General features: G+C 40.1%; 3 protein-coding genes and 1 long non-coding RNA gene across 6 annotated transcripts; 1 reads left to right on the top strand and 3 right to left on the bottom strand.

The window, feature by feature from the left end:
* Positions 1 to 1,782: 1,782 nt before the first annotated feature.
* LOC309705762 (dual specificity protein phosphatase 3-like) lies at positions 1,783 to 8,299 on the bottom strand. The gene is made up of 3 exons (XM_082531744.1): positions 8,008 to 8,299; positions 4,540 to 4,772; positions 1,783 to 4,260 (listed from the first exon to the last, which is right to left on the bottom strand). Exons 1-3 carry the CDS (start codon positions 8,181 to 8,183, stop codon positions 4,052 to 4,054), a joined length of 618 nt encoding a protein of 205 aa, XP_082387870.1. The 5' UTR covers positions 8,184 to 8,299; the 3' UTR covers positions 1,783 to 4,051.
* A 2,290-nt stretch (positions 8,300 to 10,589) lies between these two features.
* LOC309705439 (prolactin-2) lies at positions 10,590 to 13,121 on the bottom strand. Of its 2 annotated transcripts, none has more exons than XM_082531260.1 (5): positions 13,075 to 13,121; positions 12,281 to 12,393; positions 11,470 to 11,562; positions 11,040 to 11,222; positions 10,590 to 10,930 (listed from the first exon to the last, which is right to left on the bottom strand). In XM_082531260.1, exons 1-5 carry the CDS (start codon positions 13,112 to 13,114, stop codon positions 10,757 to 10,759), a joined length of 603 nt encoding a protein of 200 aa, XP_082387386.1. In that variant the 5' UTR covers positions 13,115 to 13,121; the 3' UTR covers positions 10,590 to 10,756. The 2 variants fall into 2 exon arrangements, with proteins under 2 accessions (XP_082387386.1, XP_082387385.1); XM_082531259.1 differs by having other exon boundaries at positions 11,470 to 11,565.
* Positions 13,122 to 25,481: 12,360 nt separating this feature from the next.
* Positions 25,482 to 57,796, bottom strand: prl (prolactin). 2 transcript variants are annotated; one of them, XM_082530128.1, is made up of 7 exons: positions 56,769 to 57,796; positions 46,165 to 46,255; positions 29,083 to 29,277; positions 27,962 to 28,074; positions 27,499 to 27,606; positions 26,578 to 26,760; positions 25,482 to 26,462 (listed from the first exon to the last, which is right to left on the bottom strand). In XM_082530128.1, exons 3-7 carry the CDS (start codon positions 29,123 to 29,125, stop codon positions 26,271 to 26,273), a joined length of 639 nt encoding a protein of 212 aa, XP_082386254.1. In that variant the 5' UTR covers positions 29,126 to 29,277; positions 46,165 to 46,255; positions 56,769 to 57,796; the 3' UTR covers positions 25,482 to 26,270. The 2 variants fall into 2 exon arrangements, with proteins under 2 accessions (XP_082386254.1, XP_082386253.1); XM_082530127.1 differs by lacking the exons at positions 46,165 to 46,255; positions 56,769 to 57,796 and having other exon boundaries at positions 25,484 to 26,462; positions 29,083 to 32,487.
* On the top strand, positions 32,561 to 45,117 carry LOC309704721. The gene is made up of 4 exons (XR_014276330.1): positions 32,561 to 32,672; positions 35,860 to 36,012; positions 43,785 to 43,895; positions 44,751 to 45,117. It is a non-coding gene; the product is annotated as an uncharacterized lncRNA (long non-coding RNA).
* Positions 57,797 to 60,987: the final 3,191 nt, after the last annotated feature.

Below are 60,987 nucleotides of genomic sequence, written 5' to 3' on the forward strand. Positions count from 1 at the left end.
ACCGGCACCGTTTCAAAAGTACCGATTTGGCACCGGTATCGGATAAAACCTAAACGATACCCATCCCTAGTTACAAATGATCTTCTTATGGCCTCTGACAGTGGACTCATCTCTGTGCTTGTCCTGCTAGACCTCAGTGCAGCGTTCGATACTGTCGACCATAATATCCTATTAGAGCGATTAGAACATGCTGTAGGTATTACAGGTACTGTGCTGCAGTGGTTTGTATCATATCTATCTAATAGACTCCAATTTGTGCATGTAAATGGAGAGTCCTCTTCACACACTGAGGTTAATTATGGAGTTCCACAGGGTTCAGTGCTAGGACCAATTCTGTTTACATTATACATGCTTCCCTTAGGCAGCATCATTAGAAGACATAGCATACAATTTCACTGCTATGCAGATGACACCCAGCTCTATCTGTCCATGAAGCCAGATAACACACACCAATTAGTTAAACTGCAGGAATGTCTTAAAGACATAAAGACCTGGATGGCCGCTACCTTTCTGCTTCTTAATTCAGATCAAACTGAGGTTATTGTACTCGGCCCTGAAAAGCTTAGAAATATGGTATCTAAGCAGATTCTTACTCTGGATGGCATTACCTTGGCCTCCAGTAACACTGTGAGGAACCTTGGAGTCATTTTTGACCAGGACATGTCCTTCAAAGCACATATTAAACAAATATGTAAGACTGCGTTCTTCCATTTGCGCAACATCTCTAAAATTAGAAATATCCTGTCTCAGAGTGACGCTGAAAAACTAGTTCATGCATTTATTACTTCCAGGCTGGACGACTGTAATTCATTATTATCAGGATGTCCAAAAAACTCACTGAAAAGCCTTCTGCTAATCCAAAATGCTGCAGCAAGAGTACTGACAGGGACTAGAAAGAGAGAGCAGATTTCTCCTGTTTTGGCTTCCCTTCATTGGCTTCCTGTTAAATCCAGAATTGAATTCAAAATCCTGCTCCTCATATACAAGGTCTTAAATAATCAGGCCCCATCTTATCTTAATGACCTTGTAGTACCATATCACCCTATTAGAGCACTTCGCTCTCGCTCTGCAGGCCTACTTGTTGTTCCTAGAGTATTTAAAAGTAGAATGGGAGGCAGAGCCTTCAGTTTTCAGGCCCCTCTTCTGTGGAACCAGCTTCCAGTTTAGATTCGGGAGACAGACACTATCTCTACTTTCAAGATTAGGCTTCAAACTTTCCTTTTTGCTAAAGCATATAGTTAGGGCTGGACCAGGTGACCCTGAATCCTCCCTTAGTTATGCTGCAATAGACGTAGGCTGCCGGGGATTCCCATGATGCATTGAGTTTTTCCTTTCCAGTCACCTTTCTCACTCACTATGTGTTAACAGACCTCTCTGCATTGAATCATATCTGTTATTAATCTCTGTCTCTCTTCCACAGCATGTCTTTATCCTGTCTTCCTTCTCTCACCCCAACCGGTCGCAGCAGATGGCCCCGCCCCTCCCTGAGCCTGGTTCTGCCGGAGGTTTCTTCCTGTTAAAAGGGAGTTTTTCCTTCCCACTGTTGCCAAAGTGCTTGCTCATAGGCGGTCATATGATTGTTGGGTTTTTTTCTCTGTATCTATGAAGCGCCTTGAGGCGACTTATGTTGTGATTTGGCGCTATATAAATAAAATTGAACTGAATTGAATTATGTATTGTGTAATCTATTCTAGCTGTGGATCTTGGCATGCTGAGATCTCACACCTGAGATATTTTCCTTTGAAAGAAGCCACACATTAAAGAAAGACAGCCATGTTTACTTCATTTATTTATTTATGAATATATGAAAAGAGAGCTACAACAATCACCAGCGTCATTGGATAAAGTGCACTTCATAAGAGCAGTGTCATCATCGGAAAGTCTACTGACATGACCAGTTATATCACCACTACTCAGTAATGCACATGATGATTCACAAGTCACAGGCAGACTAATGCACATTGTGAGGAATAATGCACACTTAATAATGCACACTTAATAATGCACACCATGACTCAGCAGATATACACAGATATACACAGCTGTGTGTACACAGGGCTAAAAGTGTTACTTTGACATGCTGCCGTATATAAAACTAGATATAGTTTGACAAAAACACTCATATGAACATACAAATGTGCAAAAGGCGTTGACTGAGAAGCAACTGGCAAATAATTGTCTTGTTTTGGCAGTATTAACATTACAATCAGTTTACAATTATAGAGTTGCTCAGTGGAAGAATTCAAATCTCCCAAAGCTAACATTAAAGGAATTGAAAAATAGTTTCATGGTCATGATGAGAGTTAGATGATTGGATTGATACCACTGGGGCCAATAAGGGAGCACAATTCAACGTCCTGTTAATCTCATTTAGCTGTATTTCAGTTAGAAGCTCAACAGAGGGCACTTGCAAGATGGTCCTCAATGACTGCAAGCAAAAGGAGTTCAATGGCTAAAGGAACAACAAATTGAACGGTACCGCTTATCTCTATCCCTTTTATTTTGAAAAATGTGATTTATGGATACCCTCAAATTTTAGATTTGTGGGGGGTTTTCTCAGAAACTGGGAGAACAGTGATTGCAACAACAAATGAAGCACTGTATCATATCATTATTTAAGCTATACTCCACTACACACACACGTACACGCACAGGAGAAGCTCAAAAAGGATATTCTTAACTACTCATAACTATTATACAGCACTGGGATAATGAAAAGGATCATTTGATGTGGTATCTGGTATTTGTAGTGGGATTAAAAATCAAATCTCTTCATGGTCATGATTCATCTTGTAGCCTGTTAGCTGGATTCATGACCCAAATGTTAATATTTAAGGTTTTTCTGAAACATCAGTGGTAAAAATGGAACCTAAACCATTAAAAAAAAGGGAGTATGTTACTGTTGAGCTCTGTATTAGAAGTTCTCTGATACCACGTGTTTGTATACTAAATATGTACAAAGCTACTTTTAGCAGGTAGCTAGCATAGCTTGAAAAATAAGAAAAAGAAAAAACAAAACAAAGAGCCTACCTTTGCATAATGGTACACACAAAACTGTAAAGCTCAATATTTAACATGCTTTTCCTTGTTTGATTAAATTTCTACAAAAATACTATATACCAAAATGTCTAACTATAATTCTTCTGATATTTATATTAGCTACTGTGCTACAGCGTAGCATTTTCCTTTGTGCTAAGCTAACTGGCAGCTGTAGGTTTGTGTTTTACAGTCAATCTTTTCATCCAACTCTCATAAATAATTAGTTCTTTTTAGCAGGTCCAATAATATTAAAGTACATTAGTTTCTCTTTAATAAAAAGGTAACCATCTGGCAATGTAAAACATTTTAACATTTCTCTATAAAGCACAATAACTGTAGAATGATGTTTAGACTGAAAAATACTTTTGAGGCAGGCTATCAGATGTGAGGTCAGAATATGTGCTCTTACCTAAAGCATATACTAAACATCGATATTGTACATAAGTGTCAGAGTATTAGAAGTTGAAAAATAGCTATTATATCTTTCCAACTAGTGCAATAAAATCATTGATTCGATTTGAAAAATCACAGTATCCACTTGAAGTCCCCTTCGGCAGCGGCTGCCACTGAGACATTTGGCAGTGTTTTCAGGAGAGAAGCCAACACTAAGGGCTCGACCCCACGAGGGCGGAAGAGAAAGGAAGCTTCAATGAGAAAAGGCGGTGACAGTATCACTCAGAACTATACTATCTAAATTTTCACCACTTTCAACATATATAAATGTATATCAACATTTACTTCTTAATCTTAAAATGTTCTCTGAAACAGTGAGCAACAGGAAAATATTTACGCTACACAGACTGGATCTGAAAAATACGAGGTGAGCTCAGATGAACGTAATATTCACAGACGTGAGACCCTGTAAACATGCTGGGAATTCAGTGTACCCGAATTTACACATTAAATTCCATGTTTAGCAGGCACTCCCTCACATATTTGTGGCTCGTTCAGGCTGTAGAACAAGTGAAAGGACGGGTGTGCGATTAAGCATAAGCATGCTTTCCTGCCTGCCTCATTTGTTCCAGAGCTTCCCCTCAGCGGACAGCCTCTGGTTTAGCCGACAGAGCTGCCGAAGGAAGCCGTCGTTGGGTCCGATCTCTCTTTTCTGTCGGATCATGGCCAGAGCAGTGTGGATGTCCATGTTCTGTTGCAGCATCAGGTAGGCGATAACTAAGGTAGGCGAGCGGCTGTAGCCCTCCCTGCAATGGACGTACACTTTACCTACAGAGGAAAAGAGATGCAGGTGTTACAGTTTGATCAAAAGCCCTCAAACCTGTGCAAAGTTATCACCTGACAAATCTAATTCTAATCTAATACGTGTTGGCCTCAAAGTATGAAGCTTATGAAACTTGCCACTCCTTTTACAACCTAATGGCAAACATTGTCTTTCTTTTTTGTTCTAGCCAGCGTCTTGACTGGCGAGAACTTCTTGCAGTTAGCGTGATATGACTGTATTTTTTCAAATACTTCACATACATCTGTGTGCTCCTCTATTCTGACCTTTTTTGTTTTTGTACGCCAGAGCCTTCTCGATAAAGTCGGCCGCCTCTTCAAAGTAAATGCTGATATCAAAGTGGTCTGTGTCGCTGGCCGGTATGCCGTGGTAGATGATGCCTGTGCCAGCATAGAACTCAGCACTGGTGTTGACGTGCATGAAGGAGTTTCCCTCTGCAGCGTTCAGGATGTGGGTGATGCCCAGGCGCTTCAGGCGCATCACATTCGTCGCCACAAATCTGCATCAAGAAAAGAACAGAAGCAAATATGCAATATGAAAGGGACCTTACAGGTTGTGCTTAATATCAACGTGACAACACACTAAACACAGTCTGACCCCTGTTACTCAGTGCTTGGACTACTGCAAAAGGTTTTCGTGAAATTTCTACGCTGTGTGGCTTTGGACTCGCCACAATCGCAAACAATGCATGTCATAAAATTTTGTGTAACCTCAGTTTGTCTATATGATCTTCTTGTAGTCATCTCTTTCCTCTCAACTCCCAACCAGAAACAGCAGACGACTGTCCTCGTTCTGCTGTTGGCCTCTTCCTGTTAAAAATGAGTTCTTCCTCCCCACCACTGCTAAATGCTTGATCTTATGGGATCATCTGATTGTTGGAGCTTTCTCTCTGATACTGTAGGTCCTTTCTGCAGATTACTGTGACACGATACTAGAGAATTAAAATTGAATTTGAAAGTAGAATAAAAGAGTAATTATGACTAAAAGAACAAACCCGCCTCCCTTGCTTACTGATGTGCTGCCAGTATCTGTCTTGCTTCCTGTCTTTGCACTGTTAGATATGTTTGCTGCACAGAACTACGTCCTTGGCTTTCATTTATCCGCATTTGGTTCCTATTCTCTCAAGCTTTATCTGCAGCAAGCACGAAGAGTAAACAAAATACCCATTCATGGCTAAAACTGGCAGTTAGGTTGCTTTGAATGGCACCATTGTTGAGTTCATTATAAACATTGGCAATTATCTAATGACAATTTTTTCACATGCAGTTAATTCATGCACTGAAATCAGTGCAGTCTGGCTGTGAGGAGGAGTGCTGGGAGTGTCCAGCAGAGGCCAGCAGACGCCAGACTATCAAATGAAATAATTTCAAGGTAACGGTGCTAAAACTGAGAAACTAAATATGGAAACATGGCTCCAGACAAACTGTGATTTGTTTTAAACTATATATTATGGAAGCCTGCTGGCTAAGTGTGACTTAATGGAAATAAGCCAACATTAACAACACCTGTGCATTTCTTGCTTTTACAACACAAAACACAATTCATGTTGTTCATTCATTATTCATTCTGCAACAAGGTAATAAATGTTTTTCTGAATCAGGTAACTATGGGCTGTGAATCTCCAGAACAGTCTACATAAACATCTACATTCATGGACTCCATTGATGAAGTCAAACAAGGATTATATCAGTAGTTATAATAGTCAGATCCACCCCTTGCTTTTAGCACCTTCACAAAGGCCCATCCCTAACCAGTGGTTGATATCACGGTGACTGTATTCATCTTTTATATACAGTCTATGCTCACTAGCAATTACAGGTTAATGAACCTGAGCTGTTGCTGATGGTGTTTCTTCAGTTTTAACAGATTCTTCTGGAGAACACAAGACTGCAAGCTAAAGAAGGAAGTGTAGTGTCACTCATGTTTCTGTCTCATGTTTCCTTTTCCCATCATATAAATGCACTGCTGTGCCTCAGAGAGATGTGCTTCTTTTCACTGTGAACTTCTGGGAAGGCTGCCTCACTTAGCACCTCCTGCCTCAGAGATGTAAAGAGCTAAAAATAGAGCAGACTGCAGACTGGTGCTCAAACTGCACGCCAGCTCAGTGGAATCAGGACAGATACATGAAAGCATAAACACAGCAGCTGAGGAAGAAGGATGCGTGGGTGCATGTTATGTGCAGATATGCTTCCCTTATCTATCCAAGCCTATGTTTGTGAGGAGGACATTTGTTGAGATCTAACAGAGAGGGCTTCTGCTCTGTCCTTCACATATACTAGAGAGGTCTTGCTATGACTCACAGGTCTAAAAAACAAAAGTGCTGCTGTAAAGCTTTTAGAGTCAGCCATGTAAAATTTATTTTCTTTCAAATCTAGAATATTCCTCACTGCATACAGCTTACATTAAAGAGCTGTGAAGGAATTCAAATGATGTTTACCTCAAACTTTAACATTAGCATTAGTTCATTAGAATTCCAGTACTTTTTAATTATCAATTATATTATATGATTAAAAAACATGATTATCTGTCATCTAATAAACATTGTGACTACCTTTTAGAATTGGTTATGTTTATTGGGGGGAAAGAGTGTTTCTGAGCGTGAGATAAGAAGACGCCATGTAGTGTCACGTGTTAGCAGCAAATGTTTCACTACAGTAAGCTAACACTTAGGCTAGCTATCACAGAGATTATGAACAAAGTTAAACAAATGTCTGATTCCACTGAATCAGAGCCTCTAAAGCTTCATGAACATGCTTCATGTCATTTGTATAATCAGTCTTAAAAGACAATTTAGGGGAAAGCACTGACTTATGTGATGAATCAGCTCATCAATTTACAAATTCTGAAACACATTTTGTAATTTTGATTTTCTACAGTACTATAACAGACACCTCTTAGCTTTTCATGTATTTTCAAACTGTACTTTTTGGAGTACTGGAAAATAAATGTGTCCGTCTCTAACTTTGGGTCGATGTCTGTTGTTCAAACATGCTATAGGCTACAAATAAAACATGATTTCAGACACCCTGGATGTCTGAGGTATAGTTTATCGTTTCAAAAAAATTTATTCAACACAGTTCAGTGTGCCATCAATGCTGACCATGCAGAAATCAGTAAAAGTAGAGCATGCCTCTGTGGATGCTCTGCAGGTTAAGAACATGAGCTATTTATAAACTCCTCCACTCCTACCATTTTTCCCTCTCCCCTCCACCTCTTCAAAAATTAAACAGACTGTGAAGGCCATGGTATGCTGGTTGGTTTCCTGCATCCTTTTATTTTATTTCACACTCAGACAAGAGAAAAAATGGATTTTGCCATACCATACGATTTTTAACAAATCTAAATATGTCATATATGTGACAGTGCTGGTTAACAGCAATAAGTCCTTTTAGTAAGCTCAAGCTAAAGTATTCATTCTCTGGAGCGTCTAGATCTTTCTACAGCGCATGAGTGAAGCGTGCTCGTGCAAAGCAAACAGATGCAATGATGTGTTTACATCTTTCATTACTCAGTGAATCCTCTCTGCAGGCTGACCTTTCCTCGTCATATAGGTATAATCTAATAACAATAATAACTTCATTCATATTCTACATATTTTTCTGTAAGTTTCATAGTGCATCCTGCACGTATGAGCACATTTTCAGAATGATACAGGCTTTTTACAAACACGTGGTCATAATGAAGGATTTGTATTGTCTATAAAAAGCGCTTTATACATGACAACAATGACTCACGCATTGCCGACGTATATCCTCGGGTAGACCTCGTGGAAGTGTTTTGTTGGCCAGCTGTAGAAGCCGCTTTCGTCCGTCAACAGATCGTTGAGTTGCTGGAGTGACACCTCAAAGCTGGACATGTCGAATCGGTTGGAAGCCGATGTCTTCACCTGTTGGTTATGTTTGTTCTTCATGTCCGAAGCAAAGCAGTGGATCCGCCGAGAAGGAATGAACGTGGCAGATAGGTATCGGCTTACGAGGCTGATGGAGCGCTCTGCTGCTCTGAACAGCGCGCTGCTCAGTGTGGGGTACATTAAACCCACCGACAGGGCCGGAGCGCCCGTATGGGCGGCCCTGGGCCAATGGTCCCCACCATGGTGGGAGAGAAAAGAGGAGAAAATTGCATTAGAGTATCATAATAATAATAAGTGTTATTACATTTTCACACTTTTCTCTCTTGTTTAAATACTCTCAAAGTTCAAACCTTTGTAGAAAAATAAGTCCAGTTTATAAAATGAAACTAAAGATCAAACCCTGTTTTCATGAGCAGAACATGGGAATAGAGCAGCTGCCAGAGAATTCAGCATTAAACAGTTAATGGTACGGAAGTAGAAAAAGCAAGAAGAATGAGTTAAGTAAAGTTTGACTTATCTGACTGTTTTGTTTCGTTTAATGTGCCTTATAATGCGGGAGTACATATATATATATATATATATATATATATAAAACACCCAGCACGCCCCTGCGGGCGGTTTATCCTTCAAGCTCGGGTCCTCTACCAGAGGCCTGGGAGCTTGAGGGTCCTGCGCAGTATCTTAGCTGTTCCCAGGACTGCGCTCTTCTGGACAGAGATCTCCGATGTTATTCCCGGGATCTGCTGGAGCCACTCGCCTAGCTTGGGAGTCACCGCACCTAGTGCTCCGATTACCACGGGGACCACCGTTACCTTCACCCTCCACATCCTCTCGAGCTCTTCTCTGAGCCCTTGGTATTTCTCCAGCTTCTCGTGTTCCTTCTTCCTGATATTGCTGTCATTCGGAACCGCTACATCGATCACTACGGCCGTCTTCTTCTGTTTGTCTACCACCACTATGTCCGGTTGGTTAGCCACCACCATTTTGTCCGTCTGTATCTGGAAGTCCCACAGGATCTTAGCTCGGTCATTCTCCACCACCCTTGGGGGCATCTCCCATTTTGACCTCGGGACTTCCAGGTTATACTCGGCACAGATGTTCCTGTACACTATGCCGGCCACTTGGTTATGGCATTCCATGTATGCCTTGCCTGCTAGCATCTTGCACCCTGCTGTTAGGTGCTGGATTGTCTCTGGGGCATCTTTACACAGCCTGCACCTGGGGTCTTGCCTGGTGTGATAGACCCCAGCCTCTATGGATCTTGTGCTCAGAGCTTGTTCTTGTGCTGCCATGATTAGTGCTTCTGTGCTGTCTTTCAGTCCAGCTTTGTCCAGCCACTGGTAGGATTTCTGGATATCAGCCACCTCCTCTATCTGCCGGTGGTACATACCGTGCAGGGGCCTGTCCTTCCATGATGGTTCCTCGTCTCCCTCCTCTTTCTTGGGTTTCTGCTGCCTGAGGTATTCACTGAGCACTCGGTCAGTTGGGGCCATCTTCCCAATGTATTCTTGGATGTTCGTTGTCTCATCCTGGACTGTGGTGCTGACACTCACCAGTCCCCGGCCCCCTTCCTTCCGCTTATATATATATATATATATATATATATATATATATATATATATATATATATATATATATATATATATATATATATATATATATATTGCAACTGTTATCATCATTGTGAGTCAGGTCAAGTTGATTTAAACTTATTTGCTAGCTTCTCAGCCTGTGGCACAGCCCGTCTGGCTTTGTGTAAATATTGTAGTTTGTACTTGAATATTGTCAGCAAAATCCTAGGGTTTTATTAGCCTGTTATTTAGCGGCTACCTTTGTTTTTAGACACTCCATACACCTATAGCACCTAGCTTCAGCTGATGACCTTAGCACAACACCCTATCTTCCAAATATGGTTGTTTCTGGCTCGAATACTGCTCTACATAAATACTGTCAAATTGACGCTTTAAAATGTGAATCAACAATTCTGTAGGTAAGACCACTGTGAAACGTCTGTGAGGTCTGTCTTTTGTATACAGTCTATGGTCACCAAGAAACTTGAGTGTATTCCTATTCTTTCCACAGGTATTGCATTTCCCATGAAAAAACAAACAATCACATAAATAACAGAATTTCACCGTGCAAGATTTTTTTTTATTGAAATACAGATTTTTAAGAAATCGTTTACTTAAAAGGCACTGAATTCACAAAGCTTTTTAAAAGACACGACTCAAGTCAAATGCTGCAGTTTCTCATCAACTAAGCACTAGTTAGGAAGAAAACATAACTCTTCATTGAAGCCCTAGATTTCATCTTTAGTAGATTAGCTTTCAGGGGATTCTGCTGCAACAGAAGGAAAAGACAAGGAGGAGTCACAGAGATTTTACACACAGAATTAGCTCAGTGGAAAGTAAGATCACTGTTTTACTCACTGTGCTAAAAGAGTCAAACCATGGATAGTTTCCTGCCTTATAATTCCTCCTTATCCTTAATCCCTGAAGCCTAAAAAGCTTACTAATTAGCAAACCAGATAATATCTAAGACAGCAAATTTCTATCATGAGCAATTCTCTATTTGATAAGCAATAGAAGCTGTAAGAACGATCTTTTCACAGATTCAGGCTGGACAGCCACTCTTCAGCACATCTGGGGTTGCATGTTTGCTGCCCGGCAGCGCAGGACTTTCAAGAAGCTGTCGATCTTGTGCGAGTCCCGGCGAAAGCAGGACAGCAGTTTGGTAATCTTGTCCTGGCCGATCTCATTGGTCTCTATGAATGGAAGTGAAGTGATGGTCTGAGCAGCTGGACCCATCTGGACACAAACAGAGTCCGGGAAAAATTATTTTCATTTGACTTTATTTTTAAATATTCTTGGTTCAAATAAATGCATATTCAGAAATTATTGTTTGCAGCCCACACACCTTGCTAGATAGTATATCCAGGCCATCCTTAAGGTCTTTGGAGTGCTCCTGCATCTTCTGGATAGTTTTGGATAAGGTGCTTTGGGCTGAGTACGGGAGGACGTTAGTAGAGGAGGACAGGACTACAAGAGGGCCCGACCAAGCCTGCAGGAGGGAGCGAGCCAGGGACAACAGATCTGACTCCTAGAGGAGAAATCCAAACAATAAGGTGAAGGAGATTTTGGGAAAACAGAGGAAAACATGTGTGCACATAATGTCTCAGTGAGATGAAGACACCTTTGTTCTCGTTGGCTTTAAACTACTGTTTGAAGGGGCTCTTGAATAAATTGTGCCTTGTGTGAGCAGAGATGCAGAGATATTGAAGATATCAGAGATATGACATAGCAACAGTGTGACGGAGAGTAGGCAAGGTTGAAGTAAAATGACTTACTGATACTTGAAGTGCTTGTTCCTTGTCAGTGGGGGTCTGTAGAGAGGAGGTGTGGCACGCGTGAACCCTGTCTATAGGGAATACTTCAGAGCCCTGCTGTTTAAGTAAATGGGAAAAAATCAGACAGATTGTTCAGGCTTTAGCATGCTGACTTTTATTGATCACTGATAGCAATACTCTTTTCTGGCATTGTTGTATTATACTCAATTGAAAATAGCATTTGTATTTTATTTTATTCTATTGTATATAGTATTTTTATTTTATTCTATTCTATTCTATTGTGTACAGTTGTGTACAGTATCTTATTCTTATCTTATTCCAGTGTTTTTCTAATTTTTCTATATAACTTTCCACTATCCACTTTTCAGCGCAATTCAATAAAACTTTATTGATCCTGAAGGTCGACCCATGAAGGAAACCTGGTTAAGGCTGCCGACCTTTTGCCAGAGACATCTTACACTTATGACCATACATATTTTCTGCTGTAACAAAACAAATTTCCCAAGTGTGGGACTAATAAAGGTTATCTTAACTTACCTTATAACCAACAACTGCTTGGCAGGCTTTAATTCAACACAAAGGCTGCTGCTTTTTCAAGAGTTTAACCAAATGTTGTAACTTAGAAAACTGCTAATGAGGCAGCTTCAAGCAGACCCACTGCACTGCATGTCGAGCTAATAAGGAAGCATCAGCGTTTAAACAGGAAGTTTGTGTTTTTTATGTTTAGGGAGACTGTGACATTTTATTTACAGTGCAAACACAGACAGACACACACACACACACACACACAGACACACACACAGGTACAGACCAGCTCCTGGGTGAGCATCGTGCTGAGCGCGTGCAGTTGGTCAGACTGTTGAGAGGCTCGATAGATGAGGTCGTTGATGGGGACGGCTCTGCACATTGCCACCACACACAACACTGTGAAGCATGAAAAGATGAGCGGAGGCAGAGTTAGAGAAAGCAGCTGCAGGGCCACAGTTTGGTGTCCTTTTGGCTTTTTTCCTTTTATTTAATAAGTACACTCCTCAAGCAGTCTTTCAGCTACATTTATAACCTGTTCTATAAAAGGTCTCATACAAATAGCTGTAAAAGTTTAAAATAAAAGTTTTCATTTATCATTATTATTAGCACTGTCCTCTTAAGGGCTGCCAAACCAACAATAATAGAATTTGAGCAATGCCGTGGCTTTATACTCATAATATTATTAAATCTGGTGCAGTGAATCATAAATAAACAAAAAATAAATGCATGTTATTTCACATCTTTGTAAATTATTTTTCTAAGATGAATGATTGAAGGAATAATTTTTCATATCATATATATACTACATCTCTGATGTATGGTAACTTTTGTCTTCCAAATCTTTCACATTTAAATGAATATTTGTGCGAGAGATTTCCGAAATGTGGTTGCTAAAGACCAAAACTTTGATTGTGAGCTGGTGAGCAAACTGGTAATATTGGTTCTAACTGTAATTAAGCTAAAATCCTCTTATGGGTAGAATCTCAGGTTTAATGTTTTTCATTTCTTTACATTTTTTGAGCAAGTAAATGATCTGTAGAGCACTATGAAGCTTTGTATTGGCTGAGCTCTTCTCACCCATCACGAGTTTGCCTCCCCTGATTCTTCTCTGAGCCATCTCTCTTCTTTTGCCGTCCGTCAGCTTCTGGTTCCTCGTCTTCTTGTCACTTTTGCCTTTTGCTCCTTTGTGCCTCCATTTTATAATTTCTTGGCTCCGGTCGTTTGGTTATGCAGCAGCAGGGTGACTCTGTGCTAATTACCAAGAACGTGCTGGAACCAGTTTATAATGAGAAACATGGCAGAGGGGCTTTGAATGGATGCAACAGGACGTAATTGCAGTTTGACAACTCTGTGTGTGTTTGTGTGTGTTTGTGTGTGTTGCATGAAGGTGGAAAACGTCCCTCCTTACTCTTAATTGACTGAATAAATAAAAACATTAATGTTCTGTAATAGCACGGTGGCACCTGCAGGTTCACGTGACTGACCAACAGCTTCTCAGGTGTTCTTTTTAGTATTTCAAGTTTCCAGCTTCAACTTTTCTACTCTTGATATTTATTGTTCTTTTAAGTCTGAAATGGTTTTTACAGGTTCTGTTTTTTCTAAAATCCAACTAATTTGAAGATTTGCAGTCAGAGTTCGTCATAGCACAGAAACACTACTGCAGGTTAGTCATAACCTTCTTATGGCTTCTGCTTGTTCTTCTTGGCCTCAGATCAGCGTTCATCAGCATAGCCAGTTGTACTTGTCTATGAAGCCAAATGACACAAATAAACTACCGACATAAAGACCTGGACCTCTAATTAGTTTTCTAATTCTAAATTCAGAAAAACCAAGGTTATTGTACTTTGTATATAAATCTTAGAAAGATGGTGTCAAATAAGATGTTTAGTATTGATGTCATTACCTTGGCCAAAACGGTGACACTGTGAAGATTTTTATTCAGGTGTCATTTAACACTCACATTAAAAACATGTCAGACTGATATCTTTCATCTCCTACAATTTGGAAAACTGTGTGTTCAAGTTGTGTTTTCTATTCTCAGCTATTAATCAGGTTGTTGTAAAACCTTCTTGAAAAACCTTCAGCTGAAAAGACGACAACAAGAAGCAGAACGGGGCCTAGAAAGACGGTTCATGTTTCTCCCATTTTAATTTTTCTTCATTGGCTCACATTTCAGTCAAAAAATGGACTTAAAAGAGTAAATGGTTACACTCACTTGTTCCTTAAAGGACTTTTGATAATTTAGGAAGGAACAAAATTAAGATTAAGGAGTATGTTCTTTTGGCTCATGAAGAATTCCTACAAATGCACATATATAATGTTGTAATAGAATACAAACTGTGCCAACAACAAACAAAAGACAACAGACTGTGCAAAATGTTAACCCCACCCCCACTCAAGGCGTAGTCAATAATCTGCCCTGCAAGCTGGGATGGTCTGGGATAGACCGATGACTGTAGAACTGATCCACATTCATTGGTTCAAATACTCACCTGACACGTCTGCTTGAACTGAAAGCTGTTTCAAAGATGGTTTCATACTGAAGTCTTAATATAAAGTCGAACTTGCACTAACTGCTGAATTTAAACACACCAGTTTAAGTCTTCGATGATTTTGCGGTTAATTTCAATTAAACTACAAAAGGGGAAACATTTTTTTTATTTTTTATTTTAAGAAATAAAAACTATTCCATTTGTGAAACTGAGAAAAAAAACCCGAGGGTTTTGAAGATATGTGAGTGCCAGTGTTTTTATAGAAAAGTGCAAACTTGATGTAATCACAATAAGGAAGAGAAAATGGGGCGTTCAAGACTCTAATGTGACAAAATGTATTACTATCTTAGTTGACAAAATAATTTTGGTCAGTGTTGATGTCCTTCGATAAAAGTTTGTTGACTGATTAGTTGGGCTTTAACATGATAAACAGACAGTTGGTTACATAATGGAACAAATGAGGTGTTATTGTTGAAAACGGGCCTCTGTACACGTGTAGATGTTTCATTAAACCCCATCCATGATTCATGATCAAAGTTACTGTTAAACATTCATATTTTTACATTTCTGACTAATTTGCTGTTACTAATGTTAAATCCTCCCAATTCTTTCGATCTTTGGGCTGAAGGAAGGACAATACTCGGTGTATCAATGCTCAATCAACAATCTTTAATTCCATACAATTCAACACTTTATGAGCATAAACCATCCGGATGGGGAGACATGCATGCAGAGGGTCACAGCAAATCTCAAACTGGTGGAGGGTTACTCAAACTCTTATAGCCTCTAGTGGCCCACACCTAGTCGTAAAAGCCTAAACATTCACATTCTTTCTCTCACACAGCGCCTAAGTTATGACCTCGGCTCCTTGTTTTTCTGCTCCCAACAAGGTGGTGGGGTGAACCTCCTGTGGAATGTGCTCTGTCTCCTCTGCTATCAGAGCACCAAGGCCCTGACTCTCTGCACACAATATTCTCTTCTTAACTCAGCAGTATAGTGCATCATAAAACAATATCATCCATTCACAATAAATCAGCAGTCTAATGTAATGCAAATCAGTTTAACTAATGCAAGAGTTATCACCTTCTTCTAATTCAGGAGAATAATGCAAACTAAAACTACATAATAATTTCACAATCATTAATCAGGGGTATAACATGGCATAAGATAATATTATAATCCCACACTAAACATCAAACAGGATTTACACGTTTTCAGAAAACAACACATTTTAAATTCTCTCCACACTTCTGAGCTGTAGTGTAGATTTGTAGATCTATTATAGAAGATGATATAGAAGTATGAGGACAGGGAGACACTGTTAAAACGTTATGAGCTGTCTTGCTGCAGAGAAAGTGGAGTCTGTCATCCTTGAAATGCTCCCTAGATAGGCAGCTGGCAGGATTGAACGATGCTCTGCCTCTGTGGTCAAGTACAGACATCCATGAGCCACTGATGAGCGTGACAGGTCAGGAAGCATGCATGAAGTGGACGTGTTAGGGAGAGTTTGCCATCAGAGTTAAAACACTTCAACTCAGTTTTTGATGATAGACACAACTAAAAATCCTGATCAGTTACAGACACACGTACACATGTAAAAGTTTGGAGTCAGCTTGTTTGGATCCCTGCACTCTTCTGTGACAGTGTGTGAGTGTGCCTTCAGACAGCCTGCAGTACCTCTGCCCCGTCTCCTGGAGCCCACAGTGTTTATCCTGGATTCATAACTATCTGCAAATAATCCTGTGAAACTTTACCACATAACAGTGCACTTATGTAGATATTTCACTAAATCTCATTCGTTACTTATGATAAATGTTACCAGTGATTGTTTATATTTCTTTACATTTCCAATAATTTAGTAAAACATTAAAGAGAATTTCACTGTTGTGAGAAAATAAGACGTTTCTAATTCACTTCAGACTTTTGAGCTGTAGTGTAGATTGCAATGTCACGGTCCTGGGTCGGTGACCCAGCGTTTTCTGTTTTGTATTGTTAATCTTTGATTTCTTGATGTCTTTGTTTGTTCGTAGGTTTTGGTTCTGTGTCAGTATCGGGTCTGAGTTTTCCAGGTGTCCCTTTTAGTTCAGTGTCAAGTCTGTGTCTTGAGAATTGTCTCTTGTTTCCTGTTTTACTTTGAAGGTTCATGTCTGATGTCAGTGTATTCAGCTTTGCTTCCCCTGTCTCGTCTTGTCAATTACTCCCAGCTGTGTTCCCCACCTGTTTGTAATCTCCCTGTGTTCTTTTGTGTGTATGTAAGTCATGTCTACTCGTGTACTAGTTGCTGGTCTGTGTGTGAGTCAACTGTGACCCTACTGTGTATTCTCCGTGTGTTTTCCCTGCCGTCCACCTTCCTGTGCCTCTGCTCACCCTCCCTCATGTTCGTGTTCATGTTTGCTGTTTAGTTTTTCCCAGTTCAGATTATCTTTAGTTCCGTTTTGCCATTTTTCACCTTGTGCTTTATTTTACAATAAACCACCTTCACATCTCAGCGAGTGCCTGCACTTGGATCCTCATTTATTTTCTCCACACGGCTCATCCCATGTGACAGTGTATGGTTATGTTATAGGAGTACCAGGACAGGGAGCCACTGTTAAAAAGTCATGAGCTGTGTTGCTGCAGAGAAAGTTGTTCACTCTGGTGGTTCTTTGAGTTTCTAAAAGTTGAATGGGATGTAGTCTGCCCCTCTGTGGAACCAGGTCCCAGTTTGAATTCAGAACACAGACACTCTCTTCTTCTAAGATTAGACACAAAACTTTCTTCTTTAATAAATATTTATTTATAGTTACAGATCAATCAGCTGTCCGTGACCCATCCTTACAGGCTACAACTGCTGGTTAACCTGCCATCATGCACTGAGCACTTCTGCTCCACTCTTGTCTTTCCCTCTGAGTGAGTTAAAATGTCCCGACTGCATCTCAGTAACATTTTTCTGTGCTCTCCCATCAGGTGTCAGGTTTCTTCCTGTTAAAAGGGAGTTTTTCCTCCTCACTGTCCCCAAGTGTTTGGTCTGAGAGGATTGTTTGATCTATTACTGTAGGGTTTTTACTTTATAATATAAGACAATTGTTAGTGGTGCTATGTAAATCAAATGGACTAAAATTCAACTTGAATGTGACTCCTAATCAAACCTAAAGTCATCCCAACCAATGTGAACATTCAGCACAGTAAAATACGATGAAATCAACCACGCTGGCTACATAGAAGCAAAAGCAGCAGCTTCTTCCTGAGGTCCTCCTCAGCTCCAAACCCACCAGTGGAGGCGCTGTTTAACAACCAGCAGCTGTTATACTTAGTTTATAATTTAATAATTTCATTCTATGAAAATAAACTGTTTGAAAATAAGCATTTTAAAAAAGATTGTTTCATTGTTGATTGTTTCATTGTATGGTTTATTCTTTATGTATGTAAGTTCTTAAACTGCATACATGTATATATGAATGACTCACTCATATGCTGACATGTTAGCATACTGAGAACCTATTTCTCATATGGACACATTACACTTTTACGTTTCCTCACCTCATACATCATCTAATACAATGCTAATATTTTGTGAAGCAATGATGAATTTATTTCTTTATTCTATATAACTAGAAAAACATTAGAAAATCCAAGGAGCTGGTGGTAGACTTCCACAGGCACAAACATCCTCAACTGCAACCGCTTAACATCCAAGGTATCGACATCGAGGCTGTGAACAGCTACAGGTACTTCATTGTTCATCTGAACAATAAACTGGACTGGACTCACAATTCAGGCACCCTCTACAGGAAAGGGCAGAGCAGGCTGTACCTGCTGCGGAGACTCAGGTCTTTCGGAGTGAAGGGCCCACTCCTGAAGACCTTCTATGACTCTGTGGTGGCCTCAGCCATCTTTTACGGTGTGGTCTGCTGGGGTGGCAGCCTCTCTGCCGGGGATAGGAAGAGACTGAACAGGCGGATCAGAAGGGCCAGCTCTGTTCTAGGATGCCCTCTGGACCCAGTGGAGGTGGTGAGTGACAGGAGAATGGTGGCTAAGCTGTCAATACCTGTTGGACAACATCTCCCACCCCATGCAGCAGACTGTGACAGCACTGAGCAGCTCCTTCAGTGGCTGCAGCACCCACGGTGTGGGACGGAGAGATTTCACAGGTCTTTCCTTCCTACTGCTGTCAGACTCCACAACATGGTCTCTGCAGATGACCACACACACACACACACACACACACACACACACACACACACACACACACACACACACACACACACATCCAATGCACAATGGTAACTTTCACCCTGTTTCACCCTGTGCAATATTACCAAGAGCAATTTTCTAACATAACAAAGTATTTTAATATTTTGTATAGTATGTTATTCTATTTTATCTTATTCTATTCTATTAGGTTTCTTTGTACTCTCTGCCATGACCAAAACATTTCTCACATGTGGAACTAATAAAGGTTTATCTTATCTTATCTTAAATAAAGCTATTGTCTCCAGCAAGATAGGCAGAGTTTCTAAAACTGTGTGTCTCTGTTTCCTGACCCTTTGACTGTGAGGTCTTAATGCATTATAATATAATATTATATATTATTATTAATTAATATAACTGCTGCAAATGTTTAAGGTTGGGTTCACCTTTATATTTTGTTTAATCTAAAATAATGCATCATATTTTATAACGTCACATATATGTAATCTGGCTGTCCTATGAGGCAGCCTCTGTTTCTACCTGTTCAGGTAAAGTAGAATCACTGCGGCTATCACCACCTAAGAAAAAGATGATATGTGTGTCCTCATAAGGATAAAGAACTGCGTTGGTGTGTGGGACTACACCCTATATGTTTACAATGTTAAATGATAATTATGAGACAATGCAGTTCAGGTCATTTTACAGAGAAACGTGAAAGTAATATAACAAGTAATGTAATGAATTACTTTCTCCTGGGAGTAATTACTGCATCACTTTTAAGAAAGCAGTTCTGTGTAATATGTGTAGTACATGACTTTTTTGAGTAATGACCAACACTGATCACATAAATGCATAAATGTAATGTTTTTGCTGCTTAGCGATAGTGGTGACTCTCAAAGCTGAGCCAATGAGAGCCCAGTGAGAAATCACAAGGATCAATTAGGAATGAAATCAATAAATGATATAAATAATGGAATCAGAATCGCTAAACTTTTTTATTAATCCATGATCCCTTTGAGTTGCTTGGGTTTTCCTTTGATACTTCAAGAAGACGAGATCAAAATTCAAACTTCTCCAAACATTACCGAACACAGTGGGACTTTTTCTCAATGAGCGCATCCTGTAAAAGTGGTTATGTTGTGATATGGAGTGCTATGCCTATCTACTCATGATATTTCTACCCCGGCAACCCAATTTTCAGACGAATGTCAGTTTTTTATTTACTCATGTAGGCTAAAAAGATACATATTAACTCAGTCATAGTGCTAATTGTTACAGTTAAACAGGTTCTTCTGAAGCTCCCAGGTGTGCAAGTCAATGGACAAAGTATAGGATCACCATTTTTCCATGTTTCCTTTTCCCATCATGCTGTGCCTCAGAGAGATGTGCTTCTTTTCACTGTGAACTTCTGGGACGGCTGCCTCACTTAGCACCTCCTGCCTCAGAGCTAAAAATAGAGCAGACTGCAGACTGGAGCTCAAACTGAACGCCAACTCTGGAATCAGGACAGATACATGAAAGCATAAACACAGCAGCTGAGGAAGAAGGATGCGTGGGTGCATGTTATGTGCAGATATGCTTCCCTTATCTATCCAAGCCTAGGTTTGTGAGGAGGACATTTGTTAAACTCTAGCAGACAGTGCTTCTTGTCTGTCCTTCATATATACTAGAGAGTTCTCTCCTGAAATGTACAGCCATTACTCACCGGTCTTAAAAAAGTGCTGCTGTGTTGCTTTTAGATTAAGAAAATCAACTTTCTAGAATATTCAAAGGCGGTTCTTTTACAACAGAATTTATTTGTTCCTCAAATGAAAAACTAAAGGTTGAAAAGCACTAAAATGGCAGTTACCTGAGGCAGCAATTATTAAAAGATCATTAAAAACTTTTAAAAACACAGTTTCAGCGCAATGTAAACCTGAACTGAAATATTTCATTTATTTCAATTTTTCTCCTGGACTTTGGACAGGAAAGGAAGTTTAATGAGATTGGCCTAAAATTTGAAAGAACTGTTGCATCAAGATTTGTTTTTTTCCGTGTCCAATAGTGTCAAAGACTTCTTTAAAAAGACAAGTGGGGATAATACTGAGGTGACACATAGAGGGCAGATATTCTAAATCCTGATGAGATTCTTTATTCCTCTTCAGCTCCCAAATAACCTGCCGCTACTTTAATTCCCAAAAATGAATAGTTAATGCACGTAGCAGTAAGTAATGGATGAAATGAGGTGGACATGACTTTTGGCAGTTTAAACTGCAGGCAGACCATTCGCAGTCATATTCAAAGCTATGGGAAATTTATAATCACCAATTGATGCTACTTTCTAAAAATTTAATTTTTAGATAATTTTTTTAAGGGTTACTATAGGGATGTCAGTTTTTCTCATCAAACCTTTACAGAAATGTTACTTCAGGGTCACAATTTGTTTCTCTGTTAAAATAAAATAAGATCTTAGTTAAACAATGAGACCTGGAACCATCAGTTTGACTGTCTTTGCTTTTAAACCAATTATATAGAATTTCAAATGCTCTGAAAGGAGGGATGTCCTGTTTTTTCCAAGAACAGGCCTTTTTCAATCCCTATATATGAATAATGAGTTATAACCACTTATATCATTATGCTACATATAATAATCATCTCCACACAAAAACACACAAAACATTGTTCTCTCAGTTGGCAGCTGTACATGGAGTTTAAAATAAAGCAGGTCTGTGCATTTTTATCCAAAAGCCTAAAAGCAAAGAGGTGAACCAATTTTTTTTTCAAGTTTAAAAATATTGCTGCCAGTTTGCCAATGGCTCAGTCACATTAGAGTGAACATAGAACTGCAGCTTTTTGTGATTAGGAAACATCGATGGCTGCTCAGAAATTGCACTCAATGTTTGATGACCAATTGCAAGTAGTTGCAATCAGCACGAGTGCGTGCACTGATAAGAGTGATTCATCAGGTGCACCTCTCTTTGCAGTGTGGGGCTCAACGGCTGTATTCTACTTATGCTCCAAAATAAAAACAAGGTTGTTGAGCGCCCTCTGCAGTTGTCCAGAAATAGTGACATTGTTACTCTGCAGTAACTATGTCACTATTTGTGGAAGAATTTCTCTCTTTCTCTTTAAAAAGTGTGAGATTCTCGCTCTACTCTGAACGTGAGTTAATATGAGGACAAATTTGATGCATCTATAACTAATATATTGTTAACAAGAAGTTTTGCACGAATCTTATTAGAAAGTATATCTTTCAACTGGAACATTTTAAGGACGATTTGTGATGGTGGGAAGGGTTCTTTCTTTTTTTTTAAATTTGATGACTTTGGATGGAATGAGCCGTATACAGTCCCAGTCCACCACCAATGCATTTGTGTCACTGACAATGCTTCTGTAGTCCTATTCAATTCAGTTTCATTTGTACATCGCCAAATCACAACAGTCACATCAAGGTTTTATTGTAAGGAAGAGACCCTACAATAATACAGGGAAAGACCCAACAATCAAGCAACACCAATCAAGCACATGGCGACAGTGGGAAGGGAAAAACTCCAGCAGAACCAGGCTCAGGGAGAAGCAGCCATCTGCTGCTACCAGTCGGAGTAAAGGAAGGAACATAGGACAAAATACACACTGTGGAAGAGAGCCTATGATTAATAATTAAAAATTAAGGCCAGCACATTAATTAATGATTAAATGCAAAATGGAGTAGAAACACAGTGCATCAAGCCCCAAGCAGCCTAGACCTATTGCAGGGTAACTAAGGAAGGATTCAGGGTCACCTCCTCCAGCCCTAACTATATGCTATATCAAAAAGCTTTGAGTTTAAAGTCTTAAGCCTAATCACAAAAGTTGTCTCCCATATCCAAATTGGGAGATGTTTCCACGGAAGAGAGCCCTGAAAACTGAAGGCTGTGCTTTCTATTCAATATCATAGGGAAACGCAAATTACTCTATTGGGGTGATACACTACTCTAAGGTATTTAAGATAAGATAAGGCCTGATTATTCAAGACATTGTATGTGACTAGAAGGATTTTAAATTCAATTTAGGACTCAGCAGGGGGGCAATGAAGCAAAGCGAATATGGGTGAAATATGCATGCTCTTTCCCCATCAGTACTTTTAGGACATCTTTATAATAATCAATTACAGTAGGCCAGTAGAAGTAATAAATATATGAACTAGTTTTTCAGCATTACTCTGAGACATAGAGGTATTATTTAGAGATATTGTGCAAATGCAAGAAAGCAGTCCTACACATGTGTTTAACCCCTTCACCCATAGTTTGCTGCTTTATAAGAAAGCCCTCCGCAAAGCCAGAACATCTTACTATTCATCACTGATTGAAGAAAATCAGAACAACCCCAGGTTTCTCTTCAGCACTGTAGCCAGGCTGACAAAAAGTCAGAGCTCTGTTGAGCCAACAATCCCTTTAACGTTAACTAGTAATGACTTCATGAACTTCTTCACAAATAAAATTTTTATCATTAGAGAAAAAATTACCAGTAATCACCCCACAGATGTAATATTATCTACAGCTACTCTTAGTACCATTGATGTTAAGTTAGACTCTTTTTCTCCAATTGATCTTTCTGAGTTAACTTCAATAATTACTTCTTCCAAACCATCAACGTGTCTTTTAGACCCCATTCCTACAAAACTGCTCAAAGAAGTCCTGCCATTAATTAATTCTTCGATCTTAAATATGATCAACCTATCTCTAATGATCGGCTATGTACCACAGGCCTTCAAGCTGGCTGTAGTTAAACCTTTACTCAAAAAGCCATCTCTAGACCCAGCAGTCTTAGCTAATTATAGGCCAATCTCCAACCTTCCTTTCATATCAAAAATCCTTGAAAGAGTAGTTGTCAAACAGCTAACAGATCATCTGCAGAGGAATGGTTTATTTGAAGAGTTTCAGTCAGGTTTCAGAGCTCATCACAGCACAGAAACAGCTTTAGTGAAGGTTACAAATGATCTTCTTATGGCCTCTGACAGTGGACTCATCTCTGTGCTTGTCCTGCTAGACCTTAGTGCAGCATTCGATACTGTCGACCACAATATCCTATTAGAGCGATTAGAACACTGCAGTGGTTTGTATCATATCTATCTAATAGACTCCAGTTTGTGCATGTAAATGGAGAGTCCTCTTCACACACTGAGGTTAATTATGGAGTTCCACAGGGTTCAGTGCTAGGACCAATTCTGTTTACATTATACATGCTTCCCTTAGGCAGCATCATTAGAAGACATAGCATACATTTACACTGCTATGCAGATGACACCCAGCTCTATCTGTCCATGAAGCCAGATAACACACACCAATTAGTTAAACTGCAGGAATGTCTTAAGACATAAAGAGCTGGATGGCCGCTAACTTTCTGCTTCTTAATTCAGATAAAACTGAGGTTATTGTACTCGGCCCTGAAAATCTTAGAAATATGGTATCTAAGCAGATTCTTACTCTGGATGGCATTACCTTGGCCTCCAGTAACGCTGTGAGGAACCTTGGAGTCATTTTTGACCAGGACATGTCCTTCAACGCACATATTAAACAAATATGTAAGACTGCGTTCTTCCATTTGAACAACATCTCTAAAATTAGAAATATCCTGTCTCAGAGTGACGCTGAAAAACTAGTTCATGCATTTATTACTTCCAGGCTGGACGACTGTAATTCATTATTATCAGGATGTCCAAAAAACTCCCTGAAAAGCCTTCAGCTAATCCAAAATGCTGCAGCAAGAGTCCTGACAGGGACTAGAAAGAGAGAGCAGATTTCTCCTGTTTTGGCTTCCCTTCATTGGCTTCCTGTTAAGTCCAGAATTGAATTCAAAATCCTGCTCCTCACATACAAGGTCTTAAATAATCAGGCCCCATCTTATCTTAATGACCTTGTAGTACCATATCACCCTATTAGAGCACTTCGCTCTCGCTCTGCAGGCCTACTTGTTGTTCCTAGAGTATTTAAAAGTAGAATGGGAGGCAGAGCCTTCAGTTTTCAGGCCCCTCTTCTGTGGAACCAGCTTCCAGTTTGGATTCGGGAGACAGACACTATCTCTACTTTCAAGATTAGGCTTCAAACTTTCCTTTTTGCTAAAGCATATAGTTAGGGCTGGACCAGGTGACCCTGAATCCTCCCTTAGTTATGCTGCAATAGACGTAGGCTGCCGGGGATTCCCATGATGCATTGAGTTTTTCCTTTCCAGTCACCTTTCTCACTCACTATGTGTTCACAGACCTCTCTGCATTGAATCATATCTGTTATTAACCTCTGTCTCTCTTCCACAGCATGTCTTTATCCTGTCTTCCTTCTCTCACCCCAACCGGTCGCAGCAGATGGCCCCGCCCCTCCCTGAGCCTGGTTCTGCCTGAGGTTTCTTCCTGTTAAAAGGGAGTTTTCCTTCCCGCTGTCGCCAAAGTGCTTGCTCATAGGGGGTCATATGATTGTTGGGTTTTTCTCTTATGAAGCGCCTTGAGGCGACTTTTGTTGTGATTTGGCGCTATATAAATAAAATTGAATTAAATTGAATAGTGCTAACTACAGTGGACAGCTATTCAAAGGCTGTTTTCTTGTATTTGTGTCAGTGTTGATGGTATACTTCCACTAGTTTAACTAACTGGTGTGTGTCATCTGGCTTCATGGATAGATAAAGCTGGGTATCATCTGCATAGAATGAAAATGCTGTGCCTTTTGATAATACTACCTAAGGAAAACAGAACAGAACCCCGGTGGAACTCCACTGATTATATAGTGAGATCAATGAGCTCAGGCTGTTACATGCACGCTACTGATTTCCATTAAAATAAAGAATAAGTGACAACATTCTACTGTGCAAGAAAAACTTTAATGAAATACAGATTTAAAAGAAACAGTTCAGTTAAAAGGCACTAAGGCAACAATGCTTTTTAAAAGATGTCATTTAATCTAAAGTGCAAATGCTGCAGTTAATTAAGCATTAGTTAGGAAGAAAACATTCTCCACTCATTTTCTCCTTTAGTAGTATGACTTTGTGGGGATACTGCTTTAACACAACAAAAGGATGAGGAGGAGTCACAGGTTGACACACCGATTTGCTTCCATTCGTGACCACTGTCTGGTCACTTCATAATGCCAGGCCAGCTGGAAATCAAAATGGAAAGGTGCTCCATCAAGAAAGACAATGACACATTACTAAGGTCGGACAACAGTCTGCAGCTCCCCTTCCTATACTTTAAATCTGTTAACCTTTAAGGCTACTATTTAACAATCCTCCATAGTGTAAAGGTTTACACGTGTGCATAAACAAGCAAAAGATCTCCTGGCATAATCCCAGGAGGAGACACAAACTTCTTTGGGGTTGCATCAGGAAGGCCATCCAGCATAAAACACAATTAAACAAGGGGAGCGATCCACTGTGGTAACCCCTTGAGAATAAGGCAACAGCTGAAAGCAGCTTTAATTTATACATACACACTGAGAAATGGAGCAAGAAGGTCAATTTTTATGTGTTTTTGTAACTTATAACTCCTCCTTATCCTCGTGTTGCAAAACTAATCAGCAGGTAGGAATATAGTACCATGTATAATTCTATAGGCAGTACAAGCTTTCAGAACAATCTCCCCACAGAGTCAGGCTGGACACCCACTCTTCAGCACATCTCTGGTTGCATCTTTGCTGCCCGGCAGCGTAGGACTTTCAGGAAGCTGTCAATCTTGTGAGAGTCCCGACGGAGGCAGGACAGCAGAAAGTTGAAGTTGATCAACTTGGTAATCTTGTCCTGGCCGAGGCTGGTGCCTCCTCGGTAGGGCAGTGAAGTGATGGCCTGAGCAGATGAACCCATCTGGACACAAACAGGCCGGGAAAAATCATTTTAATGATACATTTTGTATTTGCACTGTAAATGAAAATAACTTTTTATTTTCCCCCCAAAGCTCCTGCAGCCATCTCTTACACACCTTGCTAGATAGTACATCTAGGCCATCCTTGAGACTTTTGGAGTACTGCTGCATCTCCTGGATCTTGTTGAATATGGTGCTTTGTGCTGGGTGAGGCAGGGCACTAGCGGAGGAGGACAGGAGTACGAGAGGGTCCGACCAGGCTTGGAGGAGGGAGCGAGCCAGGGACATCAAATCTGACTCCTGGACAAGAAATAAATAGAAACAATACCACAAGAAGGTGAAGATGTTTGTGGGAAAACAGAAGCAGTATGCAGATTTGTGTCAGTCAGATACAGATTTCTTACTTTTGTCTAACTAAAGTTAAAAGGGGGGCAGGGGACTTCCCATGATGCACTCAGTGTTTCCTCTTTTCAGTGTCTGTGTGTTTACACACCACTCTGCATTTGATCATTAGCGATTATAAAACTCAGGCTCTCTTCCACAGTGTCTCTTTTGGCCTGTTTACCTCCGATTACCCTAAATCGATCACAGCTGAATCCGAGGCTGGTTCTGCGAAAGGAAGTTCTGTAAAAAGGAAGTTTTTCCTTCCCACCGTCACCAAGGGGGTCATCTGATTGTTGTGGTTTTTTCTCTCTAGTCTTTACCCTACAATATAAAGCACCTAAAGGCAACTTGTTGTGACTTTGCTCCATCTAAATAAAACAGATATCATTGAATTGTGTTGAAAATGCCCCTTTTTTTCTCATTAGCTTTTGTAGACAGTCAAATCCACACAGTCATTCTCAAAGTACTCTTTAAATGACTTACTGCTTAAAGGGGTCTCTGGAATATAATGTATTTCGCATGAGCTTGCAAGGTTGACATTCAATTTGATGTATAAGAGACAGTGGGGAAGGTGTTAAATACAAAACTGAATAATATGTGGTTAAAGCACATGGAAGCAAACAATAATGTCAATACTGGAGTAAAAGCACTTACCGATACTTGAAGTGCTTGGTCCTTGTCAATGGGCGTCTGTAGAGAGGAGGTGTGGCACATTGCGGGACGCGGCATGATCACCCTGCCTATAGGAGGGAAGTGAGAGTCCTGGGAGGGACAGAAGTTGAGCGTTAGTCTCTTTAAAAAAAGAAAACGAACAGATTTTTCTCTGTGATGGAACGTAAGGATGCAGAATGCTTTAATTAAACAGAAAGGCTTTCAATCCCCACTTTTCAGGACATTAAATGAATATTGTCCTGCTCGAATAGATCAGTTAAAATTGTTTGCTGTAATTCAGTGCATAGTTCCTGAAGATGAGGCAGCTTCAAGCAGACCCACTGCACTGCATGTCAAGCTAATAAGGAAGCATCGGGTTTAAACAGGAAGTTTGTGTTTTTTATGTTTGGGGAGACTGTGACATTTCATTTACAGTGCAAACACACACACACAAACAGGTACAGACCAGCTCCTGGGTGAGCGTCGTGCTGAGCGAGTGCAGTTTGTCAGAGTGCTGAGAGGCTCGCTCGAGCAGTTCGTTGATGGGGACGGCTCTGCACATTGCCACCACACACAACACTGTGAAGCATGAAAAGATGAGCGGAGGCAGAGTTAGAGAAAGCAGCTGCAGGGCCACAGTTTGGTGTCCTTTTGGCTTTTTCCCTCTTTTTCTCTTACGTCTGCTTATCGGGGGGGGGGGCTGGGTGGAATGTGAGCATCATTCAACAGGTACAGCTGTCATTTGTTTTTCCTTATTTTTCTTTTATGTTTGAGTTAAAATTTCTGACCTGCATCTAATCTATAAAAGGTATACTTTATTTATAGAAACAAAATTTCTTGTTAATCATAAATATAAATATTACGCTGGGTCTGATAACTGATTTTCAATCTGGCTTTAGTCAATGCAAAAGTGCCATCATCAGTGCTGCCATTATAATTATTAGGTTAATTTAATTCAAAATGTTATGCACTGAAAAATACATTAAGAATACATTATTATGGCTTTCTAACTTCTAGTATAATAAATAAATAAATAAAAACAAATTAATAGCCAACTCTGGTGCAATCATTTTTAAACATAACTTTTTAAAATCCCCTTAAAAAAAACCAAAAAAAATATTTTTTTTTAATAATTACTACAATACGTTGAATAACAAGCAAGAACACTTAGTGAAAAAAGTATATTAGTGAATGAATGGTACGTGTCATGTAATTTTATTGAAAGCTAATCTAAATTTGGTTTATATAGGGCAAAGAAATGATCAGACCACTGCAATAAACAATGTTAATAGGATGATATTTACGTTTAATATATGCGATACAGATGCATATATTGATGTTATGCAGTTTGGTTGTCAGTGCTGGTGAGCAAACTTGTAACAGTGTTGTTTCTAAATATAATCACGCTTACAAATTTGTATCTTGTTGGTACAAAACTGTAGAACCTCAGGTCTGAACATTTACATTTTCATAAACGCAGATTTTAACTTCTAACATTTTCTTTTAAAGCAAATGATCCATTCTAAGCATCGTGGACTGTTCTGTACAAATCAGTTTTCAGAAGTAAAACGGCTACGCTGAGCTCACCTGTCATGAAGAGGTTGGTTCCACTGGTTCTTCTCTGAGCCATCTCTCTTCTTTTTCTGTCCGTTAGCCGTCGCTTCTTCTCCTCGTCGCTTTTTCTTCTTCTTGGTCCATCTTGCCTCCATTTTATAGTTCTTTGGCTCCAGTTGTTTGGTTATGCAGGAGCAGGGTGACTGTGTGCTAATTGTCAAGAACTTGCTGGAACCAGTTTATAATGAGAAACATGGTGGAGGGGCTTTGAATGGATGCAACAGGATGCAGTCACAGGTTGATAAGGTGTGTGTGTGTGTGTGTGTGTGTGTGTGTGTGTGTGTGTGTGTGTGTGTGTGTGTGTGTGTGTGTGTGTGTGTGTGTGGTGGGGTAAGGTGGAAAATGTTTGTTCCTGATTCTGATTGGGTGGATGAATAAAAATGCTCACATAAAGTTTTGTAAAAGCGCCGTGACACATGCAGGTTTGACGTAACCAACCAACAGGTTCTCCCACAGGACACGAAAACTCTAACACAACTCTAACACACCTGGATTACAACTGATCTTTTCAGTCCTTGAGCTTCTTCCATTTAAGCCATTAAACTTACAATTCTCATTAAATGATCTAGATGACATGACATAAGTCAAAGTAGAAATGAAAATCTTCAGTTTTAATAACCAGGATGAGCTGCGGGACCAAACAATTTGTAAGTTGACCGTTAATCTTCTTACAAATGTATTTTACAAATCACAAATATTTAGAAAAATATTAAAATATTGTTATAAATAAAATATGAGAATAATATTATGAATTCCTTAGTAATACGTACCAGTTTTAGCTGAAGAGACTCAGTAAGCACGTAAGATCTTAAATGTCATGCTATGTATTTGTTAATGATAAATATTGTTACATAATAAAAGTTTAATTACTGATCAGTGAGACCATCCTGATCATCAGGCATCAAATACTGCTGAGATGTGCACATGCTGTTGTTTATCATTTCTCTGTAGGCACCTGTTGCCAAAACTAAGAAACATCATATTTGAACTAAAATCACACTTTCAGTTATTAATGATTAGTGAAGAGTAAATAAAAGTGGTAACGATTAAAAAAATAACACCTTGAATCTTGTCAACTAAACATGTATCTTTGCATTACTATTGATGGTTATTATAAAGCATTACACAGTATACTTATGTACACCAGGTCATACTTGTGCCTATTTAGTATGCTTTTAACCTTTGAGTAGAGTTAGACCTTGCTCTTCTCACCCGCAAACTCATTTTGCAAAATACAGGCAGTGGAGGCATCTGCTGGACAAACACGGAAGTACACACACACACACACACACACATCCCCCATTCCTTTTCCAGGGTGTGTGTGTGTGTTTGTGGGGGGGGGGGTTACTGGGCTAACTGGTGAGAAGTGACAAAAAACAAACGACATGACGTAAAATTCAGCTTTTCTGAGATTTCATCTCGTTTTATAGAGTATCAGCAATTGATCCTTGTTGGTCTCGTCTTTGGCGACCGACAAAGTCTGTAATCACCTCATTCTTAATGGTGCTGTGATTTAATTTATGATGATTTTATTGATATTTTTTTCCAAGCAGCTCTTTCCATCAGGTTTGTGTGCAATCCATGGAGATTTTAGCAGAGCTGATTATGGCGCTGCCTCTTTCCTAGAGCCCACTCATGAAGATGAAACTTTTCCCATGCCCGAACCCAAAAAAGTATTTTCACTAGATCACCATCACAGGTCACCTTCAACAAGGTTTTACTCTTTCTCTGCCTGATTTGCTAATCTATGAGTTTTCATCTCTATACCACATGAAAAGTTTATATAAATTAGCCACCTTTTGGTGTTGTTATGCCATGGAGACGTTTGTGTGTGGACTTTGCATCTTGTCGCTGTGTTTTCTGGCTTCTCAGGTACTCCAGGCTTCCTCCCACATGCATTCATATAAGCTTAACTGGTGTTTCTAAACTGGTCATAGGTGTGAATGTGAGTTTGAATTCTTGTCTTTTTCTCTTTCTTAGTCCTGGGATGGACTGGTTGCCCATGTCAATAGCTGAGATTGACTCAAGGCTCCCCGAAAGAGCCTGATTCGGATAAGAGGCTAAGTAAATGGATGGCTGGATTATCCCAGTGTTTACAGATGGACTCCAGACTGCACTGGTGGATTGAAGTTGCAAACACTACAAACATTTTTATCCCACAACTCAGCTCAGCGTTGTGTGGAAAGTTCCAACCAAACGATTTTATTAATATAGCACCAATTCACAGCAATTGCTGTTTCAACTGTGCTTTATATTGAACGCAACAGCACCTACAATATTACAATCTGCCATGGTGGGTTGGAGTTCAGGGGTCTAAATGCAAACAGACCAAACATTTCACTTTCTTAAAGAACATGAGCAATTGTTTCTAGAGCTCTGTGCTCTGTCTCAACCTCAGGTCCTGTGCCATTTGGGCAACTACGAATAAAAGGTGTTGTTTGACAGTAAAGCCGATTTGATGACGATTTTGTGACTACCAAGTCATTAAGCAATCAGTGAGTAGTCAGATTTTCTCAATGCACATCATGACTTCTGATTGTAAAAAGAGACTTCATAATGGGACTGCCTAACCAATACAGTCTCTACATACAGTCTGTGGCTCTACTGTTTTACCTACAGTCTACAGTTTGTAATGGTAGGGTCATCATCAAGACAGCGATGGCGATGAACACCAAACCAGTTTGTGACGTGACAGTGGCGACGTCTATCTTTTATCGATGCCTCGAGCACAAAAAGGCACGTTTGTGATGTGGTGTTGACTGTTTCATCAAACGGGCTCCTGTTCCCTTTGTGGACACATTCTCCAAAAGTCAAGAGGTCATGTATGTGATGCTCGCTTTAAACAGCCCTCCCATACACTCCCCCCCCCAACCTTATCCTTTCAGACTATACTACCAAAGTACCACAGCAGGCGTCTCATGTGTGACCTACAGACTGACTTTGAAGGCTCCTCTGATTTTAGCACCACCTCCAGCATGCACACACACTTTTTTGTATTCTACCTGCTGGCAGCAGATTCCTGTTTATTGTCAAGAAAACAGTTCATGTTGTTGGCTTTGTCTCACAGAGCAACACTGACTGTGTGCTTGCATGTTTAGTAAATATGCATGCGGTGTTTAAATCATGCCAAGTCAGCATGCGGCCTGAGGGTCTTACGTGTATGAGGGAGGAAGCTGCACATAGATGAGCTAAAAATGAATCAGAATAAGAGAAAAAGAAAAATGTGAGAACCTCCAGAGTCATATTTCATTGTTTTATGGACTGTTAGGGTGGCCTTGCTGCAGGGCACCACAGTGCTGCCAGCACGCTATGCATTAAATGTTACACATTTATGTGAATCCCCCCCCCTCCTCTTGAGTTCCCTTTAACCCCCATGGTGTCTCAAACAGAAGCATCTTCTTTTTTAGGCTGTTGCTCTTTTGACTTTCCATATTCCACCTCGCCACTCCCCCTCCCCCAAACACTCCCTGTTTGTCTTTCAGACTGCTGACAGCAAACCCACCGTGCACAGTTTTTTCCCCTAGCTGTCCACCTCAGGATCCAGACATCCCATCTGCAGATAGGTAGGATTTAACAGCATTGGTGAATACATTTAAGCAGGTATGCTGGGGTTTCTGCACAGGAAGCCACTTCTGTGATTGAAAGTACATGGTGTACTTGTTCTGACGCGCATGAGCAACATAGTTGTTTTGCCCAAAGAGATGTTTTCCTTCTTTTCTGTAAAAATAATGCTTACAGTGGACACCGGGTAATCTGATGACATGTCTTTTTTTCCTTGAATAGTGGAATTTGGTCATAATTTGTTCGTGCTTTACCCCATGACTTCATGCCAGTGAAATTACGCATGAGTGAGCATTATTTTTGGGAGAGAAGGTGACGGAAAGAGGAGTCTGTTTGTTTTTTAAAAGCAAAGAACTAAGTGGTTGGCATTGTATGCTAATGTAATTTAGGGACACTTTTCTCTGTGGAATATGAATGAGGAGTTTGGACTGTTGGATTGTTTCAGGGTCCTGAAACAATCCGAGTGTGAGTCCTGGCTGATGTGTGGCTGAGATCGTAAAAGAAAAGAAGTAAAAAAAAGAAAAGAAAAGCATGTGTTGTTTTATCGTGAAACTCCGCAGCGGTGGCTACAAAAACGGCCTAAGTTAATAATGCTCACACACATGCATTCACTCCCTCTTCCTTAAATGGGATTGTGACAAGTGTATAAATCTTTTCAAGCCACATAGTGGGAGCAGAATTACACAGAATTATGATCCTTATTCAAGCAGCAGTTGTGGCTAATTGAGTGTCATCTTCAGGGTGTCTGATGTACACCCAGTTCCTGTTAAACGATCCGTCTTTGTATGAGGTGTGGACTCTGGACAATGACTTCCACTTCCTGTGCTTTACTGAATTCAAATTAATATTTATAAGACAATCACAGTTGTTATTATTATTATTATTATTATTATTATTTTCTTTTTAATGATGATGGTGAAAGGAAATTCCTTTTTATTCCTATTTATTCCAACATTCCCAAGGGTCTCACCTTTGTCTGTTCTGGTTAATTTTTTTTAAAGCAAAGTTAGTCTGTATCCAAAAAACAAACAAACAAATTTGTTAGAATCTAACCAGCAGCTCTGAAGGCGCCAGGCCACAATATGAAACGATAAAGCAGTATGCTCAGTGTAGCTCAGCTGGTGTATTAAAATGGATCTGACACACTTTTCAGACTTACAGAATAGACTGCATTTCACTTAGTTGCAAGTTGAAGGCTGAAAATCAAACTGGCCTCTTTTCTTCGTATTTTCCGTATATTATTTTATTTACTCTGGAGCTAGTTAGCTTAATTTAGCATGAATACTCCACATGTGACCAAATATCCCAATGTCAGGTTTTCACCTATTTGAAGAAAAAAAATTCACAATAACAGTAATATTACAGTACAGTAATATTAAATATATATTACAGTACAAATATATAAATGAAATCAGGAAAAATGCATTTGTACCATACCAAAGCTGTAAGCTAGCTGTTCCCAGCAGCTAGCTTACAGCTTAAAGTAAGCTAACAATGTCCTGGCGCTGTGTGTGTGTGTGTGTGTGTGTGTGTGTGTGTGTGTGTGTGTGTGCGCCACTTTTTCTTTTCTTGGTGGGGACCAAAATCTGAAATTTACTATCCTCGTGGGGACCACCAGCCCTATTGGTTCCCATGAGTTCGATGGCATTTTTCACACTCAAAGTGTGGTTTTAGTGTCAGGGTTATGGTTATGGTTAGGTTTAGGGTAAGGGTTAGGCATTCATTTTTGATGGTTAGGGTAAGCGCCATGGGAAAGCATTATGTCAATGAGATGTCCCCACTAGGACAGCAACACCTGACGTGTGTGTGTGTGTGTGCGTGTGCGTGCGTGCGTGTGTGTGTGTGCTTTTCCCAGAAAATTTGTTTTCCCTTTCTCCAAATTATGGTTAGGGTGGAGTTAGGGTTAGAGTTACCCACTCAGACCTCGAGGGGTTAACTGTCTGCTGACATCACCAAAATGGCAGCCAAATGAATAAAAGGAAAACCAATCTTCTGATCATAACGGAAAGGTAAAAGCAGCAGACAGATTAAAAACCAATATTTATAAAAGTTATACCGTATAAGTGAGTAAATCTACATGCTGGATGAAAAGCAAAACCTTTATCTTGGCAGCGAGTAGGAGCCGTTGTGAATAGAATTGGAGTCAGGATGGAGGGATTGAGGCCCCTGCTCTTCGGTGGGTTGCAGGAAAAGTGGAGCAGAGAGATGATGAGACATCATGAAGGTTAATTTTTTTTAAAGCAAAGTTAGTCTGTATCCAAAAAACAAACAAATTTGTTCGAATCTAACCAGCAGCTCATCAAAAAACTCAATCAGAACATTAATTAATAGTAAAAATTACAATTAGCAGCCTTCGTCCTAACTCTGACATTCCACGCAGTTCTCATGTGACCTTGGGAAAACTTTGGAGTTTGGTCACATTTTCCCACAAGGACACTTGGCTTCACTGATTTTGACTAAATGCAATAAATAAAGGTATTTAATTTTGCCTAGTGATTGTAAAAGATGGTGCCCTTTAACGTGTTTCCTTGTTATATATATTCCTTGACCTTTCAGGAATGGCAGCCATGAGCTGTGATGAAGACTTGCAGTTGCACAGAATTACCAGTAGATGGCAGCTTTTTGACAGACAGCTCTCGTTGGAAGACGAGCTGTCATGGTTGTCATGTGTGTGTGTACTTGCTTACACACACACACACACACACACACACACACACACACACACACACACGTACGTTCATTTCACAGTCCACAAAACAACAACTTTAAAAACCTGACTTCAGGCCACTCTGATTTCTGATTTTTCATTTCACAGACATAGTAGTGGTATTGGTCGCTTCAGTGCATCATGGAGTTTTTATCTATTTTCTGAATGCCTGAACTAACACCTGTTAAGTAGTATTATAGGCATCAAACCTGTGTGATGAACCTCATAAATAAGGAACCCCAACAAATTCTAGAATCCTTTTTCTGTCCTTGTTCCTAAATCTTCCTCTTCTGGGTCACTGCCCTTTCACCTCTTCCACCCCCTCCCTCAGTTCTTGACTGCTATGTACACACGTGTGCTTCCCCTCTCACATGTTTTATCTCCTCCCACCTCCCGCTGTGCTCCCCTCCCCTTTCACCAGCTCGCTCACATCTCTACTTTCTCTCTCTGTCTGTCTCCGTTGGTGGCGCTGGGATCCATAGGCGTTCAGAGGACAAGAACTGGACAGCATACGCACCCTCAACACCACGTAGCAGCACCACCGCAGACATGTCGGACTCTGAAACCGCCGCCGCCCCTGCTGAGGCCCCCGTCCCTGCTGCTTGTGCAAACATCAAGGCTGACCTGGACAAGTGGTAGGTGCATGTTGGAGTGATTAACAGAAAAACAGTTTATATGTTTCTCATTTGCATATTTGCATATCCTTTAGAGTTGAAGAAAGGTTCTTATCCCAGACGCCAAAAACATAATAGGAACCTCTTGCAGTTCTTGGGTACACCTTTGATGCCTACACAAGTTCATCTCTGACTCTCAGAGTTGCCTTTAAACGTTTACACGCTGAGAAGTCAAAACTGAATTATCTGGATCATTCGTGATGTTCTTGGCCGTTACTTAACGAGCTATCAAACTGGAAAGAAAAACACCACGGCACCCAAATTAAGGGGGAGACTCGCATGTGTGGCAGCGGCTGGTCGTGGACTGCGGTATCCTAAAGTGCGCCATCCCAAAATGGAGTCGCTTCAGCGGTCATTGGCGTTTGCACTAAAAGTCTCCACATCTTGCGTGTTGAGATGTAAATGAATTTGACAACCTAGCTGAGCGCAAGTTTGAAGGTTATGAAAACTTAGGGTACCCCATGTAGGGCAAAGCGATTAAGGGATTAATGATGCGTGACAGCGGTGGTGATGCTCGATGCTTGGCCATACGGATGGATGGAGGCTGGGAATCTGCTTACGTCACTTGCCTCCCTTTCCCCAGAATTCCTCGCGTTAGCTCGTTCTGTTCATATCCAGTGTCTCCTTTAGCCTCTTGCTATGTCAACGGACACAACAGATGCTGCTTTGTGAGAATGGAGGATAGCAATGACATAACACTACTACAGACATTTAGAGGTCTGAGTTCTTCACAGTCAAGTTCAATGAACTCCAGGGAACAGTTTTTATAGTGATTTCTTCAGTTGTAGTTGGAATTTGAGCTGTTCTGGTGTTAATAATTATGTGCTGGCAAAGTAAACACATTTTATTGATAGCAAAAGCTGCCCAGTTTTCTTCAGCCAGCCTGTTTAGTCTTGATAAGGTGGATATGAATGTGTGAAGCTATTAGATAAGCAAGCAGGTTGAGTGGGAATGGAAGGCATGGCATGGGTAATTGGCTAATCATGCGCCAGTGTGTTGATGACCTTTCCGATACCTCTGATATTTCTAGGTGAATGTTGAGGTTTAACATATATTCAAATGAAATATACAACTGATAACTGATTGATAAGTTCAGTTCCTCTTATGTTAAAGAATACACTGGGCACTCTGGCCAAAGCTGGCACTCTCAAGAGTATTTGAAAGTAAATGTTTTAAGGTGATAAGATGTTCTGTTGCTCATGCGGCATATCATGGTTTTACAAGATTATACTGTATGCGGGTCATTGCATGAAGCTGACCTGAACCTAACCTTGAAAGGTTGAAAATCAGGCAGCACCAGCACTATTTGTCCTTTAAGTTGTATAGAGCCAGAGTTAATTGTCCTACACTGATATTTGTCCCATAACCTGTAATTTCTGTGGCATCACTTTTTAAACTAGGGATAAATTTAACAGAAAAATAATTATGCTAACAAATTAATCATCAGTGTGTGCAGAATGGCAATCACTGTGAAATCAGTGTGTGTGTGTGTGTGTGTGTGTGTGTGTGTGTGTGTGTTGAGCTTAGAAATGTCACCAGAATCAGCAACTTTACAGAGTATTTTTAAGGAATTTTAGCTATTAGTTTAAGCTAGCTTCACAGACCTGGTTTGTTGTTTACCTTCTTACAGTGCTATTTTTGGCCACATGGGCCTTGTAAATGACCCATTCATTAAGAATGGGAGAATTAGGTACTAACTGGTAAACACACAGCACTTACCTGCTTAGCAATTAGCAGCTAAATGTTAAATTAAAACTACAGGGGTGTGTCGTGTTGGTAGCAGCTAATGCTAGCATTCTAGGCACGGCCCCATCGTTCTAATTCCCTAAGATCTGTAAGCAGACTTTTTTTATATGAAACTGAAAGTCTAACCTCTTAGCTGTTGGGAATCCCACACTCATTCAGCTTTGCTCCTAAATTCATACGCTACATGTAAAAAGTAGATTTATTTTGCTGATACTGACATTCAAATTAACTTCTTTGGTTTAAGGTACAGTTTATACAAGTCAGCTCTCTATAGGACTTGCATCAGTATACATGCTCGCTTATATGATGGATGCTCCTGTGTACATTCATGTGCTGAAAGGAAGAATTCTTGCTATACTGCGGTCTCCATCAGTGTTATCCCAGCCAATTTTGAGCCAACTGTAGAGCCAAGAGGGCTCTGCCCTGTGTAAGCAATATATCAGAAATACCTGCGTATTTATAGACAGCAGCTTGTCAAAGTCATGGATAGAAATGTTACGTGTGACTGTATATGCTGGGTATCATTGCATGTTACTAGTCGGAGGTCACATTACTGCTCCACCTGACACCTGCTCCTTTTTAAGCAGGGCAGCCAAATAAGCAAACGCTTCTCTTTCACACCCAGCTGGAAACTTAGAGGGCAGCCATGATTAATATAGTCATGACCCTGTCAAGGTCACAGTGGCAAAGTCACACAGAGGTGAAGTGAGCAGGTTAAAAACTAAAATGTAATGCATGAACAGTATATCAACTATATTTTCCTTGACATTTATGATGAACTGAACTTGACGATGACTAACTAGCATTAATAAAGTGTTAAAAACATTATAAATTATAAATATATGTTTATTCCATACATTTTTCAAAAATTGCTCTTATTGATAAATGAATCACATGTTGTGTTATTTGTTTCAACCAGAGGCCTCAAATAAAGACGGCACGATACCACTTTTTTATGTCCGATACCAATACCAATATCATAAATTTGTAATAATATCTGCCGATACTGATATGAATCTGCTATAGCGTATTTTTTAATCAATAAAACTGTTTGTTTTTTTTTATATCTTGCTGCATTTTGTATAAGTTCATACTTTTTGTCTTAAAAAGACAAAAAAACAAAACCTCTAAAGCTATTCTCTTATACTTGTATTCAAAAAATACACTGCACCCAAAATAGTTCATAGTTCTAATAAACTTAAATCCTCCATCCTCCCTATTCTGGTATTTTAAAGAGTACTTAGCAGAAATATTAAACAACCTAACTAATAGGGCTGCCAACTCCCAGCAAAAAAATTGGGAACCACCCTCCGCCTCGTTTTGCTTAATTGACGTAATCAACTTTAATTTAATGCACGTGTACAAAATTTTTTTTTAAATTAAAAGAAATGCACAGAAATAAATTATTTTTCTACAATAAATAAATAGATAGAAATCTTTCTTCAACAGAATTGCAGACTGCACAGATGGTACCTTTCCAAAGAAAAAAGTACTATAGCTTACTAGGGTATATATTCAGGGATGCACATAAGTGGTCCGCAGGTGCGCATTCGCTGTCAAAATAAAAGATGCGCACCAGATAAGAAGCACATATTCGAGAAAACGCGCTTCTTTTGCATAAGTAATTGCTTACGGAGCTTGCTTCTTCGACATCTTTAAGAGTTCTGAACAAATGTCTGTCCTCCTCCAGAACATCTTATGTACACAAACACACGTTCCAACTTCTTATCCGGTGCGCGTCTTTTATTTTGACAGCGAATGCGCACCTGCGGACCATTTATGTGTACCCCTGTATATATTAGACTTAACAGTTACTATATACAGTAATGGACTTCTATACATTTTACATCAGATGAAAAATTTGGTTGTAAGATTCAGATAATTCATTATTAAAAGCTCGACATTTTAAATGAGAATAAGAAAGAAAAGTATGTCTTTGTGCCCCCTTGTCCCTGTTATTGCCGTCCCTGGCCCCCTGGCATAACTTTGCTAGATCTGCCCCTGCACAGTTACCAGCTGTCAGCTGCATAGAAAAGAATCCTGGTGTAGAAAGTAAATAGAGAAGAGGCAGTCGCTCCATATATCAGTTGTTAAGCTTAGCGTGGGAATGCTTTACAAACATTCAGAGATGAACTTACACACTTGCTTTACTTCTCTCTGGGATCACTTCCTCGGAGATGAAATGCCGGGTTGGTAGCAACGCTCCAAATGCTCAACCAGACCGCCAACAGGTCTGGCGCGCCACAGCCGCTCTATCACGTGACGCATACTGCTCCCACGTGCTAAGGTTCTGAGCTGAGTTACGCCATGTCGCAAGTTTTGTGAGGTGCTTTGGGGATATTTAATGGATCGGATTACATTTTTTATATCTCTCCGATATCCGAGCCAGTAATTTAGGTCAGTATCGGACCGATGCTTAATATCGGATCGGTCCATCCCTAGTCTCAAAACACCTCAAGCTGCTCCAGTGGCTCCCTTAATTTATTTAAATTCACTTATATAAATGAATAAATTTATAAAAGAAGGCAATGTGCCATGTTTATCAATGTAACTTCTATTTATTGCTGCTGAAAATTATTCCTTAAATTGTCTAGTTGTAAAAACGTGTAACCTATACCTGTATGTACCTAGGGTGCTACGTGTTTTATTTATTATGATTCATTTGCAAAAATACAGGTAGGACTGAAAGTATCTCTTTAGCTTTTAACATAAGCATAGACATACCAACACATATTTACTTCCTCTACTTCAGGTTCTCTTTTGCTGGTATAATAACAATGTATTTTTTTTAAAGAGCAAGCTCTTTTTTTAGTTCAATAATTAAATAAATGCAACAAAACATGATATTACTTTAATGAAATTGCAAAGTTAAAGTACCAAATGGTCATAGATAGCTCACTGAAGAGTAGCCACAGTCTCAAAGTCTCCTCAAAAATTAGGTCAAGGCTGGTTTAGACACCTGTTTGCAGGCCATGGCGATCTATGCAAACTCCTACAGTGAACATGCTGAATGTTAGCCATAGGAACCGTGGACATGCTGGCCTTACTCTTCCTCTGCCTTCCATAAACACTCTCACACTCACTTCCACAGTCGGCCTCTTTGGGCCCGATCGCCTGCGGCTGTATGGACACACATGCATTTAATTTCTGGCTGGAATTTGGTGACTCGGCAGACGTCAGTAATCTGAGTGTAGCACTGCTGCTGTGTCAGACTAGCTACAGCCTCTTCCCCTCCAGCTCACCATGCTGGACGGACAACAGCTTTCACGCCTGTGGAATCTGTTTATTCATTGTTTTGGTGATTTTTTTTCAACATCCAGATGGGTAAAGTGCATTTTACAAAAGCAGATTTTTGAAAGACTCAGATGTTTCAATAAAGGCACAAAATGGAACATCCTTACTTCTTTGGGTCTTAACTTGTTGACATATATTGTTTTAAGAAGTCTCAAGCAGAAATGTTGGACAATCACCGTCCTAATAAACTCTGTGCTTTGATGATTCTCATCGCTACCTCACAGGACAGTGACACAGCTAATCACATGACCTCCTGGCTAAATCCTGGCGTCTGCATCATCATTTTACCCTTCTGCACCTGCTCACTGATCTATTATACATGTTGGTCCCAGTGGACTGACTATAGCAAGCCCAGCCTAAATAATTCAGATTACGCTTCCTGATTGTGTCCAAGACAAGGAGACAACGTCCCTCCTCCACCCCGTGCAGAGTGGCAATCGGACCTGGACATGCTTGGATCAGGATACTAGTGCTCGGTGGTGCAGAGTTGCTTTCATTCAGTCTGTGGTCATATATTCACTAAAACAACCAATTGGTTTTGTTCCTGGTTGCTTGTACCACGCTCATTCAGAATCACGCTCTCTCTCCCTCTCTCAGAAGATTGCGTGATGCCTGTAGTTGCGATGATGTCATCAGATCCTTACCCTCGTCTGCCCATGCATGTGAGCACCCTGCTCCTATGCTTTATGTAATCCCTATATTTTCTTAATATTTGTTCACATGCAGATAGTAGGACTTTACAAGTACAATAATGTTCCTGTTCTTCTTCTTCTTGTTGGGTTTGATTCAGAGACATGTACATGCATGTTGATGGCACTGTGGCAGGATTATCTGGCAACACAGCCTCAGGGTTCGATTCTGCTCAGCTCTGATGTTGGGTCATTATTGCAGTGCATGCAACATAACCACTCAATGCCCCACTCCCATTTCCTTGCACACCCTCGCCAAGCAGCAGACACACACCGTTCTCTCCAACTCTCCTGGCAAAGTAAAGTGCTGAGTGATAATCTGCAGCAGCCAGCTGTACGTTACATCACTCTGAAGGCGCCAGGCCACAATATGAAACGATAAAGCAGTATGCTCAGTGTAGCTCAGCTGGTGTATTAAAATGGATCTGACACACTTTTCAGACTTACAGAATAGACTGCATTTCACTTAGTTGCAAGTTGAAGGCTGAAAATCAAACTGGCCTCCTTTCTTCGTATTTTCCGTATATTATTTTATTTACTCTGGAGCTAGTTAGCTTAATTTAGCATGAATACTCCACATGTGACCAAATATCCCAATGTCAGGTTTTCACCTATTTGAAGAAAAAAAAATTCACAATAACAGTAATATTACAGTACAGTAATATTAAATATATATTACAGTACAAATATATAAATGAAATCAGGAAAAATGCATTTGTACCATACCAAAGCTGTAAGCTAGCTGTTCCCAACAGCTAGCTTACAGCTTAAAGTAAGCTAACAATGTCCTGGCGCTCTGTGTGTGTGTGTGTGTGTGTGTGTGTGTGTGTGTGTGTGTGTGCGCGCGCGCCATTTTTTCTTTTCTTGGTGGGGACCAAAATCTGAAATTTACTATCCTCGTGGGGACCACCAGCCCTATTGGTTCCCACGAGTTCGATGGCATTTTTCACACTCAAAGTGTGGTTTTAGTGTCAGGGTTATGGTTATGGTTAGGTTTAGGGTAAGGGTTAGGCATTCATTTTTGATGGTTAGGGTAAGCGCCATGGGAAAGCATTATGTCAATGAGATGTCCCCACTAGGACAGCAACACCTGACGTGTGTGTTTGTGTGTTTGTGTGTGTGTGTGCGTGTGTGTGCTTTTCCCAGAAAATTTGTTTTCCCTTTCTCCAAATTATGGTTAGGGTGGAGTTAGGGTTAGAGTTACCCACTCAGACCTCGAGGGGTTAACTGTCTGCTGACATCACCAAAATGGCAGCCAAATGAATAAAAGGAAAACCAATCTTCTGATCATAAAGGAAAGGTAAAAGCAGCAGACAGATTAAAAACCAATATTTATAAAAGTTATACCGTATAAGTGAGTAAATCTACATGCTGGATGAAAAGCAAAACCTTTATCTTGGCAGCGAGTAGGAACCGTTGTGAATAGAATTGGAGTCGGGATGGAGGGATTGAGGCCCCTGCTCTTCGGTGGGTTGCAGGAAAAGTGGAGCAGAGAGATGATGAGACATCATGAAGGCGGAGGAGGAGCCAGTCAATTGGTTTACGTTCATGTAACATGAACCCTCTCCTCCTGTGGCCTCCCCCTGTTACCTCTGTGTCTTATTATCTCTCCATTATCACGCAACCTCCCTCCCTCCCATCAAACAGATGGGTCCACGCACATGGCTGTTCTGTCTCCCTCCCTCCCTCCCTCTCTCTCGCTCCATCACCCTAATGCACTGTGGCAGTGTCGGCTGTGTTCGCTCCTGAATGGGAAGCCTGAAATTATTCCCAAGCTTGAAATCGCTCTTCCTCTCTCGCTCTGTCGCATTCATCCCTTCTTCCTATTCTTCAGCTTTTCCCTCTTGTTGAGAGCTGTTGCTCGTGTTTTTGCTTCTACCAATGTTAGCACACCAAACATGCATGTGTTTTGCCAACAGAATTCCTTGGATTGGCATCCAGTTGATGCTTAACTCCTGTACGTGGGTTTACTTGAGGTCTAACTGTTGTTAATCTTTCCTCCAGTGTGGCGGAGAAGGGAGCCGGCGGCTGCAAAGATCTGATGGAGGCCTTCGCTGCTTGTGTGAAGAGTGCAGCTGAAGGGACGTCATGAGGAGTCGCCCTCCAGCCTCAAATGTAAGCATGTTGCATAATTGAATGATTAATTCCATAACAGCTTCGGTGGGGGGTTATTTATAGAAACCTTTGTGAATCGTCTGAAAATGGTTTCAACAGGAATAGAGAATACAAGTGTTTATTCTCTAAATATATCTTTAAAAAATGAACTATGGCTGAATTCTCTTTAGCTGGTCCTGCTGGTTTACTGTTCCAACGCTGACTATAATGACTATAATGCTCAGCTTAGCCTTACTTTGACATATCAAAAGTTTGTTATTATTGCCAAGACTTGGGAGGATAATTTTTAGGAGAAACAAAAATGACATATTCTGATAAACTGGCAAATCAAATACATATATATGACTAAATAAAGATCCAAAATCTCATTATTGAGATGCTGAGTTTTAAAATATTTGCCGCTTTGTCAGTTGAAAAGCAGTTTCAATAAGAAGACACTTAAAATAACAATCCACTCACCAGAATTAACAAACAGCCCGACTGAGTGATCGGTCTGCTGTAGATATCAGTTCTTGGTAAGGAAACAGGTACTTTAATGCAGGCGTAAATGTATGCAAAACAAAGGATGAGAATGCAACTGGATCAGCCAGACCACATACAGAGATGATCTGGATTTCACTGGATCTGAGCCATGTGGGAATGCAGCCTGGACAACACCCGTGGCCAAAGGTATTCAGCTGGCCTACTGTATAATGAAAAAGGGAAGAAGCAAGTGGTATGATTTGGGAAGGTTGCAACATGTGACGCTCCTTGTCTGTATCTGTTTGAGATCAGCGGTTAGATATCAGATTATTTGTCAGGTCTGCCCAAAGGATCTTTGCCTTCATCAAGCTCAAATGTCTCTCGCTATTGCAGGTCCACTGCACGGAGTCCTCCAAGTTCCCAGCATTTTCCTTCTGCACAACAGCACTGGACCGATGACAACAACTCGAATGATGAAGATGATGATGATCATCATCACAGAGAGGCAAACACTGTGTTGATTTGGGCCGAGTTTGGGATCTGGTGGCAGAAACCACAGTTTCCTCCCCCTGTCCTCCCCCTCATGTTTTAGGTTTTTCTGGGTCCCGCAGTCTTACCCGCTATTCCCCTCGTCCCTATGGCTGATATACATTATACTGACAATTCCAGAGAGCCAATGGGCTGTGATGTAAATTGTCGACTTGAAATGAATACTTATAAATGGTAATAAAAAGTATGAAATACTTGGTATAAAAACCAACTTGTGATTTCTGGCCTCTTGATTTGTAATACTGAGGATGCAGCAACCTTTGACCCAATCCTAGTTGTGCCGTGTAGAGGTTAGAGGTTAGCATGTACACCAAGACAGTAAATACGCAGAATAACTTCTAAATAACCGAGTAGCAATCTGAACATCTTTGTGATCATCAAAAGGATAGAGTGATGACACTGCTTCTGACATCAATGCTAGTTAAAATGGCTGTACAGAGACACATTATTGTATTGCTACAGTATGTCTTTATTTTCTGCAACATCTCCAATTTTTCCCAACATACTGACACTTTTTCAAAAACATATATATTAATTATTAATGACAGTTTATAAAGTAAATATGTCGTAAGGACTGGTTTGTCTAGTGACTGTTAATGCTTAGCTATCTTCAGTGTTAGCATTTTGATGCTAAGGATGAAACAGTGGAGTTCCAAGTTATCAGCTAATGCTAGCTAGCTTAGTTGCAATATACATATAATAGGGTGACCAACCATCCTCTTTTCCCCGAACATGTCCACTTTTCACGTTCTGTCCGGAGCGTCGGGGAGGATTTTCGAGATTGATGAAAATGTCCGGGTTTTTCTATAGGCCTACAGAGGAACCATATGTGTGATGTCATCTCCGAGCTGATGCTTTGTGAGCGCTTGTTCTGCGCTCACAGACTGGACAGACAGCGTGCAGCAGCGCGCCTGATGATGTTTAAAAGACGTCAAAGCGCAAGTGGAGCTTTTCAGATAAACTGCAAAATAAATTTCCCTCATACGGTCCCGGTAATTTTTCTTATAAAGGTGAGGCATTCTTTCTGCACCATTATTTAATTCCAGAGGTTTTTGACTTATTTTTTTTGCCCATGATGACTTGTAAAAGCCTAAATGACATTTTTGTTTCACCATTCATTGACCGCACAGAGAAGGCATTGTTTAAATGTGTTAAAAATTTCTTTAAGCAAACAGTATTATTAAAGTTGGAAATCAAAATATGGTCACCCTAACATATAAGATAGTTAAAACTAATAAAATACTAGAATCTCACTCACCAAGTCTGAAGGACAAATTTGTTGGATGGTTTGTACCACACAGCAAAGCACGTGATCAGTCAGGCAATCTGCAAAAATGCTCCAAATGGCACTAACAGCACACACAAAGAGACAAGGTCAAATTCAATGAGTCAGAGTAGTGAAGGAGAGCAGATTTGATGGGGACACATCAGTAGGGATGGGTATTGATAAGATTTTCACGATTCCGATTCCATTTTCGATTCTGTTTAACGATTGGATTCTTTATCGATTCTCTTATCGATTCTCTTTAAAAAAGGAGAACACTAAGGTCGATTAGCTTAGAACTTTGTTTTATATCTTCTCTTTGAACAAGATAGAAATTTAGGAGTAACATGGCCTTACAAACCCAACATTGAGATCTTAAGAGATCCAGCCTACGGCTCTTCAATGGGGTGTCACAGGGTCCCCAGGAAAAAAAATGTAAATGTAAAATAATAAAATAAATATTCTTCTGTAGCAATAACAAAGTGTAACATAAATTATTCTGTAGCAATTACACAAGAATATCCAGAAATGTCCCTGCCTACAATTAAACACATTCACTTACCAAAGTGAAATCGGGGGCATCTGCTGTGGCAAATGGGTGCAAGCCTTTGACCACCAACTCAGTCACTGCTCGGTGACATTCGTCTATCCTGGCCTGAAAGGAGACGCTACCGGTAGACTGCAGCGAGAACTGGCAGCATCTGAGCCAGACTCTGTCTGTCTCTCTCATCATGGTCGCCTAAATGCACAGTAATGGCAGGTTTTGTAATAAGGCAGATCGCGCTAACATAATATGCACTGTTAGTTGATTATTTACCTGCCGCATTAACGGGAGAGGACGTGCAAACGTTACCGCTGCTGCTGGGTTGAGATTCACGAGTCCGGAGCGGAATTAAAAACACGACATTCATTTAAGGTTATCACGTGTTTTGTGAGCAAATGCTTTTGCATATTCGTAGTGTTTCCTCCATTAAATGAAATATCTACTTTGCAAGTATTGCAAGTTGCCCTGTTGTCATCCGTTCTCGTAAAGTATAACCAAGCTTTTGAGCATTTGAGCCGCTGGCGCCGTGTTTCCTGCCAGGTAAATGACGCTCCGCAACGTGGTGACGTCATTTGGGGCGACTGGAATCGATAAGGGAATCGTTTGCAAAAATGGCAAACAATTCCAAGGAATTGAAACAGTGGGAACCGGTTCTCAACAAGAACCGGGTTTCGATACCCATCCCTACACATCAGTGCTGACATGTCCCTAACATAACTGGACAGGTGGATGACTTTTAATGAAGGTGTAAACTATTAATAGAGGTCTAAACTTTTTATTATTTTTTTTATTTTCTTATTTATACCTGGCTTTTTGACCATGACTGTTCTGTTTTCCGTCCGTTAGATCAATCAGCTTTGCTTGATTAACTGTATTCAGACTAAAATACTTTAAAGGCTAGCTTCAAAGCCAAATGGTGCTCAACTGTTTCTTTGTGACAGGACTGGCAGCCAGTATGACCCAAAACACAAGAATCAGTTTTTAATGAAGAATAAAGTCTATAAAAAGATGATTTTTGAGTTCTAGAGGTTGTTCCTTTAATGAATGTTGGCAATCTTGATAACCCAGCAAACCAGAGTTTTCACACAATATTTTAGGTTACATTATAACTAGGGATGGGTATCGAAAACCGGTTCTTGTTGAGAACCGGTTCCCACTGTTTCAATTCCTTGGAATTGTTTGCCATTTTTGCAAACGATTCCCTTATCGATTCCAGTGGCCCTGAATGACGTCACCACGTTGCGGAGCGTCATTTACCTGGCAGGAAACATGGCGCTCAAAAGTTTGGTTATACTTTACGAAAACGGATGACAACAGGGCAACTTGCAATACTTGCAAAGTAGATATTTCATTTAAGGGAGGAAACACTACGAATATGCAAAAGCATTTGCTCACAAAACACGCGATGACCTTAAATGAATGTCGTGTTTTTAATTCCGCTCCGGACTCGTGAATCTCAACCCAGCAGCAGCGGTAACGTTTGCACGTCCTCTCCCGTTAATGCGGCAGGTAAATAATCAACTAACAGTGCATATTATGTTAGCACGATCTGCCTTATTACGAAACCTGCCATTACTGTGCATTTAGGTGACCATGATGAGAGAGACAGAGTCTGGCTTAGATGCTGGCAGTTCTCGCTGCAGTCTACCGGTAGAGTCTCCTTTCAGGCCAGGATAGACGAATGTCACCGAGCAGTGACTAAGTTTGTGGTAAAAGGCTGCTGCAGCAGATGCCCCCAATTTTCGGTAAGTGAATGTGTTCAATTGTAGGCAGGGACATTTCTGGATATTCTTGTGTAATTGCTACAGAATAATTTATGTTACACTTTGTTATTGCTACAGAAGAATATTTATTTTATTATTTTACATTTACAATTTTTTTTCCTGGGGACCCTGTGACACCCCATTGAAGAGCCGTAGGCTGGATCTCTTAAGGATCTCTTAAGATCTCAATGTTGGGTTTGTAAGGCCATGTTACTCCTAAATTTCTATCTTGTTCAAAGAGAAGATATAAAACAAAGTTCTAAGCTAATCGACCTTAGTGTTCTCCTTTTTTTAAAGAGAATCGATAAGAGAATCGATAAAGAATCCAATCGTTAAACAGAATCGAAAATTGAATCGTAATCGTGAAAATCTTATCAATACCCATCCCTAATTATAACTTTACATATCTTGCTGTTCTCAGTGCAAAAGACAACTGTTTGGGCAAAGGTTCTACAAGTTGCAACAAATGGTAGCAAGAAAAAAAAGAAGAAGAAAGAAAGAGCAAGCAGCTAATGTGCCAGTTACAGTTCAGCATTGTAGTGGTCCTTTCTAGTAAGTCCACAACTTCCTGTATTTTTAAAATTCACTGACAACACACGTAAGTGCGGTAGATCAAGATCTTTGTGTAGGTCAAACTTTTTCTGACACATCCTTGAAATGCTCGATTAAATTTAGACCTGAGGGAGTTTGGAGACTGGACTTCAACAGTATTTGCATTTTGGTGAGGTGAAGTGTCTGAGACCACTTCCACTGTAGCAATGGTTTATTGGGTAACTGAATGTCAGAAATCAAGAACATTGCACTGTAACAGAATGAACAGTATTATACACTATTATATATTGTACATATATTTATTAGTTTCAGGTTGGCCATTCTTGTATTTTGCTCGTTTGTGTTGTTGTGTTTGCACATCTCTGTTGCTTGTGGGGCTCGCACACAAGAATTTCACTCGCATGTGCTGTGCCAGTGTGCCTGCACATGTGATGTGACAATAAAAGTGATTTGATTTGATTTTGATTTGATACATGAATCTTTTATGGTTTTCCTGTTCTAGTGTAAATATTGCAGATGATCAGTGTATGACAGAGTAAGTAGTAAATCCAATATAGGTGCTACAGTATATATTACCATCCTAGATACCATTTGGACTTATACATAATCATATATATCTTGCATGTTGACATAGATACACCAACAGCAGGGATTACGTAAGGTTATAAATTGCCGAAGAGAGGGAAATTCAACATCTACCCCCAGTCATTCAACTTGTTCAAGTAAGAAGCCTCAAACATGGGCCTTAACTGTCAGCTGTCCTAATCCAGCCCCAGGGGGTAAATTCAGACTCTTTTTGGCATCACACCCATACATTCCCAGATTAGTCTGTCCTCAGCTTTCACACAGAGCCTTGCTTTCAAGAGGTCTCGAGTTTGTACATGTTTATGATACTTCAGACATATAGAAAAAGTATATTATACACTGCATAATTTGCAGTAGTACCGTACAGTCACTTCAGAGGTATAAAAGAGGTATTATTACATTCAGAAAGTAGCACCAGTGTGATAAAAACATTTTTCTAGACACCTCAAAACACTTTTTTTTTTTTTACTCCTGCAATTATTTTTCTTTTACTTTAAAAAAAACACGTTCATATAAAATCTGTCCACAGTTGTATCTAGAGCAGGGCGATATGGCCAAAAATATTTATCACGATATATATTTGAAAATTTGCGATAACGATATAACCGACGATATAATTGATGCGAGACAAAATACAACTCCACAACATTACTAGCGCAAAAAGACAACCTTCCATTTATTTTCACTTAAACAAGAAGCTGGTTTTTATGTACATTAAAGCTTTATAAAAATGTAACAGTGCAAATGCAAATTCCTTGCTGAACGTTTAACCCAAAGGCATTTCCAGTAGAAATGGGCTGACATATCCTGAGCATAACCATGTATAATATCCACTGAAGTTAAAAAGAGGTGCTTTGCAACATTAAACTGCAGTGTGCAGTACGCATTTTTCGGACCATAAGGTGCACGGGATTATAAGGCACATTAAGCGAAACAAAGCAGTCAGATAAATCAAACTTTATTAAACTCATTCTTCTTGCTTCCTCCACTTCTGTACCATTGTTTCATTAATGTTGAATTCTCTGGCAGCTGCTCTATTCCCATGTTGTTGCAGTATATTAATGACTAACCTCGTATTGTGGATGGATTATCTCAGTTGTTCTCCTGACTGAAGTTTGGTCCGTTTACAGCATCCTGCCATGCGATTGCATTTGTCTCTAACCATGAAGAACCTTCACGTTAACTTTTATAAGTGGAAAAGTGTTAGTGTTCGTCCTCCAGCTTCACTGTTTATGTTATGCTAACATAGCTGTGTCGCTAGCGATCACGTAGCACATCATTATATACCAGCTAGCCCAACTTCAGTAACCCTACAAACGTCACTGCTGTTTAGTTTCCTGTCTTCATTTATGTTGGAAGTGATAGCAGAGCTGTACGTTTGATTTTTTTCAGAAATCTCTCAGTCAGAACATGCAATATCATGCTTAGGTAACTAGCGAAACTAGCGAGCTAACTTCCGCTAGCTTCCTGCTAACTTCTAACTCCGTTAAATGTAATAACTTTTGTTTTCATGGATGCCTGGAAGTTAAACTTTATAGTTACACCTGGTAAAGCAGCAATGCTGATCGTTTTATTAAAGATGAAAGAATTTAGACAGTTTTCAACTCTAAGTGATGCTGCAGTGTTGTTTGACCTGAAACATACGGAGTTTAGGACCCAGATTACTCCCAGATTTAAGAGCATCTTAGTCCGACAAATACGACAATAACAACGGCCGCTTGCATGTTCTGCAAAAAAATGTGCTTTGTTGTGTATCTGACGGACAAACACCAAACCAGTTCCACATCACGGAAGTTGCACCATTTTTACAAACCAATTCTGGTTCATTTGTTTCACTCAACAATCGGCCATGTGCGTATGAAAACAAAGGCACTGTGCATGCGCGTTTTACTCCCATTCTATCGCGATATTTCATTTTCCTATCGTTGCCTAACATTATACCGGTATTACCGTGAACGGTATAATATGGCCCAGCCCTAGTTGTATCCACTTCTTTTATTTGTAAAAGTACCCATAGTGAGCACAAGAGGGAGCCAAAGACCCTCCGCTCACTTTCCATAAGGTCTTCTTTCTTCTTTGAAATTGTCTTTCCTGTTTAACCCGCTGAGCTCTAAGGGATCTTCTGTGATGAGTTGAAGGCAGGGTTAAGATTATAACCTCTGCTGATCTGGAACTCAGAGAGTCTAAGTCAACTGTACTGAAGAAAATGTGACCAGCAGCCCACATTATGCAACGTTACACATATGCACATATTGTCAGAGCAGCCCCGCTATGTTTCCAGAAATATTCCCCAGCTATCAACACCTGACAGGACACATCATGTCCTACATTCTCAAACACAGATGCACATGTATCCCTGTAATGTCCACAGTCAGTCTGTAGGCCTGACTGTATAAGGACCAGGCACGTGCAGCGGGGGGGCTAGAGGGGCTTGAGCACCCGCCCCTTTCCTGATGGGTGCCCAAGGTGCCCTTTTGTTGAGGCAACTTTTTTTTTTTTAATTATTATTATTTTTAATGTGTGTGTGCGTGCGGAGTCCTGTCTGTGCTCCTCAACAATAATATTTAACTATTAATCACAGTTTTGCTAAATAAAAGGATCTGGCTCGCATCAGTCACATGATCACATTTAACCAATGATCGCCCTTGACGGCAGAACGCGCTGGTTACGAGCCGGGAACAAGCTCACAAAGAGCACGCACATTTTTAGCGGTCCGGAACTGTAGGAGAAACACAAGTTAACTCAGAGACACAGACTGATGCGACAAAACCAGTAAGTAGGTGTACAGCGCACACTGTAGTGTGTAGCACACAGGAGTATTAGCTTATTACGTACACGTTGGTAAGCTGTCTTGTTGCAACTGACGAACTGAAACAAACGAGCGTGCTGTGTGTGCAACAGCGCGACAAACATTATCTGTCCTTTTATTAACTGCACAGGTGGTAGTGCTGGTCATAGCTGCTGGCTACCTGTGTAAGGCTGTCATGGGTCTGTAGCTCTGTCACCGTTTTAGGGAACATATTTAGTTTTAAAGTAAGTTACAGCGCTTTTCCTGCCTTTCTGGAGGGATTATATTTCACTAAAAAACGATCTAATATGCATGTCCACATAATTGTGCATTATTATAATTATAATATATTAAAAAACACACGCTGTATTTTAAAGAACATACATTAAGAAGCAGTTTATATTAGATTTATATTTTAAATAAGACTGTAACACACGATACTTTACCACTACTGAATGTAGAGAAAGTTAGGATCTTAGGCTTATGGTCTCTAGGAATCGACTAAGGAGCGAATGACACACAGCTAAAAGAACAGTCGACATTTATTCAAAACAAAACCAAAAACAGTCATTCAACAGTTCACAACAGTTCCAATTGTCCATATTTGTCAGTCTGTGTATTCAGTTTTAGAGTTCAGAGTTCAGAGTTCAGTGTTCTTTTCAGTCTTTTCAGTTCAGGCGTGTGAGTGTGTGTGTATAGTGTTAATGTTAGTAGTACTACCCGGGTAGTGTATTGTTCTGAGATCTCATAAGCTTATCTGTCAAGAAGTAACGCAGTTGTCACTTCTAAGTAGGCTGGAAATCTTTCCTGCATCGCAGCTGGGGATCCGGAATCCTGGCTCGCAACTTTAGACTCCAACAAAAAAAACCAACCTGCACAGGGCAGTGAACATATTTTACATGAATATCATATAACAACTAGAGCTGGGCGATAGAACGATAACGATATGTATCGCGATATAACTTTTACTCGATAGAGAAATTAAGCTATCGCGATAGACCTCGCCGCTCTTGTCCTCTTAAAAAAAAAAAAAAAAAAAAGGTCAGCCAATCCAAATTAAGTAGCGCAGAGCTGAACCAATCACAGCCGCAGCGTCACGTCGCGTGACTTGTTACGTGCTGCACAAGGGCCAAGCCGCACGTGTGTTTGTTTGGGAAGCAGCCAGCGGGTAATGGAGGAAATGAGTGTGCCGACTAGAAAAATCAACCGAGCGTGACCGAAGAGAAAACAGATGATGGTTCCAATGCCAGAGAGATTGTCAAACGGAAGAGCCATAGAAGTTCCGTAGTGTGAAGGTATTTCGGCTATTTCAAGTCTGACAAAAACAGAGTAGCGTGCACTGTAAATTGTGCCGAAAGCAAGTCTGGAAATACAATAAACTGGTGCATGCGTCACACTGTGCGCCACGTTATTGTTTCGGTGAAATGAATTTCTACAATACTGTTAATTCTACTCTCTGCAGTGTTTAAATGCTTACATATACACACAGTTACTGTCCCTCCACACATACGACTCGGTTCTGCTTCTATGCCCCAGCTTTGTTTACTTTTTCCCACCGAGGCTTCTAGACTTCTGATTGGCCAACATTTCGGCACGGTTAGGAATCTAGCGCCACCTGCTGCTTTGGCATGTTCATAGCAGCGTTTTCCTTCATTTCTGCCTTTATGTGTGGACGGATTATTTTTTTAAAACGAAAACGGAAAATCTCCGTTTTCAAAAATACTAGGGGTGCAACGATACACAAAATTCACGGTTCGGTTCGATACTTTGGTGTCACGGTTCGATATTTTTTCGATACAAAAAAATGTTCATGCATTTTTAATTTGTCATTTATTAAAATTATAAATATATATTTTAACTCAAAAGTACAGTTTTTAAATTTAACCCTAACCCTTGTGCGTGTTTTTTATTTTGACAGCGAATGCGCACCTGCGGACCACTTATGTGCAGCCCTGGTTATTTAGCTCGTCATATCACAGCCACAGAAATTCTTTTGTCCATGAAACCATAAAGCTGCACTTTCTTTTTGCCTTATAGTCTGATTTGTCATAACTTCTCCGTTTTGTGGTAAGCTTTTCTTTGGCTGTCACTTCTTCACCCTGACCGGTCTTATTTGGCTCAGCAGAACTGAAATGCTTTTACACACTCACTCACATAAGCTCAGCGATTCTCTGCGCGATCAACCTCTCACATGTTTAAGCTTGCTGCGGGAGATTTCACTTGTCATGTTTGCATAGTAAGCTAACGATTAATAAGACGATGTCAGAGGAATTGGTGCACAAATTATCATCACTCACAGATCAGTGCTGTCGCTCTCTATACACAGTTCGCACGATTGCAAAGTGAAAGCAAAAAAACGAGCGCAAATTCAAACGCGACTTCAATATGTCACATATTGACAGTGGCTCACCGATGCCAATGACATAATTACCCAGCTACATTTCTGAAAGAATGCAAAAGCATTGACATATATTTTTCCTACAATAGCCCGACGGGCAGGGCAGAGATAGATTTTGGTAGCCCGACTGAAAAAATCGCTAGCTCCAGGACGTTGGGCTAGCGATATTGCGAGCCCTGTATCTGATTGAGGAATCACTCATCTTTGGAAAAGAGAGTTTATTACAGAGAAATGGCTCTTTCCAAAATAAAAGCTATACTATCCGCTTCTTCTGGGTTATATTCTCAGCAGCATAAGGAGAATCATGTGCTAACAGCTGTCTAAATGACTCGGCTAAAGTTAGTAGCATGCTTGTTGTTTTTGTCTTTGCACTAGGATGATGTCGGCGTAAATGTGCAGTCATATTCGTTGTGTTCCCACTAGTGCTTTCAGGTTAATCTCGTTGAAATGACCTTAACGCCACAACACGGCAAATCTCCGTTAACGAGCTACCGCCGATCGCTCTGTGCATGGGGCTAGACGGCCAACACGTTAACGAGCTAACTGCGCTAGCACACTAGTTCACACCAATGTAATTGAGCATTGCATGGCACATCCAACATACTGTTTTACTTTAGTCCATGACTCGCTTACCTTCAGGGTCATACGTCACATGAAAACCAAAATAATTCCAAACGCCAGATCTGAATGAGGGTGGGGGAGGTGCCCTGCGCTCTTCCTTCTGACTATGCTGTCTGTGTTGAGCGCTCAGTGGATCTGCGCTGGACAGTGCAGCCTAGGCGGAGTAGTCGAACACAGATTCACTGAGCGCTCAACACAGACAGCATCGTCAGAAGGAAAATTGATAAAATAAATTACAAATGTTGTATTGTTCGATACATATGCGTACCGAACCGAAAGCACTGTATCGAACGGTTCAATATCGATACGAATATCGTTGCACCCCTAAAAAATACCCGTGTACGTGTGGACGTAGCCTCAGTCTCTGACTGGAAGCGCTAATTCGTCATTCGGCTTTTGTCAGACTAAAGTAACTGTTAAAACTGTTTGAAAAGCTAAGCTATACAACAAGGAGAGATTGAGAATTTCCTTTTAGTTCTCAGTTTATTTGATATTGACAAAAGTTAGTCAGTTTTGTCTGTTCTTCTGTAAAACAAACTAAGATTTATTTTTAGAATTAATATTTTGTTTCTAAGTGGAATTGACAATTTAGTCTGTTTTGTTTGTTCTATTTTGAAACTTAAACGCTTTAGCGGCTGCCTTTTGTGTAGTTTGTAATATTTGCCTTTATTTATCTGAAAAAGTCTCATGTTCCTTAAGTACATCTACCCTGTTGAACTTATTATGGGAAATAATATTTAAATAAAAACAAGCTGCTGATTATTTCACATTTTACTTGTGAGCAACGGCACATTTAAATCTTACAAATATAGTTATTTGGCTTATATCGTGATAGATATCGTTATCGCCTGAAATGAAAAAAACATATCGTGATATGAAAAAATCTCATATCGCCCAGCTCTAATAACAACTTAATCAACACTAGTGACCAAATGTCTCTCACTCTTTGTATATAATGACTTAATGCAATCAATAATAAAATTAATCAAAGAACCTTAAAACAATTTCCACATCATACAAATTTAACTCAAATCTCATATTTTGTGAACAGCAGTCACATCAATCCAATGAATTGAGAGAATGTACATTACTGATGCACGAGGAAAGTGCAAAACGTGGTCGCAGTACTATTTAGCCAAAGACTGCTCATATTTATCATCTCATTACAATAAATAAAACTTACCTACTAGCTTCCAAAGAAATATTTCCGATTGGTTTAAAACATTCACAAGTGAAGAAATAAAAAGATAATACAGCACTTAAAAGGAACACATGAAATTTACATTATACTAAGCTAATGATTAGCTAACGATTAGCTTGCTATGCTAGCACAGTTAGTCAACTCACCGGAAATGAACAAAAAACACAAAAACAGAGGTACATCAGCATCAACAAAAAGTGTCCGCGTTTCCCAACAAGCGGAAAAGTAAAATCCAATTTGTGGCTTCACACATAACCTTTTTCTTGAACAAGGATTAAAGAAAAACTCGGTGAGTAGCTCCGACCAGCATACGTAGCCTTAGCGCTATTCTCCTTCTCTATAGTTCTCAACTCAAGTTCACAAGCACTAAACAATCTCATAGTGCCACCTACTGATATTCTTTGGGAACAGCAGTTCATTTTCATGAGGCAGATTTTAGGTGGGTTACAAGACAAAATTTGGATTTTACAGCAGTAAAATGATTGTATCTCTACAGTTTAAAAATGTAATAAGCTTTGCCCTGCACAGAGTGGATAGTGAAACAAATGGAATCATCATAATGACATTATTTCATATTTATTACTTCCCCCTCCTCTTTGCTTTATTATTGTAGCTCTAGTAATAAATAATAATGTAAGGATTCTGGATCAGCACAGTGATGCCCATAGTATATACAGTATTCTGAAGAAGGTCTAAAATGTCACTGTGTGTGCGTGCATGTGTGTGTTTTATTTAGATGGATTTTTAAAAAAAATATTACTCATGATATAACATTGTCCAGACATGGCTGGTAAGGACATGAGGAGGAAACAGCAGGAGCTGTGTGAGGCTACTAAAGGCAGTGCTATAACATTTTTCTGTCATCATTTAGATTAAGTGCAAGAGTTGTTAGGTGTGGATAATTAGATTATAGTTTATTGCAATAGCAAGTTGTGCCTTGTTCTCACATAGACAGCAAGTGGAGAGTGATATATGAAAAGATGGGATGGAAGGAAGAAGAGAAGCAAAGAGTGATTCACAGGCAGAGCCTAAATTATTTCTCACAGTTTTTTGTGTCCTTATGGTTCCAAGCGCTGTCACCAATCTTTGCATTTTGTTATTATCTCCTGACACTTGTTTAATCAGCTACCATCTCTCCTGTGGACTTTTTACTGTCTACAGTCTCAGATCAACACAGCCCTGCCCTTCCCATATTAGATTCTTGATGAATGTGTGTTGTTGTTATTCAGCCTGGTTTAATGTGCCCCTTTTTAACTTTGAGCACCTGCCCCTTTAAACCTCTCTGCACGGCCCTGATAAGGACCCTTTCTTCAGCACCAGAAATAGTAACATCAATCATAACGTGGAGCATATGTTACAGGAACACAGTGTCGAACTGCCTGCTCTGTGCTTGACATCAGATATACCGTGTCCAACAACCTAAATGCTAAATGCCTCAGGAAGATTCCCCTGAGGGGAGGAGATGCAGTATTTCTGTCTGACTCTCAAGAGAAGAGCCTAAAAGGGGAAGTGTGTGTGTGTGTGTGTGTGTGTGTGTGTGTGTGTGTGTGTGTGTGTGTGTGTGTGTGTGTGTGTGTGTGTGTGTGTGAGCAAACATTTTAATATATATTATGAAGTAGTCCTCCTTGGTCTGTGCAGATACCAGCCTATGTAGCTGCACAGACATGTAGCTGCATGTATTTCTTTGGTGCTATAAATGAGGTCACGACGGATGTTTGTGCATCCCTTTGATTCTGGCAACCAGGTTGCTACCAATTTATGCCAGACTGGTTCCAGCTTCACACAGTGACTGAACTGTATGGATTCGAGCTCCTCTTGGAGCCAGATATTGCACGGGAGCCTGATGGTGTGCATTTGGTGGACAAACCTTGGTCTGGTGGCACCTGGTCAGGCACATGCCAAGCTCCCACATTTTGAAACCACTACGCTTTAGGCTATAACCGTTGGAATGAAGTGCTATAAGATACACGGCGGGTAAGGAAGGATGAAGATCACCTGCCCATACACTCAGAAATGCAAAGCCAGATATAAACAAGATTCAGACTTGCTCCTTTCTTCTCTGTTAATGAATCATTTAACATTGGCTAAGGCAGAAAACTGCCATGTGGTCTGATGTGTCAAAATTTCAAATCTTTTATAAAACTGATGGACACTGCAACTTTCCATCAGGAGAAAAAAGAAAGACGCTAGTGTAGTAGCCTAACAGCACCACCCTGTGGTTGGAAAATGCACTTACACCAGCAGTTATACAGACTCGTCTATGAAAACAAAAGATTTATTTTACTCTTGTGAAAATCAAGTTTTGTGCTCCTCTATCTTTGACTAATGAATAATGTGCACAAATGTAGAATTTTAATGTGCAATGAGATAAAAACAGCATCTGTGACACAAAAGATAACCTGGCATGAGTGGACTTACAGACTCACAAAGCACTGTAGGATAATCTGAGCTACATCAACCTGACTCTATCCACAGATTAAGATTAAAAGGGATTAAGATTTGGATACGTCATACAGTTATCACAATGTGGAAATTTAATCACATACAGTGATGCAGCACCCAGTGGTTTTGCGTTGGTTTTGTGTGTGTGTGTGTGTGTGTGTGTGTGTGTGTGTGTGTGTGTGTGTGTGTGTGTGTGCGTGCGTGCGTGTGTGTGTGTGTGTGTGTGTGTGTGTGTGTGCATCACTGACGTCTGCTATACATGAAGCACTTCATACACCTTTGACAGATCAGCCTAATGCTAAATGTTTCAAGCATGGCTGGCCACACTCTAGTCTTAACATCAGTTGTGAACTAGATTAGCAATGAAAGAAAAGAAACTAGAGTGCTGCTATATATACACTGCTTATGTGCAAACCATGTGCCTGTAAGCCAAGTTATTCCTGACCCTGGAAACAACTGCTATTAAAGATTTTATTGTCCACTTACTTGATTGATTTCTTGCTTTTGACCCCATTGCTTTATCCTCCAATAACAGAGTAACGTTTCCTCCTAGAAATCAAATGCTCACTGCTACAAGCTTAGTGAAGTATGGCTGATAGCCCGTAATAGCTACTGCTGTGAGTGGGTTTATAGATTTTATTCTTCATTAAAAACTGATTCCAGTGTTTTGGGGCTGCCAGTCCTGTCACAGAGAGACGTTTGAGTGCAAGCTGGATCTTAAGGAAGCACTCAAAGTATTTTAGGTGGAATAAAGTCATGCAAGCAAATTCTTAAGATGGAAAACAGAACAACAACAATCAGCATGATCACCACAAACTGTATGTAAGAGACCAGCACAAAGTCACACATTGGTTTTTGCTAGCAGTCAGTGTTTAGGCCATGTTGAGGGGGGTTGAGTCAGAAGTGCACATATTTGTACAAGAGGGTCGAGTGCTAAGTTATCATGCTTAGATATCAACAAGCAACAGTAAAGGTTGCAAAGCACACTAGTCACAAATACCTGCTCACTGGTGCTAAATAGCCGAGCATACATATATCAGAATTGAACTCACCAAGAGCACAGACCTCTAGGATAGGCTGTTTGTATTAGCAACAAAGCATTATTTGTTAGATAATTCCGACAAAAACACACCTAAAAAGGACCAGCACCACAAAAACAGTGACTCCACTTAGTGGAGGAGAGGTTCTGCACACAGCAAGGCCACAAGTCACCACTTTTAGGATCCATCTGTCAGTCTAAGAAGCCACACCCCTAACTTTAAGCCTTAATAGAGTATAAAGGCTGCATTATAAAATAATCCCAGGCTGTCAGACCACACAGTAGTTACAAAAGAGCAAAAAGCGGTGGTGGGGGTTTTCTTTTTGCCAAACTCTAAAAAGGCAGCTGACACAAAGTCAGCTGTTGGACATTTAACTTGGGAGTGTTTGGGGGTTGATTAAATCCTGTTGGATTCGTTTTTTCAAACTGGGAGGTCGTCTCTTAGCAACCACAAGTAGGAGGAGGAGTGGCCCTAGTATAGAGCCTTGCTGAACTCCTGCAATTATTTTCAACTTCAGTAATCAGAAAATATATTTCACAATTAATGACAAAGTGCCCAAAATATTTGTAAGTTTGAATTTCTGTGACAGTCAAGCAAATTAGAAATTTATTAGTAAGTGCCTCCCACCTGACACCCACAGAATCAGATATTTTTTTTAGTATAGCAACTTTGGCGTAACCGTTGAAAGCATACAAAAATTTACCATTACATTTTTGTTTCTTAGATGCAGTAACGGTCCTCAGGTCTGAGTTGGCTGTTTTTCATTTATTTACATATTTATTTTTAATTAAATTTTCATTTATTTATTTATCTGCAATCTTAAACGTTCATAACTTCTTAAATATGGGGGGATTAGCATTAGCATTAGAAGAAAAACTGAAAC

Source organism: Aulonocara stuartgranti, assembly GCF_965226115.1.
Source record: "Aulonocara stuartgranti genome assembly, chromosome: 4".
Classification (NCBI taxonomy): Eukaryota; Metazoa; Chordata; class Actinopteri; order Cichliformes; family Cichlidae; genus Aulonocara; species Aulonocara stuartgranti.

Excerpts from the sequence above, each read along its gene's own strand:
- prl (XM_082530128.1), bottom strand. The coding sequence starts at position 29,125 with ATGGCTCAGAGAAGAACCAGTGGAACCAACCTCTTCATGACAG. Across the intron at positions 27,607-27,961 it reads CGACGCTCACCCAGGAGCTG|GACTCTCACTTCCCTCCTAT; the intron begins GTCTGTACCTGT and ends TGTCCCTCCCAG. Across the intron at positions 26,761-27,498 it reads ACCAAGCACTTCAAGTATCG|GAGTCAGATTTGATGTCCCT; the intron begins GTAAGTGCTTTT and ends TTTCTTGTCCAG.
- LOC309705762 (XM_082531744.1), bottom strand. The coding sequence starts at position 8,183 with ATGAAGAACAAACATAACCAACAGGTGAAGACATCGGCTTCCAACCGA. Across the intron at positions 4,773-8,007 it reads AGGATATACGTCGGCAATGC|ATTTGTGGCGACGAATGTGA; the intron begins GTGAGTCATTGT and ends TTCTTGATGCAG. Across the intron at positions 4,261-4,539 it reads GGCGTACAAAAACAAAAAAG|GTAAAGTGTACGTCCATTGC; the intron begins GTCAGAATAGAG and ends TTTCCTCTGTAG.
- LOC309705439 (XM_082531259.1), bottom strand. The coding sequence starts at position 13,114 with ATGGCTCAGAGAAGAATCAGGGGAGGCAAACTCGTGATGG. Across the intron at positions 12,394-13,074 it reads GGGAGGCAAACTCGTGATGG|TGTTGTGTGTGGTGGCAATG; the intron begins GTGAGAAGAGCT and ends CATGCTTCACAG. Across the intron at positions 11,223-11,469 it reads AACAAGCACTTCAAGTATCA|GAGTCAGATCTGTTGTCCCT; the intron begins GTAAGTCATTTT and ends TTTCTCCTCTAG.